This window comes from Metopolophium dirhodum, chromosome 1 (assembly GCF_019925205.1).
Source record: "Metopolophium dirhodum isolate CAU chromosome 1, ASM1992520v1, whole genome shotgun sequence".
Lineage (NCBI taxonomy): Eukaryota > Metazoa > Arthropoda > Insecta > Hemiptera > Aphididae > Metopolophium > Metopolophium dirhodum.
The window spans coordinates 51,446,522-51,518,610 of record NC_083560.1 but is presented as its reverse complement, the minus strand read 5'-3'; the positions used below and the strand labels follow the sequence as shown (position 1 = coordinate 51,518,610).

Here is a 72,089-nt window from a genome sequence, read left to right as displayed (position 1 = left end):
CGTTGTAAATTATCGTGACCGATTTCTAATTCAAGAATAACTAAAATGGGATAAACTATATTTTTTTCTTTCCTTCTTTCAATCGCTCCTCATTCGTCGAATGACTTTTGAGGTTTTTTACATATTTATTGTGTGGTCTTTGTCGTGTATCTATCGGATACGAACAATTTGTTTATATTTTGATTGGTGTATATTTTTCAATTGTTATGTCTTTCATACCGAGATTTTACATCGGTCATTTGTTGATATCGAAGTACGTTGACATTACCTCAACCTAGTTAAAAAATACATTACCGTCAACACCGTTGCTAGAACGTTATTCGATGGTTGTTTCGTTGTTAATTATCGTAACCAATTTCTGATTCAAGAAAAACAAAAATGGGATAAACCATATTTTTTTCTAACCTTTTTACGATCTCGCATTTCTTTGAACGACTTTTGAGGTTTTTCAACATTTGTATTGTGAAGTCTTTGTCGTGTATCGATCGGATACGGCCAATTCGTTTATATTTTGATTGGTGTATATTTTTCAATGTTTTGTCTTTCATACCGAGATTTTACATCGGTCATTTGTTGATATCAAAGTATGTTGATCATCACCTCAACCTAGTAAAAAAATACATTACCATCAGCACCGTTGCAAGAACGTTATTCGATGGTTGTTTATTTGTAAATTATCGTGACCGATTTCTAATTCAAGAATAACTAAAATGGGATAAACTATATTGTTTTCTTTCCTTCTTTCTATCGCTCCTCATTCGTTGAATGACTTTTGAGGTTTTCTACATATTTATCGTGTGGTCTTTGTCGTGTATCTATCGGATACGGACAATTCGTTTATATTTTGATTGGTGTATATTTTTCAATTGTTATGTCTTTCATACCGAGATTTTACATCGGTCATTTGTTGATATCGAAGTACGTTGACATTACCTCAACCTAGTTAAAAAATACATTACCATCAGCACCGTTGGAAGAACGTTATTCGATGGTTGTTTCGTTGTAAATTATCGTGACCGATTTCTAATTCAAGAAAAACAAAAATGGGATAAACTATATTGTTTTCTTTCCTTCTTTCAATCGCTCCTCATTCGTCGAATGACTTTTGAGGTTTTCTACATATTTATCGTGTGGTTTTTGTCGTGTATCTATCGGATACGGCCAATTCGTTTATATTTTGATTGGTGTATATTTTTCAATCTTTTGTCTTTCATACCGAGATTTGACATCGGTCATTTGTTGATATCGAAGTATGTTGATCATCACCTCAACCTAGTATAAAAATACATTACCGTCAACACCGTTGCTAGAACGTTATTCGAAGGTTGTTTCGTTGTTAATTATCGTAACCAATTTCTGATTCAAGAAAAACAAAAATGGGATAAACCATATTTTTTTCTAACCTTTTTACGATCTCGCATTTCTTTGAACGACTTTTGAGGTTTTTCAAAATTTGTATTGTGAAGTCTTTGTCGTGTATCGATCGGATACGGCCAATTCGTTTATATTTTGATTGGTGTATATTTTTCAATGTTTTGTCTTTCATACCGAGATTTTACATCGGTCATTTGTTGATATCGAAGTATGTTGATCATCACCTCAACCTAGTTAAAAAATACATTACCATCAGCACCGTTGGAAGAACGTTATTCGATGGTTGTTTCGTTGTAAATTATCGTGACCGATTTCTAATTCAAGAATAACTAAAATGGGATAAACTATATTTTTTTCTTTCCTTCTTTCAATCGCTCCTCATTCGTCGAATGACTTTTGAGGTTTTTTACATATTTATTGTGTGGTCTTTGTCGTGTATCTATCGGATACGAACAATTCGTTTATATTTTGATTGGTGTATATTTTTCATTGTTTTGACTTTCATACCGAGATTTTACATCGGTCATTTGTTGATATCGAAGTACGTTGACATTACCTCAACCTAGTATAAAAATACATTACCATCAGCACCGTTGGAAGAACGTTATTCGATGGTTGTTTCGTTGTAAATTATCGTAACCAATTTCTGATTCAAGAAAAACAAAAATGGGATGAACCATATTTTTTTCTAACCTTTTTACGATCTCGCATTTATTCGAACGACTTTTGAGGTTTTTCAACATTTGTATTGTGAAGTCTTTGTCGTGTATCGATCGGATATGGCCAATTCGTTTATATTTTGATTGGTGTATATTTTTCAATGTTTTGTCTTTCATACCGAGATTTTACATCGGTCATTTGTTGATATCGAAGTATGTTGATCATCACCTCAACCTAGTTAAAAAATACATTACCATCAGCACCGTTGGAAGAACGTTATTCGATGGTTGTTTCGTTGTAAATTATCGTGACCGATTTCTAATTCAAGAATAACTAAAATGGGATAAACTATATTGTTTTCTTTCCTTCTTTCAATCGCTCCTCATTCGTCGAATGACTTTTGAGGTTTTTTACATATTTATTGTGTGGTCTTTGTCGTGTATCTATCGGATACGAACAATTTGTTTATATTTTGATTGGTGTATATTTTTCAATTGTTATGTCTTTCATACCGAGATTTTACATCGGTCATTTGTTGATATCGAAGTACGTTGACATTACCTCAACCTAGTTAAAAAATACATTACCGTCAACACCGTTGCTAGAACGTTATTCGATGGTTGTTTCGTTGTTAATTATCGTAACCAATTTCTGATTCAAGAAAAACAAAAATGGGATAAACCATATTTTTTTCTAACCTTTTTACGATCTCGCATTTCTTTGAACGACTTTTGAGGTTTTTCAACATTTGTATTGTGAAGTCTTTGTCGTGTATCGATCGGATACGGCCAATTCGTTTATATTTTGATTGGTGTATATTTTTCAATGTTTTGTCTTTCATACCGAGATTTTACATCGGTCATTTGTTGATATCAAAGTATGTTGATCATCACCTCAACCTAGTAAAAAAATACATTACCATCAGCACCGTTGCAAGAACGTTATTCGATGGTTGTTTATTTGTAAATTATCGTGACCGATTTCTAATTCAAGAATAACTAAAATGGGATAAACTATATTGTTTTCTTTCCTTCTTTCTATCGCTCCTCATTCGTTGAATGACTTTTGAGGTTTTCTACATATTTATCGTGTGGTCTTTGTCGTGTATCTATCGGATACGGACAATTCGTTTATATTTTGATTGGTGTATATTTTTCAATTGTTATGTCTTTCATACCGAGATTTTACATCGGTCATTTGTTGATATCGAAGTACGTTGACATTACCTCAACCTAGTTAAAAAATACATTACCATCAGCACCGTTGGAAGAACGTTATTCGATGGTTGTTTCGTTGTAAATTATCGTGACCGATTTCTAATTCAAGAATAACTAAAATGGGATAAACTATATTTTTTTCTTTCCTTCTTTCAATCGCTCCTCATTCGTCGAATGACTTTTGAGGTTTTTTACATATTTATTGTGTGGTCTTTGTCGTGTATCTATCGGATACGGACAATTCGTTTATATTTTGATTGGTGTATATTTTTCAATTGTTATGTCTTTCATACCGAGATTTTACATCGGTCATTTGTTGATATCGAAGTACGTTGACATTACCTCAACCTAGTTAAAAAATACATTACCGTCAACACCGTTGCTAGAACGTTATTCGATGGTTGTTTCGTTGTTAATTATCGTAACCAATTTCTGATTCAAGAAAAACAAAAATGGGATAAATCATATTTTTTTCTAACCTTTTTACGATCTCGCATTTCTTTGAACGACTTTTGAGGTTTTTCAAAATTTGTATTGTGAAGTCTTTGTCGTGTATCGATCGGATACGGCCAATTCGTTTATATTTTGATTGGTGTATATTTTTCAATGTTTTGTCTTTCATACCGAGATTTTACATCGGTCATTTGTTGATATCGAAGTATGTTGATCATCACCTCAACCTAGTTAAAAAATACATTACCATCAGCACCGTTGGAAGAACGTTATTCGATGGTTGTTTCGTTGTAAATTATCGTGACCGATTTCTAATTCAAGAATAACTAAAATGGGATAAACTATATTTTTTTCTTTCCTTCTTTCAATCGCTCCTCATTCGTCGAATGACTTTTGAGGTTTTTTACATATTTATTGTGTGGTCTTTGTCGTGTATCTATCGGATACGAACAATTCGTTTATATTTTGATTGGTGTATATTTTTCAATGTTTTGACTTTCATACCGAGATTTTACATCGGTCATTTGTTGATATCGAAGTACGTTGACATTACCTCAACCTAGTATAAAAATACATTACCGTCAACACCGTTGCTAGAACGTTATTCGATGGTTGTTTCGTTGTAAATTATCGTAACCAATTTCTGATTCAAGAAAAACAAAAATGGGATAAACTATATTGTTTTCTTTCCTTCTTTCAATCGCTCCTCATTCGTCGAATGACTTTTGAGGTTTTCTACATATTTATCGTGTGGTTTTTGTCGTGTATCTATCGGATACGGCCAATTCGTTTATATTTTGATTGGTGTATATTTTTCAATGTTTTGTCTTTCATACCGAGATTTTACATCGTCATTTGTTGATATCGAAGTATGTTGATCATCACCTCAACCTAGTTAAAAAATACATTACCATCAGCACCGTTGGAAGAACGTTATTCGATGATTGTTTCGTTGTAAATTATCGTGACCGATTTCTAATTCAAGAATAACTAAAATGGGATAAACTATATTTTTTTCTTTCCTTCTTTCAATCGCTCCTCATTCGTCGAATGACTTTTGAGGTTTTTTACATATTTATTGTGTGGTCTTTGTCGTGTATCTATCGGATACGAACAATTTGTTTATATTTTGATTGGTGTATATTTTTCAATTGTTATGTCTTTCATACCGAGATTTTACATCGGTCATTTGTTGATATCGAAGTACGTTGACATTACCTCAACCTAGTTAAAAAATACATTACCGTCAACACCGTTGCTAGAACGTTATTCGATGGTTGTTTCGTTGTTAATTATCGTAACCAATTTCTGATTCAAGAAAAACAAAAATGGGATAAACCATATTTTTTTCTAACCTTTTTACGATCTCGCATTTCTTTGAACGACTTTTGAGGTTTTTCAACATTTGTATTGTGAAGTCTTTGTCGTGTATCGATCGGATACGGCCAATTCGTTTATATTTTGATTGGTGTATATTTTTCAATGTTTTGTCTTTCATACCGAGATTTTACATCGGTCATTTGTTGATATCAAAGTATGTTGATCATCACCTCAACCTAGTAAAAAAATACATTACCATCAGCACCGTTGCAAGAACGTTATTCGATGGTTGTTTATTTGTAAATTATCGTGACCGATTTCTAATTCAAGAATAACTAAAATGGGATAAACTATATTGTTTTCTTTCCTTCTTTCTATCGCTCCTCATTCGTTGAATGACTTTTGAGGTTTTCTACATATTTATCGTGTGGTCTTTGTCGTGTATCTATCGGATACGGACAATTCGTTTATATTTTGATTGGTGTATATTTTTCAATTGTTATGTCTTTCATACCGAGATTTTACATCGGTCATTTGTTGATATCGAAGTACGTTGACATTACCTCAACCTAGTTAAAAAATACATTACCATCAGCACCGTTGGAAGAACGTTATTCGATGGTTGTTTCGTTGTAAATTATCGTGACCGATTTCTAATTCAAGAATAACTAAAATGGGATAAACTATATTTTTTTCTTTCCTTCTTTCAATCGCTCCTCATTCGTCGAATGACTTTTGAGGTTTTTTACATATTTATTGTGTGGTCTTTGTCGTGTATCTATCGGATACGGACAATTCGTTTATATTTTGATTGGTGTATATTTTTCAATTGTTATGTCTTTCATACCGAGATTTTACATCGGTCATTTGTTGATATCGAAGTACGTTGACATTACCTCAACCTAGTTAAAAAATACATTACCGTCAACACCGTTGCTAGAACGTTATTCGATGGTTGTTTCGTTGTTAATTATCGTAACCAATTTCTGATTCAAGAAAAACAAAAATGGGATAAATCATATTTTTTTCTAACCTTTTTACGATCTCGCATTTCTTTGAACGACTTTTGAGGTTTTTCAAAATTTGTATTGTGAAGTCTTTGTCGTGTATCGATCGGATACGGCCAATTCGTTTATATTTTGATTGGTGTATATTTTTCAATGTTTTGTCTTTCATACCGAGATTTTACATCGGTCATTTGTTGATATCGAAGTATGTTGATCATCACCTCAACCTAGTTAAAAAATACATTACCATCAGCACCGTTGGAAGAACGTTATTCGATGGTTGTTTCGTTGTAAATTATCGTGACCGATTTCTAATTCAAGAATAACTAAAATGGGATAAACTATATTTTTTTCTTTCCTTCTTTCAATCGCTCCTCATTCGTCGAATGACTTTTGAGGTTTTTTACATATTTATTGTGTGGTCTTTGTCGTGTATCTATCGGATACGAACAATTCGTTTATATTTTGATTGGTGTATATTTTTCAATGTTTTGACTTTCATACCGAGATTTTACATCGGTCATTTGTTGATATCGAAGTACGTTGACATTACCTCAACCTAGTATAAAAATACATTACCGTCAACACCGTTGCTAGAACGTTATTCGATGGTTGTTTCGTTGTAAATTATCGTAACCAATTTCTGATTCAAGAAAAACAAAAATGGGATAAACTATATTGTTTTCTTTCCTTCTTTCAATCGCTCCTCATTCGTCGAATGACTTTTGAGGTTTTCTACATATTTATCGTGTGGTTTTTGTCGTGTATCTATCGGATACGGCCAATTCGTTTATATTTTGATTGGTGTATATTTTTCAATCTTTTGTCTTTCATACTGAGATTTGACATCGGTCATTTGTTGATATCGAAGTATGTTGATCATCACCTCAACCTAGTAAAAAAATACATTACCATCAGCACCGTTGCAAGAACGTTATTCGATGGTTGTTTCGTTGTAAATTATCGTGACCGATTTCTAATTCAAGAATAACTAAAATGGGATAAACTATATTTTTTTCTTTCCTTCTTTCAATCGCTCCTCATTCGTCGAATGACTTTTGAGGTTTTTTACATATTTATTGTGTGGTCTTTGTCGTGTATCTATCGGATACGAACAATTTGTTTATATTTTGATTGGTGTATATTTTTCAATTGTTATGTCTTTCATACCGAGATTTTACATCGGTCATTTGTTGATATCGAAGTACGTTGACATTACCTCAACCTAGTTAAAAAATACATTACCGTCAACACCGTTGCTAGAACGTTATTCGATGGTTGTTTCGTTGTTAATTATCGTAACCAATTTCTGATTCAAGAAAAACAAAAATGGGATAAACCATATTTTTTTCTAACCTTTTTACGATCTCGCATTTCTTTGAACGACTTTTGAGGTTTTTCAACATTTGTATTGTGAAGTCTTTGTCGTGTATCGATCGGATACGGCCAATTCGTTTATATTTTGATTGGTGTATATTTTTCAATGTTTTGTCTTTCATACCGAGATTTTACATCGGTCATTTGTTGATATCAAAGTATGTTGATCATCACCTCAACCTAGTAAAAAAATACATTACCATCAGCACCGTTGCAAGAACGTTATTCGATGGTTGTTTATTTGTAAATTATCGTGACCGATTTCTAATTCAAGAATAACTAAAATGGGATAAACTATATTGTTTTCTTTCCTTCTTTCTATCGCTCCTCATTCGTTGAATGACTTTTGAGGTTTTCTACATATTTATCGTGTGGTCTTTGTCGTGTATCTATCGGATACGGACAATTCGTTTATATTTTGATTGGTGTATATTTTTCAATTGTTATGTCTTTCATACCGAGATTTTACATCGGTCATTTGTTGATATCGAAGTACGTTGACATTACCTCAACCTAGTTAAAAAATACATTACCATCAGCACCGTTGGAAGAACGTTATTCGATGGTTGTTTCGTTGTAAATTATCGTGACCGATTTCTAATTCAAGAATAACTAAAATGGGATAAACTATATTTTTTTCTTTCCTTCTTTCAATCGCTCCTCATTCGTCGAATGACTTTTGAGGTTTTTTACATATTTATTGTGTGGTCTTTGTCGTGTATCTATCGGATACGGACAATTCGTTTATATTTTGATTGGTGTATATTTTTCAATTGTTATGTCTTTCATACCGAGATTTTACATCGGTCATTTGTTGATATCGAAGTACGTTGACATTACCTCAACCTAGTTAAAAAATACATTACCGTCAACACCGTTGCTAGAACGTTATTCGATGGTTGTTTCGTTGTTAATTATCGTAACCAATTTCTGATTCAAGAAAAACAAAAATGGGATAAATCATATTTTTTTCTAACCTTTTTACGATCTCGCATTTCTTTGAACGACTTTTGAGGTTTTTCAAAATTTGTATTGTGAAGTCTTTGTCGTGTATCGATCGGATACGGCCAATTCGTTTATATTTTGATTGGTGTATATTTTTCAATGTTTTGTCTTTCATACCGAGATTTTACATCGGTCATTTGTTGATATCGAAGTATGTTGATCATCACCTCAACCTAGTTAAAAAATACATTACCATCAGCACCGTTGGAAGAACGTTATTCGATGGTTGTTTCGTTGTAAATTATCGTGACCGATTTCTAATTCAAGAATAACTAAAATGGGATAAACTATATTTTTTTCTTTCCTTCTTTCAATCGCTCCTCATTCGTCGAATGACTTTTGAGGTTTTTTACATATTTATTGTGTGGTCTTTGTCGTGTATCTATCGGATACGAACAATTCGTTTATATTTTGATTGGTGTATATTTTTCAATGTTTTGACTTTCATACCGAGATTTTACATCGGTCATTTGTTGATATCGAAGTACGTTGACATTACCTCAACCTAGTATAAAAATACATTACCGTCAACACCGTTGCTAGAACGTTATTCGATGGTTGTTTCGTTGTAAATTATCGTAACCAATTTCTGATTCAAGAAAAACAAAAATGGGATAAACTATATTGTTTTCTTTCCTTCTTTCAATCGCTCCTCATTCGTCGAATGACTTTTGAGGTTTTCTACATATTTATCGTGTGGTTTTTGTCGTGTATCTATCGGATACGGCCAATTCGTTTATATTTTGATTGGTGTATATTTTTCAATCTTTTGTCTTTCATACCGAGATTTGACATCGGTCATTTGTTGATATCGAAGTATGTTGATCATCACCTCAACCTAGTAAAAAAATACATTACCATCAGCACCGTTGCAAGAACGTTATTCGATGGTTGTTTCGTTGTAAATTATCGTGACCGATTTCTAATTCAAGAATAACTAAAATGGGATAAACTATATTTTTTTCTTTCCTTCTTTCAATCGCTCCTCATTCGTCGAATGACTTTTGAGGTTTTTTACATATTTATTGTGTGGTCTTTGTCGTGTATCTATCGGATACGGACAATTCGTTTATATTTTGATTGGTGTATATTTTTCAATTGTTATGTCTTTCATACCGAGATTTTACATCGGTCATTTGTTGATATCGAAGTACGTTGACATTACCTCAACCTAGTTAAAAAATACATTACCGTCAACACCGTTGCTAGAACGTTATTCGATGGTTGTTTCGTTGTTAATTATCGTAACCAATTTCTGATTCAAGAAAAACAAAAATGGGATAAACCATATTTTTTTCTAACCTTTTTACGATCTCGCATTTCTTTGAACGACTTTTGAGGTTTTTCAAAATTTGTATTGTGAAGTCTTTGTCGTGTATCGATCGGATACGGCCAATTCGTTTATATTTTGATTGGTGTATATTTTTCAATGTTTTGTCTTTCATACCGAGATTTTACATCGGTCATTTGTTGATATCGAAGTATGTTGATCATCACCTCAACCTAGTTAAAAAATACATTACCATCAGCACCGTTGGAAGAACGTTATTCGATGGTTGTTTCGTTGTAAATTATCGTGACCGATTTCTAATTCAAGAATAACTAAAATGGGATAAACTATATTTTTTTCTTTCCTTCTTTCAATCGCTCCTCATTCGTCGAATGACTTTTGAGGTTTTTTACATATTTATTGTGTGGTCTTTGTCGTGTATCTATCGGATACGAACAATTCGTTTATATTTTGATTGGTGTATATTTTTCAATGTTTTGACTTTCATACCGAGATTTTACATCGGTCATTTGTTGATATCGAAGTACGTTGACATTACCTCAACCTAGTATAAAAATACATTACCGTCAACACCGTTGCTAGAACGTTATTCGATGGTTGTTTCGTTATAAATTATCGTAACCAATTTCTGATTCAAGATAAACAAAAATGGGATGAACCATATTTTTTTCTAACCTTTTTACGATCTCGCATTTATTCGAACGACTTTTGAGGTTTTTCAACATTTGTATTGTGAAGTCTTTGTCGTGTATCGATCGGATACGGCCAATTCGTTTATATTTTGATTGGTGTATATTTTTCAATGTTTTGTCTTTCATACCGAGATTTTACATCGGTCATTTGTTGATATCGAAGTACGTTGACATTACCTCAACCTAGTATAAAATTACATTACCGTCAACACCGTTGCTAGAACGTTATTCGATGGTTGTTTCGTTGTAAATTATCGTGACCGATTTCTAATTCAAGAATAACTAAAATGGGATAAACTATATTTTTTTCTTTCCTTCTTTCAATCGCTCCTCATTCGTCGAATGACTTTTGAGGTTTTTTACATATTTATTGTGTGGTCTTTGTCGTGTATCTATCGGATACGAACAATTCGTTTATATTTTGATTGGTGTATATTTTTCAATGTTTTGACTTTCATACCGAGATTTTACATCGGTCATTTGTTGATATCGAAGTACGTTGACATTACCTCAACCTAGTATAAAAATACATTACCGTCAACACCGTTGCTAGAACGTTATTCGATGGTTGTTTCGTTATAAATTATCGTAACCAATTTCTGATTCAAGATAAACAAAAATGGGATGAACCATATTTTTTTCTAACCTTTTTACGATCTCGCATTTATTCGAACGACTTTTGAGGTTTTTCAACATTTGTATTGTGAAGTCTTTGTCGTGTATCGATCGGATACGGCCAATTCGTTTATATTTTGATTGGTGTATATTTTTCAATGTTTTGTCTTTCATACCGAGATTTTACATCGGTCATTTGTTGATATCGAAGTACGTTGACATTACCTCAACCTAGTATAAAATTACATTACCGTCAACACCGTTGCTAGAACGTTATTCGATGGTTGTTTCGTTGTAAATTATCGTAACCAATTTCTGATTCAAGAAAAACAAAAATGGGATAAACTATATTGTTTTCTTTCCTTCTTTCAATCGCTCCTCATTCGTCGAATGACTTTTGAGGTTTTCTACATATTTATCGTGTGGTTTTTGTCGTGTATCTATCGGATACGGCCAATTCGTTTATACTATTGTTGGTTTTCGTTGGTGTAAATTTTTCAATGTTTTGACTTTCATAGTGAGATTTGACATGTGTCATTTGTTGATGTCGAAATAAGTTGATCATTACCTCAACCTAGTAAAAAAAATACATTACCATCAACACCGTTGCTAGAACGTTATTCGATGGTTGTTTCGTTGTAAATTATCGTGGCCGATTTCTTATACAAGAATAACTAAAATGGGATAAACTATATTTTTGTCTTTCCTTCTTTCAATCGCTCCTCATTCGTTGAATGACTTTTGAGGTTTTCTACATATTTATCGTGTGGTCTTTGTCGTGTATCTATCGGATACGGACAATTCGTTTATATTTTGATTGGTGTATATTTTTCAATGTTATGTCTTTCATACCGAGATTTTACATCGGTCCTTTTTTGATATCAAGTACGTTGACATTATCTCAACCTTGTATAAAAATACATTACCATCATCACCGTTGCAAGAACGTTATTCGATGGTTGTTTCGTTGTAAATTATCGTAACCAATTTCTGATTCAAGAAAAACAAAAATGGGATAAACCATATTTTTTTCTAACTTTTTTACGATCTCGCTTTTCTTTGAACGATTTTTGAGGTGTTTCAACATATGTATTGTGACGTCTTTGTCGTGTATCTATCGGATTCGGACAATTCGTTTATATTTTGATTGGTGTATATTTTTCAATGTTTTGTCTTTCATACCGAGATTTTACATCGGTCATTTGTTGATATCGAAGTATGTTGATCATCACCTCAACCTAATAAAATAATACATTACCATCAGAACCGTTGCAAGAACGTTATTCGATGGTTGTTTATTTGTAAATTATCGTGACCGATTTCTAATTCAAGAATAACTAAAATGGGATAAACTATATTGTTTTCTTTCCTTCTTTCAATCGCTCCTCATTCGTTGAATGACTTTTGAGGTTTTCTACATATTTATCGTGTGGTCTTTGTCGTGTATCTATCGGATACGGACAATTCGTTTATATTTTGATTGGTGTATATTTTTCAATTGTTATGTCTTTCATACCGAGATTTTACATCGGTCATTTGTTGATATCGAAGTATGTTGATCATCACCTCAACCTAGTAAAAAAATACATTACCATCAGCACCGTTGCAAGAACGTTATTCGATGGTTGTTTCGTTGTAAATTATAGTGACCGATTTCTAATTCAAGAATAACTAAAATGGGATAAACTATATTGTTTTCTTTCCTTCTTTCAATCGCTCCTCATTCGTTGAATGACTTTTGAGGTTTTCTACATATTTATCGTGTGGTCTTTGTCGTGTATCTATCGTTTACGGACAATGCATTTATACTATTGTTGGTTATCGTTGGTGTAAATTTTTCAATGTTTTGACTTTCATAGTGAGATTTGACATGTGTCATTTGTTGATGTCGAAATATGTTGATCATTACCTCAACCTAGTATTAAAATACATTACCGTCGACACCGTTGCTAGGACGTTTTTCGATGGTAGTTTCGTTGTAAATTATCGTAACCAATTTCTGATTCAAGTAAAACAAAAATGGGATAAACCATATTTTTTTCTAACTTTTTTACGATCTCGCTTTTCCTTGAACGATTTTTGAGGTTTTTCAACATATGTATTGTTAAGTTTTTGTCGTGTATCTTTCGGATACGGACAATTCGTTTATATTTTGATTGGTGTATATTTTTCAATGTTATGTCTTTCATACCGAGATTTTACATCGGTCCTTTTTTGATATCAAGTACGTTGACATTATCTCAACCTTGTATAAAAATACATTACCATCATCACCGTTGCAAGAACGTTATTCGATGGTTGTTTCGTTGTAAATTATCGTAACCAATTTCTGATTCAAGAAAAACAAAAATGGGATAAACTATATTGTTTTCTTTCCTTCTTTCAATCGCTCCTCATTCGTCGAATGACTTTTGAGGTTTTCTACATATTTATCGTGTGGTCTTTGTCGTGTATCTATCGGATACGAACAATTCGTTTATGTTTTGATTGGTGTATATTTTTCAATTGTTATGTCTTTCATACCGAGATTTTACATCGGTCATTTGTTGATATCGAAGGACGTTGATATCACCTCAACTTAGTATAAAAAATACATTACCGTCAACACCGTTGCTAGAACGTTATTCGATGGTTGTTTCGTTGTAAATTATCGTAACCAATTTCTGATTCAAGAAAAACAAAAATGGGATAAACCATATTTTTTTCTAACCTTTTTACGATCTCGCATTTCTTTGAACGACTTTTGAGGTTTTTCAACATTTGTATTGTGAAGTCTTTGTCGTGTATCGATCGGATACGGCCAATTCGTTTATATTTTGATTGGTGTATATTTTTCAATGTTTTGTCTTTCATACCGAAATTTTACATCGGTCATTTGTTGATATCGAAGTACGTTGACATTACCTCAACCTAGTATAAAATTACATTACCGTCAACACCGTTGCTAGAACGTTATTCGATGGTTGTTTCGTTGTAAATTATCGTAACCAATTTCTGATTCAAGAAAAACAAAAATGGGATAAACTATATTGTTTTCTTTCCTTCTTTCAATCGCTCCTCATTCGTCGAATGACTTTTGAGGTTTTCTACATATTTATCGTGTGGTTTTTGTCGTGTATCTATCGGATACGGCCAATTCGTTTATATTTTGATTGGTGTAAATTTTTCAATGTTTTGACTTTCATAGTGAGATTTGACATGTGTCATTTGTTGATGTCGAAATATGTTGATCATTACCTCAACCTAGTAAAAAAAATACATTACCATCAACACCGTTGCTAGAACGTTATTCGATGGTTGTTTCGTTGTAAATTATCGTGGCCGATTTCTTATACAAGAATAACTAAAATGGGATAAACTATATTTTTGTCTTTCCTTCTTTCAATCGCTCCTCATTCGTCGAATGACTTTTGAGGTTTTCTACATATTTATCGTGTGGTCTTTGTCGTGTATCTATCGTTTACGGACAATGCATTTATACTATTGTTGGTTATCGTTGGTGTAAATTTTTCAATGTTTTGACTTTCATAGTGAGATTTGACATGTGTCATTTGTTGATGTCGAAATATGTTGATCATTACCTCAACCTAGTATTAAAAAAAAATTACCGTCGACACCGTTGCTAGGACGTTTTTCGATGGTAGTTTCGTTGTAAATTATCGTAACCAATTTCTGATTCAAGTAAAACAAAAATGGGATAAACCATATTTTTTTCTAACTTTTTTACGATCTCGCTTTTCTTTGAACGATTTTTGAGGTGTTTCAACATATGTATTGTGACGTCTTTGTCGTGTATCTATCGGATACGGACAATTCGTTTATATTTTGATTGGTGTATATTTTTCAATGTTTTGTCTTTCATACCGAGATTTTACATCGGTCATTTGTTGATATCGAAGTATGTTGATCATCACCTCAACCTAATAAAAAAATACATTACCATCAGAACCGTTGCAAGAACGTTATTCGATGGTTGTTTATTTGTAAATTATCGTGACCGATTTCTAATTCAAGAATAACTAAAATGGGATAAACTATATTGTTTTCTTTCCTTCTTTCAATCGCTCCTCATTCGTTGAATGACTTTTGAGGTTTTCTACATATTTATCGTGTGGTCTTTGTCGTGTATCTATCGGATACGGACAATTCGTTTATATTTTGATTGGTGTATATTTTTCAATTGTTATGTCTTTCATACCGAGATTTTACATCGGTCATTTGTTGATATCGAAGTATGTTGATCATCACCTCAACCTAGTAAAAAAATACATTACCATCAGCACCGTTGCAAGAACGTTATTCGATGGTTGTTTCGTTGTAAATTATAGTGACCGATTTCTAATTCAAGAATAACTAAAATGGGATAAACTATATTGTTTTCTTTCCTTCTTTCAATCGCTCCTCATTCGTTGAATGACTTTTGAGGTTTTCTACATATTTATCGTGTGGTCTTTGTCGTGTATCTATCGTTTACGGACAATGCATTTATACTATTGTTGGTTATCGTTGGTGTAAATTTTTCAATGTTTTGACTTTCATAGTGAGATTTGACATGTGTCATTTGTTGATGTCGAAATATGTTGATCATTACCTCAACCTAGTATTAAAATACATTACCGTCGACACCGTTGCTAGGACGTTTTTCGATGGTAGTTTCGTTGTAAATTATCGTAACCAATTTCTGATTCAAGTAAAACAAAAATGGGATAAACCATATTTTTTTCTAACTTTTTTACGATCTCGCTTTTCCTTGAACGATTTTTGAGGTTTTTCAACATATGTATTGTTAAGTTTTTGTCGTGTATCTTTCGGATACGGACAATTCGTTTATATTTTGATTGGTGTATATTTTTCAATGTTATGTCTTTCACACCGAGATTTTACATCGGTCCTTTTTTGATATCAAGTACGTTGACATTATCTCAACCTTGTATAAAAATACATTACCATCATCACCGTTGCAAGAACGTTATTCGATGGTTGTTTCGTTGTAAATTATCGTAACCAATTTCTGATTCAAGAAAAACAAAAATGGTATAAACCATATTTTTTTCTAACTTTTTTACGATCTCGCTTTTCTTTGAACGATTTTTGAGGTGTTTCAACATATGTATTGTGACGTCTTTGTCGTGTATCTATCGGATACGGACAATTCGTTTATATTTTGATTGGTGTATATTTTTCAATGTTTTGTCTTTCATACCGAGATTTTACATCGGTCATTTGTTGATATCGAAGTATGTTGATCATCACCTCAACCTAGTTAAAAAATACATTACCATCAGCACCGTTGGAAGAACGTTATTCGATGGTTGTTTCGTTGTAAATTATCGTAACCAATTTCTGATTCAAGAAAAACAAAAATGGGATAAACTATATTGTTTTCTTTCCTTCTTTCAATCGCTCCTCATTCGTCGAATGACTTTTGAGGTTTTCTACATATTTATCGTGTGGTCTTTGTCGTGTATCTATCGGATACGAACAATTCGTTTATATTTTGATTGGTGTATATTTTTCAATTGTTATGTCTTTCATACCGAGATTTTACATCGGTCATTTGTTGATATCGAAGTACGTTGATATCACCTCAACCTAGTATAAAAAATACATTACCGTCAACACCGTTGCTAGAACGTTATTCGATGGTTGTTTCGTTGTAAATTATCGTAACCAATTTCTGATTCAAGAAAAACAAAAATGGGATAAACCATATTTTTTTCTAACCTTTTTACGATCTCGCATTTCTTTGAACGACTTTTGAGGTTTTTCAACATTTGTATTGTGAAGTCTTTGTCGTGTATCGATCGGATACGGCCAATTCGTTTATATTTTGATTGGTGTATATTTTTCAATGTTTTGTCTTTCATACCGAGATTTTACATCGGTCATTTGTTGATATCAAAGTATGTTGATCATCACCTCAACCTAGTAAAAAAATACATTACCATCAGCACCGTTGCAAGAACGTTATTCGATGGTTGTTTATTTGTAAATTATCGTGACCGATTTCTAATTCAAGAATAACTAAAATGGGATAAACTATATTGTTTTCTTTCCTTCTTTCAATCGCTCCTCATTCGTCGAATGACTTTTGAGGTTTTCTACATATTTATCGTGTGGTCTTTGTCGTGTATCTATCGAATACGAACAATTCGTTTATATTTTGATTGGTGTATATTTTTCAATGTTTTGTTTTTCATACCGAGATTTTACATCGGTCATTTGTTGATATCGAAGTATGTTGATCATCACCTCAACCTAGTAAAAAAATACATTACCATCAGCACCGTTGCAAGAACGTTATTCGATGGTAGTTTATTTGTAAATTATCGTGACCGATTTCTAATTCAAGAATAACTAAAATGGGATAAACTATATTGTTTTCTTTCCTTCTTTCAATCGCTCCTCATTCGTTGAATGACTTTTGAGGTTTTCTACATATTTATCGTGTGGTCTTTGTCGTGTATCTATCGGATACGGACAATTCGTTTATATTTTGATTGGTGTATATTTTTCAATTGTTATGTCTTTCATACCGAGATATTACATCGGTCATTTGTTGATATCGAAGTACGTTGACATTATCTCAACCTTGTATAAAAATACATTACCATCATCACCGTTGCAAGAACGTTATTCGATGGTTGTTTCGTTGTAAATTATCGTAACCAATTTCTGATTCAAGAAAAACAAAAATGGTATAAACCATATTTTTTTCTAACTTTTTTACGATCTCGCTTTTCTTTGAACGATTTTTGAGGTGTTTCAACATATGTATTGTGACGTCTTTGTCGTGTATCGATCGGATACGGCCAATTCGTTTATATTTTGATTGGTGTATATTTTTCAATGTTTTGTCTTTCATACCGAGATTTTACATCGGTCATTTGTTGATATCAAAGTATGTTGATCATCACCTCAACCTAGTAAAAAAATACATTACCATCAGCACCGTTGCAAGAACGTTATTCGATGGTTGTTTATTTGTAAATTATCGTGACCGATTTCTAATTCAAGAATAACTAAAATGGGATAAACTATATTGTTTTCTTTCCTTCTTTCAATCGCTCCTCATTCGTCGAATGACTTTTGAGGTTTTCTACATATGTATTGTTAAGTTTTTGTCGTGTATCTTTCGGATACGGACAATTCGTTTATATTTTGATTGGTGTATATTTTTCAATGTTATGTCTTTCACACCGAGATTTTACATCGGTCCTTTTTTGATATCAAGTACGTTGACATTATCTCAACCTTGTATAAAAATACATTACCATCATCACCGTTGCAAGAACGTTATTCGATGGTTGTTTCGTTGTAAATTATCGTAACCAATTTCTGATTCAAGAAAAACAAAAATGGTATAAACCATATTTTTTTCTAACTTTTTTACGATCTCGCTTTTCTTTGAACGATTTTTGAGGTGTTTCAACATATGTATTGTGACGTCTTTGTCGTGTATCTATCGGATACGGACAATTCGTTTATATTTTGATTGGTGTATATTTTTCAATGTTTTGTCTTTCATACCGAGATTTTACATCGGTCATTTGTTGATATCGAAGTATGTTGATCATCACCTCAACCTAGTTAAAAAATACATTACCATCAGCACCGTTGGAAGAACGTTATTCGATGGTTGTTTCGTTGTAAATTATCGTAACCAATTTCTGATTCAAGAAAAACAAAAATGGGATAAACTATATTGTTTTCTTTCCTTCTTTCAATCGCTCCTCATTCGTCGAATGACTTTTGAGGTTTTCTACATATTTATCGTGTGGTCTTTGTCGTGTATCTATCGGATACGAACAATTCGTTTATATTTTGATTGGTGTATATTTTTCAATTGTTATGTCTTTCATACCGAGATTTTACATCGGTCATTTGTTGATATCGAAGTACGTTGATATCACCTCAACCTAGTATAAAAAATACATTACCGTCAACACCGTTGCTAGAACGTTATTCGATGGTTGTTTCGTTGTAAATTATCGTAACCAATTTCTGATTCAAGAAAAACAAAAATGGGATAAACCATATTTTTTTCTAACCTTTTTACGATCTCGCATTTCTTTGAACGACTTTTGAGGTTTTTCAACATTTGTATTGTGAAGTCTTTGTCGTGTATCGATCGGATACGGCCAATTCGTTTATATTTTGATTGGTGTATATTTTTCAATGTTTTGTCTTTCATACCGAGATTTTACATCGGTCATTTGTTGATATCAAAGTATGTTGATCATCACCTCAACCTAGTAAAAAAATACATTACCATCAGCACCGTTGCAAAAACGTTATTCGATGGTTGTTTATTTGTAAATTATCGTGACCGATTTCTAATTCAAGAATAACTAAAATGGGATAAACTATATTTTTTTCTTTCCTTCTTTCAATCGCTCCTCATTCGTCGAATGACTTTTGAGGTTTTTTACATATTTATTGTGTGGTCTTTGTCGTGTATCTATCGGATACGAACAATTCGTTTATATTTTGATTGGTGTATATTTTTCAATGTTTTGACTTTCATACCGAGATTTTACATCGGTCATTTGTTGATATCGAAGTATGTTGATCATCACCTCAACCTAGTAAAAAAATACATTACCATCAGCACCGTTGCAAGAACGTTATTCGATGGTTGTTTATTTGTAAATTATCGTGACCGATTTCTAATTCAAGAATAACTAAAATGGGATAAACTATATTGTTTTCTTTCCTTCTTTCAATCGCTCCTCATTCGTTGAATGACTTTTGAGGTTTTCTACATATTTATCGTGTGGTCTTTGTCGTGTATCTATCGGATACGGACAATTCGTTTATATTTTGATTGGTGTATATTTTTCAATTGTTATGTCTTTCATACCGAGATTTTACATCGGTCATTTGTTGATATCGAAGTACGTTGACATTACCTCAACCTATTTAAAAAATACATTACCATCAGCACCGTTGCAAGAACGTTATTCGATGGTAGTTTATTTGTAAATTATCGTGACCGATTTCTAATTCAAGAATAACTAAAATGGGATAAACTATATTGTTTTCTTTCCTTCTTTCAATCGCTCCTCATTCGTTGAATGACTTTTGAGGTTTTCTACATATTTATCGTGTGGTCTTTGTCGTGTATCTATCGGATACGGACAATTCGTTTATATTTTGATTGGTGTATATTTTTCAATTGTTATGTCTTTCATACCGAGATATTACATCGGTCATTTGTTGATATCGAAGTACGTTGACATTATCTCAACCTTGTATAAAAATACATTACCATCATCACCGTTGCAAGAACGTTATTCGATGGTTGTTTCGTTGTAAATTATCGTAACCAATTTCTGATTCAAGAAAAACAAAAATGGTATAAACCATATTTTTTTCTAACTTTTTTACGATCTCGCTTTTCTTTGAACGATTTTTGAGGTGTTTCAACATATGTATTGTGACGTCTTTGTCGTGTATCGATCGGATACGGCCAATTCGTTTATATTTTGATTGGTGTATATTTTTCAATGTTTTGTCTTTCATACCGAGATTTTACATCGGTCATTTGTTGATATCAAAGTATGTTGATCATCACCTCAACCTAGTAAAAAAATACATTACCATCAGCACCGTTGCAAGAACGTTATTCGATGGTTGTTTATTTGTAAATTATCGTGACCGATTTCTAATTCAAGAATAACTAAAATGGGATAAACTATATTGTTTTCTTTCCTTCTTTCAATCGCTCCTCATTCGTCGAATGACTTTTGAGGTTTTCTACATATGTATTGTTAAGTTTTTGTCGTGTATCTTTCGGATACGGACAATTCGTTTATATTTTGATTGGTGTATATTTTTCAATGTTATGTCTTTCACACCGAGATTTTACATCGGTCCTTTTTTGATATCAAGTACGTTGACATTATCTCAACCTTGTATAAAAATACATTACCATCATCACCGTTGCAAGAACGTTATTCGATGGTTGTTTCGTTGTAAATTATCGTAACCAATTTCTGATTCAAGAAAAACAAAAATGGTATAAACCATATTTTTTTCTAACTTTTTTACGATCTCGCTTTTCTTTGAACGATTTTTGAGGTGTTTCAACATATGTATTGTGACGTCTTTGTCGTGTATCTATCGGATACGGACAATTCGTTTATATTTTGATTGGTGTATATTTTTCAATGTTTTGTCTTTCATACCGAGATTTTACATCGGTCATTTGTTGATATCGAAGTATGTTGATCATCACCTCAACCTAGTTAAAAAATACATTACCATCAGCACCGTTGGAAGAACGTTATTCGATGGTTGTTTCGTTGTAAATTATCGTAACCAATTTCTGATTCAAGAAAAACAAAAATGGGATAAACTATATTGTTTTCTTTCCTTCTTTCAATCGCTCCTCATTCGTCGAATGACTTTTGAGGTTTTCTACATATTTATCGTGTGGTCTTTGTCGTGTATCTATCGGATACGAACAATTCGTTTATATTTTGATTGGTGTATATTTTTCAATTGTTATGTCTTTCATACCGAGATTTTACATCGGTCATTTGTTGATATCGAAGTACGTTGATATCACCTCAACCTAGTATAAAAAATACATTACCGTCAACACCGTTGCTAGAACGTTATTCGATGGTTGTTTCGTTGTAAATTATCGTAACCAATTTCTGATTCAAGAAAAACAAAAATGGGATAAACCATATTTTTTTCTAACCTTTTTACGATCTCGCATTTCTTTGAACGACTTTTGAGGTTTTTCAACATTTGTATTGTGAAGTCTTTGTCGTGTATCGATCGGATACGGCCAATTCGTTTATATTTTGATTGGTGTATATTTTTCAATGTTTTGTCTTTCATACCGAGATTTTACATCGGTCATTTGTTGATATCAAAGTATGTTGATCATCACCTCAACCTAGTAAAAAAATACATTACCATCAGCACCGTTGCAAAAACGTTATTCGATGGTTGTTTATTTGTAAATTATCGTGACCGATTTCTAATTCAAGAATAACTAAAATGGGATAAACTATATTTTTTTCTTTCCTTCTTTCAATCGCTCCTCATTCGTCGAATGACTTTTGAGGTTTTTTACATATTTATTGTGTGGTCTTTGTCGTGTATCTATCGGATACGAACAATTCGTTTATATTTTGATTGGTGTATATTTTTCAATGTTTTGACTTTCATACCGAGATTTTACATCGGTCATTTGTTGATATCGAAGTATGTTGATCATCACCTCAACCTAGTAAAAAAATACATTACCATCAGCACCGTTGCAAGAACGTTATTCGATGGTTGTTTATTTGTAAATTATCGTGACCGATTTCTAATTCAAGAATAACTAAAATGGGATAAACTATATTGTTTTCTTTCCTTCTTTCAATCGCTCCTCATTCGTTGAATGACTTTTGAGGTTTTCTACATATTTATCGTGTGGTCTTTGTCGTGTATCTATCGGATACGGACAATTCGTTTATATTTTGATTGGTGTATATTTTTCAATTGTTATGTCTTTCATACCGAGATTTTACATCGGTCATTTGTTGATATCGAAGTACGTTGACATTACCTCAACCTAGTATAAAAATACATTACCGTCAACACCGTTGCTAGAACGTTATTCGATGGTTGTTTCGTTGTTAATTATCGTAACCAATTTCTGATTCAAGAAAAACAAAAATGGGATAAACCATATTTTTTTCTAACCTTTTTACGATCTCGCATTTCTTTGAAAGACTTTTGAGGTTTTTCAAAATTTGTATTGTGAAGTCTTTGTCGTGTATCGATCGGATACGAACAATTCGTTTATATTTTGATTAGTGTATATTTTTCAATGTTTTGTCTTTCATACCGAGATTTTACATCGGTCATTTGTTGATATCGAAGTATGTTGATCATCACCTCAACCTATTTAAAAAATACATTACCATCAGCACCGTTGGAAGAACGTTATTCGATGGTTGTTTCGTTGTAAATTATCGTGACCGATTTCTAATTCAAGAATAACTAAAATGGGATAAACTATATTTTTTTCTTTCCTTCTTTCAATCGCTCCTCATTCGTCGAATGACTTTTGAGGTTTTTTACATATTTATTGTGTGGTCTTTGTCGTGTATCTATCGGATACGAACAATTCGTTTATATTTTGATTGGTGTATATTTTTCAATGTTTTGACTTTCATACCGAGATTTTACATCGGTCATTTGTTGATATCGAAGTACGTTGACATTACCTCAACCTAGTATAAAAATACATTACCGTCAACACCGTTGCTAGAACGTTATTCGATGGTTGTTTCGTCGTAAATTATCGTAACCAATTTCTGATTCAAGAAAAACAAAAATGGGATGAACCATATTTTTTTCTAACCTTTTTACGATCTCGCATTTCTTTGAACGACTTTTGAGGTTTTTCAAAATTTGTATTGTGAAGTCTTTGTCGTGTATCGATCGGATACGGCCAATTCGTTTATATTTTGATTGGTGTATATTTTTCAATGTTTTGTCTTTCATACCGAGATTTTACATCGGTCATTTGTTGATATCGAAGTATGTTGATCATCACCTCAACCTAGTTAAAAAATACATTACCATCAGCACCGTTGGAAGAACGTTATTCGATGGTTGTTTCGTTGTAAATTATCGTGACCGATTTCTAATTCAAGAATAACTAAAATGGGATAAACTATATTTTTTTCTTTCCTTCTTTCAATCGCTCCTCATTCGTCGAATGACTTTTGAGGTTTTTTACATATTTATTGTGTGGTCTTTGTCGTGTATCTATCGGATACGAACAATTCGTTTATATTTTGATTGGTGTATATTTTTCAATGTTTTGACTTTCATACCGAGATTTTACATCGGTCATTTGTTGATATCGAAGTACGTTGACATTACCTCAACCTAGTATAAAAATACATTACCGTCAACACCGTTGCTAGAACGTTATTCGATGGTTGTTTCGTTGTTAATTATCGTAACCAATTTCTGATTCAAGAAAAACAAAAATGGGATAAACCATATTTTTTTCTAACCTTTTTACGATCTCGCATTTCTTTGAAAGACTTTTGAGGTTTTTCAAAATTTGTATTGTGAAGTCTTTGTCGTGTATCGATCGGATACGAACAATTCGTTTATATTTTGATTGGTGTATATTTTTCAATGTTTTGTCTTTCATACCGAGATTTTACATCGGTCATTTGTTGATATCGAAGTATGTTGATCATCACCTCAACCTAGTTAAAAAATACATTATCATCAGCACCGTTGGAAGAACGTTATTCGATGGTTGTTTCGTTGTAAATTATCGTGACCGATTTCTAATTCAAGAATAACTAAAATGGGATAAACTATATTTTTTTCTTTCCTTCTTTCAATCGCTCCTCATTCGTCGAATGACTTTTGAGGTTTTTTACATATTTATTGTGTGGTCTTTGTCGTGTATCTATCGGATACGAACAATTCGTTTATATTTTGATTGGTGTATATTTTTCAATGTTTTGACTTTCATACCGAGATTTTACATCGGTCATTTGTTGATATCGAAGTACGTTGACATTACCTCAACCTAGTATAAAAATACATTACCGTCAACACCGTTGCTAGAACGTTATTCGATGGTTGTTTCGTCGTAAATTATCGTAACCAATTTCTGATTCAAGAAAAACAAAAATGGGATGAACCATATTTTTTTCTAACCTTTTTACGATCTCGCATTTCTTTGAACGACTTTTGAGGTTTTTCAAAATTTGTATTGTGAAGTCTTTGTCGTGTATCGATCGGATACGGCCAATTCGTTTATATTTTGATTGGTGTATATTTTTCAATGTTTTGTCTTTCATACCGAGATTTTACATCGGTCATTTGTTGATATCGAAGTATGTTGATCATCACCTCAACCTAGTTAAAAAATACATTACCATCAGCACCGTTGGAAGAACGTTATTCGATGGTTGTTTCGTTGTAAATTATCGTGACCGATTTCTAATTCAAGAATAACTAAAATGGGATAAACTATATTTTTTTCTTTCCTTCTTTCAATCGCGCCTCATTCGTCGAATGACTTTTGAGGTTTTTTACATATTTATTGTGTGGTCTTTGTCGTGTATCTATCGGATACGAACAATTCGTTTATATTTTGATTGGTGTATATTTTTCAATGTTTTGACTTTCATACCGAGATTTTACATCGGTCATTTGTTGATATCGAAGTACGTTGACATTACCTCAACCTAGTATAAAAATACATTACCGTCAACACCGTTGCTAGAACGTTATTCGATGGTTGTTTCGTTGTAAATTATCGTAACCAATTTCTGATTCAAGAAAAACAAAAATGGGATGAACCATATTTTTTTATAACCTTTTTACAATCTCGCATTTATTCGAACGACTTTTGAGGTTTTTCAACATTTGTATTGTGAAGTCTTTGTCGTGTATCGATCGGATATGGCCAATTCGTTTATATTTTGATTGGTGTATATTTTTCAATGTTTTGTCTTTCATACCGAGATTTTACATCGGTCATTTGTTGATATCGAAGTACGTTGACATTACCTCAACCTAGTATAAAATTACATTACCATCAACACCGTTGCTAGAACGTTATTCGATGGTTGTTTCGTTGTAAATTATCGTAACCAATTTCTGATTCAAGAAAAACAAAAATGGGATAAACTATATTGTTTTCTTTCCTTCTTTCAATCGCTCCTCATTCGTCGAATGACTTTTGAGGTTTTTTACATATTTATCGTGTGGTTTTTGTCGTGTATCAATCGGATACGGCCAATTCGTTTATATTTTGATTGGTGTATATTTTTCAATGTTTTGTCTTTCATACCGAGATTTTACATCGGTCATTTGTTGATATCGAAGTATGTTGATCATCACCTCAACCTAGTAAAAAAATACATTACCATCAGCACCGTTGCAAGAACGTTATTCGATGGTTGTTTCGTTGTAAATTATCGTGACCGATTTCTAATTCAAGAATAACTAAAATGGGATAAACTATATTGTTTTCTTTCCTTCTTTCAATCGCTCCTCATTCGTTGAATGACTTTTGAGGTTTTCTACATATTTATCGTGTGGTCTTTGTCGTGTATCTATCGGATACGGACAATTCGTTTATATTTTGATTGGTGTATATTTTTCAATTGTTATGTCTTTCATACCGAGATTTTACATCGGTCATTTGTTGATATCGAAGTACGTTGACATTACCTCAACCTAGTATAAAAATACATTACCGTCAACACCGTTGCTAGAACGTTATTCGATGGTTGTTTCGTTGTAAATTATCTTAACCAATTTCTGATTCAAGAAAAACAAAAACGGGATAAACCATATTTTTTTCTAACCTTTTTACGATCTCGCATTTATTCGAACGACTTTTGAGGTTTTTCAACATTTGTATTGTGAAGTCTTTGTCGTGTATCGATCGGATATGGCCAATTCGTTTATATTTTGATTGGTGTATATTTTTCAATGTTTTGTCTTTCATACCGAGATTTTACATCGGTCATTTGTTGATATCGAAGTATGTTGATCATCACCTCAACCTAGTAAAAAAATATATTACCATCAGCACCGTTGCAAGAACGTTATTCGATGGTTGTTTCGTTGTAAATTATCGTGACCGATTTCTAATTCAAGAATAACTAAAATGGGATAAACTATATTGTTTTCTTTCCTTCTTTCAATCGCTCCTCATTCGTTGAATGACTTTTGAGGTTTTCTACATATTTATCGTGTGGTCTTTGTCGTGTATCTATCGGATACGGACAATTCGTTTATATTTTGATTGGTGTATATTTTTCAATTGTTATGTCTTTCATACCGAGATTTTACATCGGTCATTTGTTGATATCGAAGTACGTTGACATTACCTCAACCTAGTATAAAAATACATTACCGTCAACACCGTTGCTAGAACGTTATTCGATGGTTGTTTCGTTGTTAATTATCGTAACCAATTTCTGATTCAAGAAAAAAAAAAAGGGATAAACCATATTTTTTTCTATCCTTTTTACGATCTCGCATTTTTTTGAACGACTTTTGAGGTTTTTCAACATTTGTATTGTGAAGTCTTTGTCGTGTATCGATCGGATACGGACAATTCGTTTATATTTTGATTAGTGTATATTTTTCAATGTTTTGTCTTTCATACCGAGATTTTACATCGGTCATTTGTTGATATCGAAGTACGTTGACATTACCTCAACCTAGTATAAAAATACATTACCGTCAACACCGTTGCTAGAACGTTATTCGATGGTTGTTGCGTTGTAAATTATCGTAACCAATTTCTGATTCAAGAAATACAAAAATGGGATAAACTATATTGTTTTCTTTCCTTCTTTCAAACGCTCCTCATTCGTCGAATGACTTTTGAGGTTTTCTACATATTTATCGTGTGGTCTTTGTCGTGTATCTATCGGATACGGACAATGCATTTATACTATTGTTGGTTTTCGTTGGTGTAAATTTTTCAATGTTTTGACTTTCATAGTGAGATTTGACATGTGTCATTTGTTGATGTCGAAATATGTTGATCATTACCTCAACCTAGTAAAAAAAATACATTACCATCAACACCGTTGCTAGAACGTTATTCGATGGTTGTTTCGTTGTAAATTATCGTGGCCGATTTCTAATTCAAGAATAACTAAAATGGGATAAACTATATTTTTGTCTTTCCTTCTTTCAATCGCTCCTCATTCGTCGAATGACTTTTGAGGTTTTCTACATATTTATCGTGTGGTCTTTGTCGTGTATCTATCGGATACGGACAATTCGTTTATATTTTGATTGGTGTATATTTTTCAATTGTTATGTCTTTCATACCGAGATTTTACATTGGTCATTTGTTGATATCGAAGTATGTTGATCATCACCTCAACCTAGTAAAAAAATACATTACCATCAGCACCGTTGCAAGAACGTTATTCGATGGTTGTTTCGTTGTAAATTATCGTGACCGATTTCTAATTTAAGAATAACTAAAATGGGATAAACTATATTGTTTTCTTTCCTTCTTTCAATCGCTCCTCATTCGTCGAATGACTTTTGAGGTTTTTTACATATTTATCGTGTGGTCTTTGTCGTGTATCTATCGGATACGAACAATTCGTTTATATTTTGATTGGTGTATATTTTTCAATTGTTATGTCTTTCATACCGAGATTTTACATCGGTCATTTGTTGATATCGAAGTACGTTGACATTACCTCAACCTAGTATAAAAATACATTACCGTCAACACCGTTGCTAGAACGTTATTCGATGGTTGTTTCGTTGTAAATTATCTTAACCAATTTCTGATTCAAGAAAAACAAAAACGGGATAAACCATATTTTTTTCTAACCTTTTTACGATCTCGCATTTATTCGAACGACTTTTGAGGTTTTTCAACATTTGTATTGTGAAGTCTTTGTCGTGTATCGATCGGATATGGCCAATTCGTTTATATTTTGATTGGTGTATATTTTTCAATGTTTTGTCTTTCATACCGAGATTTTACATCGGTCATTTGTTGATATCGAAGTATGTTGATCATCACCTCAACCTAGTAAAAAAATATATTACCATCAGCACCGTTGCAAGAACGTTATTCGATGGTTGTTTCGTTGTAAATTATCGTGACCGATTTCTAATTCAAGAATAACTAAAATGGGATAAACTATATTGTTTTCTTTCCTTCTTTCAATCGCTCCTCATTCGTTGAATGACTTTTGAGGTTTTCTACATATTTATCGTGTGGTCTTTGTCGTGTATCTATCGGATACGGACAATTCGTTTATATTTTGATTGGTGTATATTTTTCAATTGTTATGTCTTTCATACCGAGATTTTACATCGGTCATTTGTTGATATCGAAGTACGTTGACATTACCTCAACCTAGTATAAAAATACATTACCGTCAACACCGTTGCTAGAACGTTATTCGATGGTTGTTTCGTTGTTAATTATCGTAACCAATTTCTGATTCAAGAAAAAAAAAAAGGGATAAACCATATTTTTTTCTATCCTTTTTACGATCTCGCATTTCTTTGAACGACTTTTGAGGTTTTTCAACATTTGTATTGTGAAGTCTTTGTCGTGTATCGATCGGATACGGACAATTCGTTTATATTTTGATTAGTGTATATTTTTCAATGTTTTGTCTTTCATACCGAGATTTTACATTGGTCATTTGTTGATATCGAAGTATGTTGATCATCACCTCAACCTAGTAAAAAAATACATTACCGTCAACACCGTTGCTAGAACGTTATTTGATGGTTGTTGCGTTGTAAATTATCGTAACCAATTTCTGATTCAAGAAATACAAAAATGGGATAAACTATATTGTTTTCTTTCCTTCTTTCAAACGCTCCTCATTCGTCGAATGACTTTTGAGGTTTTCTACATATTTATCGTGTGGTCTTTGTCGTGTATCTATCGGATACGGACAATGCATTTATACTATTGTTGGTTTTCGTTGGTGTAAATTTTTCAATGTTTTGACTTTCATAGTGAGATTTGACATGTGTCATTTGTTGATGTCGAAATATGTTGATCATTACCTCAACCTAGTAAAAAAAATACATTACCATCAACACCGTTGCTAGAACGTTATTCGATGGTTGTTTCGTTGTAAATTATCGTGGCCGATTTCTAATTCAAGAATAACTAAAATGGGATAAACTATATTTTTGTCTTTCCTTCTTTCAATCGCTCCTCATTCGTCGAATGACTTTTGAGGTTTTCTACATATTTATCGTGTGGTCTTTGTCGTGTATCTATCGGATACGGACAATTCGTTTATATTTTGATTGGTGTATATTTTTCAATTGTTATGTCTTTCATACCGAGATTTTACATTGGTCATTTGTTGATATCGAAGTATGTTGATCATCACCTCAACCTAGTAAAAAAATACATTACCATCAGCACCGTTGCAAGAACGTTATTCGATGGTTGTTTCGTTGTAAATTATCGTGACCGATTTCTAATTCAAGAATAACTAAAATGGGATAAACTATATTGTTTTCTTTCCTTCTTTCAATCGCTCCTCATTCGTTGAATGACTTTTGAGGTTTTCTACATATTTATCGTGTGGTCTTTGTCGTGTATCTATCGTTTACGGAAATGCATTTATACTATTGTTGGTTATCGTTGGTGTAAATTTTTCAATGTTTTGACTTTCATAGTGAGATTTGACATGTGTCATTTGTTGATGTCGAAATATGTTGATCATTACCTCAACCTAGTATTAAAATACATTACCGTCGACACCGTTGCTAGGACGTTTTTCGATGGTAGTTTCGTTGTAAATTATCGTAACCAATTTCTGATTCAAGTAAAACAAAAATGGGATAAACCATATTTTTTTCTAACTTTTTTACGATCTCGCTTTTCCTTGAACGATTTTTGAGGTTTTTCAACTTATGTATTGTTAAGTTTTTGTCGTGTATCTTTCGGATACGGACAATTCGTTTATATTTTGATTGGTGTATATTTTTCAATGTTATGTCTTTCATACCGAGATTTTACATCGGTCCTTTTTTGATATCAAGTACGTTGACATCATCTCAACCTAGTTAAAAAAATACATTACCATCAGCACCGTTGCAAGAACGTTATTCGATGGTTGTTTCGTTGTAAATTATCGTAACCAACATTACCGTCAACACCGTTGCAAGAACGCTATTCGATGGTTGTTTCGTTGTAAATTATCGTAACCGATTTCTAATTCAAGAATAACTCAAATGGGATAAACTATTTTTTTTTCTTTCCTTCTTTCAATCGCTCCTCATTCGTCGAATGACTTTTGAGGTTTTCTACATATTTATCGTGTGGTTTTTGTCGTGTATCTATCGTTTACGGACAATGCATTTATACTATTGTTGGTTTTCATTGGTGTACATTTTTCATTGTTTTGACTTTCATAGTGAGATTTGCGTGAAGTTATTTTGGTGCTTGATGATTTTGTGATATAGCTTGTTTTATTATTTTTTGAAATGCTTCCGAAACATTAATTCCATCTTTCTTTTTGAGTTCTAAAGCCCAAGAAAATTTTGAAAACGTATCTATAACAGTTATTATATAAGAATAACCCTCATTTTCATCAGAATAATTTCTCATTATAACTAAATCAGCAGCCCATAAATTATCAATACCTTTAGTAAAAATTCTTCGTTTAGGAAATTTTTTCCTAACGGGTTTATGAAGTTTTTTAGCTAATATCATTTTATCTGTGTCATTTAATTTTTTATTGTAAATATTATGTCCAATTGTAGGATTTTTTATAAATTTACTTTTATTTGTGTTACATTTAAAATATTTTGATGAAATTCTCCATCTACCATTAACTGTTTGAATTTTAGTTGCATTAATATTTTTTGTTTGAATTTTACATTTAACACAATATATAGTTTCGTTCATTTTTATATTTATATTAGAAAATATAAATTTTTTAAATAGAAATTTTTTTAAAAAAATTATTGAAAATAAAAAAATTTTATATTTTCTAATATAAATAAGAAATGGAAATGGAAAACTTTAAAGATGCTTTAAATAAAATGAACAATGGATATACATTTATAAAATTTAATGATTTGGAACAAGGAAAACCATACAAAGTAAATAAGTTCATAATGATTGATACAAAGTTTGGAAAAAAATTAAATGTTGTATTAAACGATGAATATATGTTAAATTTACCAGATAGATATAAAAATGAATTTACAGAAAACAAAATAACATGGTATAATACAAGTTTCGGAAACAAGATTGAATCTTATTTATAATTGTGAAAAAATTTTAAAGAATGGAAAAACAAGACATGATTTTGATTTTAAATAAAAAAATAAATTTACTTTTATAAATGGTATTTATAAAAGTTAAAAAGGGTTGTATTCATTTAAACAAACCTATTCACAATGATGATAGTGATCATTTTTTAGGTCTCTATTCAATAGTTTTGAAAGGCAACAATTTTATTAATATTGAATCAGACTGTTGTATAACAATTAAACAGAATATAATACATATAAAAACAGGTAGATATAGTATTGAACAATTGAATAAAGAAATAGAACCACTTATTATATCATTTTCTGATGAAACTAATAGAATTACAATTAAATCTCCTTGTTATTATAATTTAGATGAAAAATTAAAAAAATATTTAGGTTTCAAAAACAGTGAATTTGATTTTTCAATAGTTAGTAGTAAACCAATAATTTATCATCCTAATTCTAATGAAAATTATATAAATATAGAACAAGATTGTAGATTTAGATTAGGTAGAAATGGTGAAATACCAATGGACACAATTTTTAAAGGAATATACACAATAAATTAAATTGAAAATTTAATGAATTGTTACGATTTTCCTAAAATAACTCTTGAATTAATTGATGGTTTTATAAATATTTCAGCCTCAATCGGTCTATGTTTTGATGAATATTTATCAAAATGTTTAGGTATTGATTATATTGGAGATTTTATAACAAATGCAATCCCTATAAAAAAAGGTGGCCTGCTTCATTCGAAGTAGCACCAGATATTTTTTATAAAATAATAGGTACATAGAAAGTAATGATTTATACACAAGGTTTTATAAAAAATATTAAAGGTATTTCTACTAAAAATAGTAAAACTGAATTAAATGGAAATTATTCAATTGAGCATTTAAATATCTTATTCAATTCGATTATGAAGTTGGAAAATAATGATAATTACATTAAAATAACAACAAAAGATTATTTTTCATTTGATAAAGATTTAAATTTAAATTTAGGAGGGATTGATACAATATATACACATTATGGAGAAAATTCATCATTAAACAATAACAACAAAATATTAGAAGTACATTGTAATATAATTGAAGAATCTATTACACATAATATTGATGAGGTATCTCATTATGATGAAGTTTTATTTTTATTTCAATATAATTCTAATAGTGCTTTGACTAAACCTCATAAAATTATATATAGACCAGTGAGTAAAAATCGGTTTCAAAAAATAGAAATTTATATTTTAGATTTGAAAGGTAATATTGTTAATTTTGATGAAGAATTTATTGGTGTTCTTGATCTAATCAAAAAATAAATATGAAAAGTTTTTTTTCAAGATAAAATATCTTGAAAAATTAAAGTATGGAACGATTTTTTTTATAAAATTTCATCAACTATTCCTCTTTCAATATCAAACGTATACACTGAACTAGAAATTAAATAAACATAACAATTTGTGTTATCAGGTAAATTTTTACTGAAATCTACGTTTAAAATTACTGTACAGTTGGAGATCGCAATTTGACTTTGGTGTCTACTCATGTTAACAACAAAAAATGGTCTCTTTCTAAACATTTGTTTATCTAAATACATTAATGGATTTTCTTCATGTGATTTATAATAGGTTTTTTTATAACTCATATGATCTTCATATGCTTGACAAAATTTCATATCATTAAAATCAAGATTTTGCAATTCATTAGGATATTTTTTTCCATTAACTTTAAAATAATAATTTACAACATTACATGACAGTGACATAATACTGGCGCGGAAACGAAAACATTAATTTGTTTGCGGAGCGAACATACACCCCCCTTTGAAAGGATCTACCTTTCAACATTATATACAAAAAACAATTATTTTGACACATTTATGAATACGAATGAAAATAACTAAACATGATTAATGATAATTTTGCTACATGCAATATTATCAATGATAGCGAAATAAAAAAAAATAATACATTGGTTGAAATCCATTTACGATGATGACTAAGGTTCTTCTCTCTCATCTTCTTCACTCGGTAGCAAAGAAAGTTTCACCACCGGACGTTTGAAAGTGTTGCCAGAGGAATTGCGTAACGTGACCACTCGAACGGTGCCATCAGGACCGGGATGAACATCTTGAACCCTGACCAGAGCCCATCTTGTAGGAGGAAGATTTTCCTGTCGGAGAAGACATAAGCCACCTACTCTCATATTTCGAGTTACCTTTATATCCAACGACCTCGGCGTTGTAATTTAGAAAGGTACTCCCGGGACCATCTCTTCCAAAACTGTTGAATGCAAGATTGTACCAATGCAAAACGATTAAGTCTAGATATCGGGGTTGTGGATGAATCTGCTTCAGGTGGTAATGTGATAACTCCACCAACCAAAAAATGAGCAGGTGTTAGCGCTTGATAGTCTGATGGGTCATTGGATAACGGAGTCATGGGTCTATAATTTAAAACTCCTTCTATTCCACACAGCAACGTTGTAGCTTCTTCAAATGTAAATGTTGCACTTAGTGATAGTTTTGTCAGGAGTTGTTTAGAAGACTTAACCGCAGCTTCCCACAGGCCTCCAAAATGAGGTGCTGAGGGTGGAATGAAATGCCATTGCATAGATTTTTCAGATAAATATGATGATGTTGCATGAGTCTTGGCAATTTCCTCAAACTGAGACATGAGTTTGCGATTCGCACCAACAAAATTTGTGCCATTATCGCTGAAAAGGTTACTAAATTGTCCTCGGCAAGACATGAATCTAGTTAGCGTGGCTAGAAACGCATCGGCAGTCAAAGATGACACTAATTCCAAATGAATTGCACGTGTGACTAAACACACAAATACCGATATCTATGCCTTTCCAGTCTTTACACGACGGATACCACTTCGAATCATTATTGGCCCGCAGAAATCTACTCCACATTGAGAAAACGGTCTTTCAATAGTGGTACGTTGCCGAGGTAGGGGAGCCATGAAAGGCGTCATTAATTTTGGATTGGTTCGGAAACATTGAATGCATTGATGCACGGTTCGACTGGCAAGACTTCGTCCACGGATGGGCCAGTAATTAACTTGTATGTGTGAGAGCAATGCTTGTGGACCAACATGCAATAGTCTCAGGTGTTCATATTTGAAATATAATCTTGTGAAAGTTGAAGAGGGCGGCAATACAATTGGAAACTTTGTATTGTCATGTATTGGTGCATACGCTAAGCGGCCTCCCACACGCAAAATACCAATACCGTCTACAAATGGATTTAGCTTTAACAGACAGCTTGACCGATGAATGGGTAAGTTTGAATTTAGAGCCTTTAGTTCCGAGGAATAAGCTTCAGCCTGAATTTTGCGAATCCAAAACTCTCTAGAACCTTTGAGGTCATGTACAGTCAATGCACCTGTCGTACGTTCATCTATGAGTTTCCTCTGTATTGTACAATTGTGTACGAATCGTTGGACTAAGGCAGTTATACGTAGAAGTTGCATGTAACTCGAATATTTGTACAGCAACCAGGAATCGGATGAATGAGCTGTAGCCAGCAATAAAGTTAAGTCATCAACATTGAAGACCTTGGATGTCCACGTTTAGACCAAATATGTGATGAAGAAACTCTACCTTGCTGTATTTTTCATATGGAATTTAATCCAAAACAATGTACATTCTATAAAGTATTTGCTATAAGGAAATGGTTTATAAATAATTCTTAAAAATGTTATTGTATACAGTATATTAAATAAACATAATATTATCATATTTTAACATTGTTTTTTTTTATCATATATATCATATATACATACATTTATATATGGTAACATTTACAAGGTTTTTAATTAAATATATACTAATATTGCTTTCCTTTGATCTGAAACAGAAAAAAAATGATTAAATATATTATTAAGACAAATCATAAAACAAAAAAAATAAAAATAAAAAATGAATATAAACATAATTTTACAGAAAATGTTACAAGATTTTACATGATATTTACAAAGTATTTACAGATGTAAAGAATTAATGTTACATGATACTTACAAAGTATTTACAGACATAAAGTATTTTCAGATATAAAGTATTTTCAGGTTATTTACAGGTTATTTAGTTATATAATAATTTAATATGAAAAAAAAAAAAAAACTTAAATGTCTAACATTTACACATTATAAACATGAAAAAACTACAAGTTTATACCCTAATCTAACTTAAAAACATACTGTTACACATTAATTACAATAATTTCAATTTTATGTGTTGCATTTACAAAAATATATATACAATGGTATGTATATTTACAAGAAATATATTAATCTAACTTAAAACTAATAAAACATACATATTATTTACAATAATATCAATTTTATGTATTGCATTTACAAAAATATATAGATTAATCTATCTCAAGTATAATTATATAACATGATAATATTTACAATAAAACTATTTAAAAAAATATATATATAGGTTATAAATTATGTTATGCAGTGTAGAAGGCCCCTCATTAAACCTTTCTCTCCCTCGTTCCAGTTCTGTCCTTCTTCATCTAATTCAGGCCAATCATCTTCCCTGTAAAAATAAGAAAAATGTTAGTAAAAAATTTTAAATATCTATATGTTTGTAATAACTTACTCTATACTATAATGGCCATGCGCTAATATGTGCACTTTATCTTTTAGCACCACCCTCTTGTCGTCATAGCTGTTATAGGTCAGCTTCTTGGTCTTAATCGTCATTAGTTGGTGGTTGAATGACCATATTGATATGTTTTCCCTATACAATTCTACTCCTTCTTCATCAAACAGACACTTCCTATGATCCTCAAGAGTCATGTGGTTTTTAACCACATGACCTCTTATCCCCTTCGCCTTGATCTTTTCACCACCAAGTCTGTCCTCCGGTCCAGTATATACGTTGAAAGCGTAGGATTTTGCTCTCAACGCACAGAAGTCGCTAATAACATTTCCGTTTACCTCATCGGAGAAGAACCCCGGGGTCTTCTTCCTTCCTGCTGCATAACACGGATGGTTACTGGGCAGGTTAGCAGTGTCCATCCGGTCCAGTAGGTTAGCATTAGCAGCCAAGTCTGCATAAAAGTCCTCAGTTTTAATAAGATATACCAACGAATCTGAAACAATAATTAATATATTATGTATATAATTGAAATTAGTTTTGATATATTTACCAGTATCAGTATACATAAGTTCGATATTATCATTATAATGTTTCTTCATAACATTATAATGATAATCGTACATCATCGTCTTGGAAATGTCAAGTACAGCAAATCCTATATAAAAATAAATGTGTTAATATATGTATAATACTTAAATTTAAAGTATATTTACCAATATATATAGGTTTATCAAATTTTATTATTTTGTTTTCTAGTGCGACCGCGGTCAGGTTTTCGCTATATCTAATCGCATGCTTAAATCTCATATTATTAATGAGTTTTTGTAGTCGTCTCTCAAAGGACACTAACTCCATCTTCATTTCCTTCCTTTTCGATTGCATAGTCTTCCCTAGAAAATAATAAAATAAAAACTGTTAGTAAAATAGTTAAATTAAATAAATAAAGTAACATACCAAATACCGCGTTATTCATTAATTTGAAAAAGTCTTTCTCAAAGTCATTCTTTGCCTTCTTCCTCATCTCAGTGTTTAAGTTAATGTAATCTGCCAACCATGCAGACTGACTGAACTCTAAAACTCTATGCACCTATAAAATAAGAAAAAATGTATAAATCTGATTAAAAGCTTTTAAAATAAAAATATTTACTTTATCAACTATCAACCCATTTTCAATTGCCTGCTGGAGGTTCCTATAATGAACAATATAATTCCTCTTCTGTTGAAACGTTGCCATCAATTTTTTTACCTTCGAGCCTGGTGGTATACCATTTTGTGGTAGGAAAGGTAGGTCGTTATGATGATCGTGTAGGTGTTGTGGGTATGAGACGTCGACTTCGTATACTCGCCCCTTATCTGACGTTGGTGACATCTCACTCAATCCGTTCAAGTTGGATTCAACCCAGTCGAAGTCGCCGTATGGCATGTACTCACTCATAGCCCAACCATAGAGATTATTACCTATAAAGTACAAAGATTAGAGTTTAGGTTTGAAAAAATTAAAAAAAACAAATATATTTACAGTCCTGATATATCAACCACGATTTATCCTTAGTCTTGTCATAGTCTGGGGTCTTTATATTATTCGCCTTCGCGTGCCTCATGCTTGCCTGTACCAATCCACCACGAATACCTATACAAATATATAAGATTATTATATATATATATATTTTTTTTTTTTTTTAATAATATTTAATACTAACCATTTTCAAACATTAACAACATGTCATAATCAATCAGCAACTGCAACTTTTGACCTGTAAATTTTAACATTGCGTCAAAGCTCAACCCGGGTGCGGTGAAGTAGTGTGTTGCATCCAAATTGTATGTCTTCATACAGACGTCACGAAAATTCTCAAAGACGTCCGCCAACAATAAAACATCGATTTTTAAATATAAATCAGAATAATCGCCTAAAGTCCTGCACCCAAAGTGGTCCCAGACCTCCTTCGCATACTCAAAGTCACTCTCCTTTATCCCGGTCTCCGTCAACGTACTATAAAACTCTCTTTTCCTAGGTAATCGTCTTTCCTCCAGCCGCTCCCAACTATCCGTGTACTCATACGGGTACACCCCCTTACGAGTTACGAGCGGCCTATCTCCGGTGACAAAATGTTTGGCTGTCTCACGGAAGTTCTCAAGTTCAGGTGTAATCAAATTTTCAGCCAGGGATGATAAACTCGACGCCATAAACCTGAACGTGTCGATAAACCGAACAGTGAAGGTACTACTTATATATTTCCAGAAAGATATATATTTCTCTTCACTGTTCGGGATAACGTTTATAGCCTGTGTGTCATAACCAAGTTCAGATATTATGAAGTGCGAGTCGTAGTTTGAGAGATTATGAAAAAATACGGGGACAAATTTAGGCTGTTGTAACTCCAAGCTACACCTCGAGCACAAGGTTTGCCTAAATTTGCCCGTCAGATGATCATGATCTCTAACTTTATCACCCCCGGCTAAACTGCATTTACATAAATTACACTCCTTACACTCTTGATATGTTTTTTCTTCACCCTCAGTCATGGTTATAGGCATGTTAGTCTTCATCAATCGTTCAATTTTCCTACTCACTTCAACTATCGCCTCTACAAAATGTCTCGCCACGTCCTTATGCTCCCCATCCCCTCTATATATTACCGGCCCTGACGGTATATCATACTCCTTCAAAAGTGCCACCGGTACGTTATCACTCGCCTTCACCAAAAATCTATAGCTCATAGGGTGGTGTGGTGGTGTTTCTGTATAATTATCGTGTTCTCCCCTTTTTTCTCCTCCGCCTTCACTAACAATGCTTCAAAATCTGCGTAAATTACAAGGGGGTGTCTTTGAGTGTTTCTCCACGCCTTGAATTCAGCACACTCCCCCTCCTTCGGCATCTCAGGTAAAATAGGTTTATTCTCCCCGCAAATCTTAATGTGTTCCTTCAACGCTGACTGCCCACTTAATTTGTATTTGTGTCGTCTATCATCAAAACTGGTAAAACAACGTTTACAAAACACAACCCTTTCCGTATGCGCTGTTTTCTGAGCACGTAATAGCCGGGAAAAATTTGATATATATGTATAATGCGACCCGTGGTCGTCTGACACCAGCAACAGATCAAAATGGGTGACCTTCTCCTCATCGGATAAACGTAACGGGTACACATCATACGTCGGGTACTTACGAGGCGGCTGGAACTTTTTTTCAAGTCCGTAAACATTTACAGACACCTTTTTATTGTTTTTTAGAAATTTTTCGATATCTGACAGAGGTGTTGGGAAGGAAATGCCATTAAAATTATATTTTTCCTCGTGTTGAGTGTAATTTTTACCAACACGACATACCGCCGCCCCCGTCACGTGTCTAGCAAGAATCGACCACTTAAAACATTGCTGATCACTGTTTTGAGGGTTGATGGTGCCTCGTTTGCCATCAATAAACGCTGGTAGTTTTATGTATGATGAACCACTCATTGGTGTATATTTATACACACTCACCAACAACCCGTCTATAGTGTCCAATTTAAATCCACTTCCTCTACTCCTATATGTTTCCTCTTCCCCTATTATCTTTATAAACGCTCTCTCTATAATACCCGCAATATCCGACTCCATAAAAATTTCAACTGCCGATGTTTTAAAAGCCCTATTCTCCGACGAATTGGGGACGTTTGGGCGGCTATACGTTGCCTCAAGTTTTAAATTAAATTTAATCGGACCTTGTAGCACACGTATTTTCAATAAGTCTATTAAATCGGGCTTAAGTAAGTGGAGAAATTCGTTATAATTGTGAACATTGGTAATATTTCTGGCATAATGCCACACAATTATCCTACCCATCGATGATGAGATTTCTTTGAACCCGTGGGACTGCACCAAGTTTATACACGCCTTCTTTGCCTTAGCAGCCGACACTGTGTTGGCTGTAGAGACGTGTTTACCGTGAATACCCGTAGTTGTATAAGAATCTTAAAAAATAGAAAAAAAATCTAACGGTATAACTACGATGTTATAAAAATGTTATCATATAATAAAAATAGCATTGTAAAAAGAAAATCTACAAAACGGACTGACAACCAGTGCAATGCCGAAACTAATACCTTATAGGATGAGACGAGTGAACCGATCGATACAATGCCGGAATACTCCAACTATTATACCATTTATCGCTTCACAGGCTGTTTGATAAGATTTAAACTAACATTTTATGATTTATAAGCTAATACCTTATATGATGATACGAGTGAATCGATCGATACAATGCCGGAATACTCCAACTATTATACAATTGATCGCTTCACAGGCTGTTTGATAAGATTTAAACTAAGATTTTATGATTTATAAACTAATACCTTATAGGATGAGATGAGTAAATCGATCGATACAATGCCGGAATACTCCAACTATTATACCATTGATTGCTTCACAGGCTTTTTGATAAGATTTAAACTAAGATTTTATGATTTATATGGATCTTTGAAAAACTATACACTGCATATATTATTAAAAATAAACTAACCTGTTATACCATCCAGTAAGTCTCGGTTTTCGTATTCATCCAACACAGCCATACAAATATTATCGGATAGAGAATCTACGTCCGATCTATTCGAAGTACCGGTTGGTGTATCATGTATGAAAATCTGCGGAGCAACCGATGTATTCGAAGCGCCAGCTGGAGTATCTGGCACGAAAATTTGCGGAGCAATCTGTATAACGCCTTGTTGTACGGGTTGAATAATCTTCGGAGTATTGAGATGCAGTGGTGCATTAACGATACCTTGGAAAAAATATAAGATATAAAATAATATTGAATGATTAGAAAAATAAATATACACACCATGAATATTTTTCAAATGTCTGTTAAGATGAGATTTATCACTTAATGTTTTAGCACATACAGAGCATGTAAAACGTAAGCCGTCATGCTTTTTTATATGCCTGTTTAAATTGTCCTTCCGGTTAAATTTCGATGGACACTTATCGCATTGAAACATAATTAAAATGTTTAATGTAAAATCGAAATAAAAACTGGAAAACTCACAAAGTGTAAATAATATTGAATGAACGGTGAATTAAACGCGTGATGACTTTGAAAAACACGGAGAGAGCGAAGGCAAAATGTGTATGTGTACAATACGAAGACTGTGACGCACTGACTGTATAGCGGCGGACGGTTAAGCAAGTGTCCAGAAATCTTATCATTTTTGGGAAAGGGTAGCATAATGATTATCTCGGGAAACATGTTATTGGGTGAGAGGGTCGCTACATTTGTAATGAAATGGCCCCTTGTCTGGACAACAATAACCCACCGATAGACGGGTCGGTACAGCTAGTTCCTCTAACACTAGCAGATGTTCGATACTAACAATACGTTCCGGAAACAATGGATGTTGACCTGATACATACTTCTATGTAAAGATGAATCCTCTCAAAAATAGTTACCAACATACCAAGAAATGTGACCATATGTTTCTTCGGTAAATACTACAAGTTTACGATATAATAATAAAGAATAAATATATATGAGAATGTAAAAATAAAAAGTATATTACAAATAATAATATTCGCATATTATTTAATATTTTTTAGGATTAATTCATTAGCTTCTCCATAATCACTACCCCACCCTTTGTAGACGTCCATATGCACGTTCAACTCTTCGTCATCAGCCCAATCCATTGCATCTGATTGTTCATGTCCGGAACACTCTGTCGTATTCAGAATTTCACCCTCAATCAAAACGTTATGTGCCGAAGTCGGTCGGTACTGTACCAGTTGCAGAATGCTAGGTGAAATAGTAGACTGAGATTCTGAAACGGCGTACAGGTCATTTCTGACCATTGGTGAAATATCTGTGGGGCTTAAACTACCGTAGGGTAAAGCTCTCCGTAGTGCGACCTGAGAAGGCGATGTAGGCGGAAAAAGTTGACGTGGAGATAATTGTCGCTGTGGTAAAGTCGGTGTAGAGGGAGAGGGTATAACAGGGGAGGCATGAAAAACATGCTCGACTGGCGAAACACGGTGCCAATCAACCATCTGTGACTCCCGGTGAGTCGAATACCCACTATCATCGGATGGAGTCTAAATAATATTAAATTAATTTTATATTGAATCTATGTAATAATCATAATTTATTTATTTATTTAAAACTCACCATTGCGGCATATCTAAATGGTGGATTCATTATTATAGCAGGGGGGCTTCAGTTAAATCGTTGACCACACGGACTTAAATCTACCGAAAACAACATGGGCGTAATGGGTCTTGGTACTGGCGATGGCGTAATATCCACCTAAAAACCACATTAAACAAATTTTATAAATAATTTAAATATAATATAAATCAAATATATACATACCAAGGCGACATTTCTCCTCGGTCTCAAAGGCGATAAAAAATCTGAGCTAGATTCTTCTTCTTCCAAAAGTATTGCGGCAAGAATTCTATTGTATTCATAGCCACCATAACTGGGGGTAATTGGTGATGAACTGTTAGACATCTAAAAATGGGGTTATGTTAAATTCGTAAATTATATGCGAAAATTGCAAAATAAAATACTTACATTTTACAGTGGCTGGAAGTGATATATTGTAAATATTAATATTATATATATATAATATAATAAAAAGCGTGTGGAATAACAAAAAAAAATTATTTATGAACGTAATAACAGGTAAAATATCATGTATCTGATGTAGACACTGAATAAATGTTGGCTCTTGCAGGGTCAAGCATCTGACGATTTGAGTCATTATTTGGTGGGGGGAAACATTATTAGGTAGGAGTAAATTCCTCAGTCACATCAGCTGAGAAATTGAATAACAACACCTGCCGTAAAAGGTGCAGGTGGACAAGGTTTAAAATATACAAAGGGGGTATACATGTATAGTTCCAACCCTTGTTGAAGAATGTTAACAATAGATAGGGTATGTCTAACACATTTCTCGCTATAGAACGTTATAGCGACAGAAATGTAAGGTTAAAAATATACAAAGGGGTGAACATGTTCAGTCTCGACCCTTGTCGAAGAATGATACAATAGATAGGGTATGTCGGGACACACACGTCGTTGCCTGTATAAAATATACAAAGGGGTGTACATGTATAGTCTCAACCCTTGTTGAAGAATAGTTAGGTGTGTACAATAATATTCATAGAGCTATATACGTTAAGAATCATTCTATTAGGAATACGGCTATGTGGCTTAGTGGGTTAAAGCGTTAGAATGTAAGACGGGGGTCGAGAGTTTGAATCTCTCCAGAGCCTTTTTTCAATATTTATTTATAGAAAAAACATTGAATCAATAAATGCGCATGCGCGGGAAAATATATGTTGGTTACGTACTGAATAATGCGACGGCGTTGGTGTGCGAAGGATGTGGCAGGGAGGTGTTGGTTGTTAGGTGGGGGGGCGAATAAAATATATGTCGCGCACGTACGCGATCGGGCGGCGGAGGTGGAGAGGGTGAATGGCGAGGGCGAGGGCGAGGGCGAGGGCTAGGCACTAGAACATACCTTTTTATACTACTTACGTTTAGTGTAACTACACGCATTGTATAATAAGAATGTATTAAATTAAAATAGTAATTTTTATATTTAAATTTATAATTTATAAATTTTAATAATTAATAACATACCTATTTATTGTATCATTATTGATAATAAATACTAGTATTTATAATCAATGATTGTATAAATAGTATAATAATAATAATTATTATTATTAGGTAGGTATTATACTATTATTATAATTTATAATCAGTGACAATATTAAACTAATAAATTATAAATTATATTTTCTACATACCCATTCTTCTGACGCATTATTGAAAAAAAATTTTCTAGAACATCTTGCGTTAAGCAATTTGTCAATAGAAAGTACTCTATATTTGTGGAAGGGGCTACTGCAGACATTTCTAATTTTTCAGATTCATAAAGCTGCTGAATAGCTGTTGTTGTCCAAACAATTCCAATAAAACATGGCGGAATGCTTGTTTTTTTCGTTCTGTGACAAATTTTGATTGTGTTTTTAAATAGTTTTTTTGCCTTTTCTAAATTCTCAAATATTTGCGGATTACGGTTAGACATTGGTCTTCTATTTGGATTTGGGTCACACAAATTTTTACTATTAGCTAAATCAAACATTTTGATAACTACGTCGATGAAATTAGCTGTATTAATAGCTGTTGATGACTTAATCTCACCAGTGGCAATGCAAGTTTTTATTGCTGCAGAAACTGAATTACTCAATAATTGTATAGCCAATTTGCAATTCATTTTCTGAAATGGATTTTGATCTAAGTGAGTTGGTGTAATTTTAATCATTGCCCTCGCGGTATTTTTTGCATCTATTTCATACGCCTTTCTTATATCGTCCATTGACACTTTTCTACTATTATTTATCTCAAAATCGCCATTTAATAAATTGTTCCTCACACTCTTAATAAGGCCTGGCATGTCATAAATTAAAAATAGTTTCTTACCACATATTGTGGTCGAAGGTTGATCTTCGTTTCCTCCGAGTAGAGTATACATACGACGGTTTTGTGCGCCCTGATCGCAAATAATGCATGTTGGTGAGAGACCAAGATCTAAAATTTGTTGAACACAGTCTTTGATTATGTTGACCAAATTATCTCCTTTTACACCACTCCCAGTGAAAAAGTAGCATAAAGGAAACTTCCAGTTTGAATAAAGACCGCGAACCATAACAACTAATGCTTGAGAACCTATTTTATTTGTTGTCCCTAATGTCCCCAAGTCTTCATATCCTTCAATTTCATCTAACACCTTATTATACTCCAACGATTTCATAATAGCTACTTCATCAAGTAAAATTGTACATTTTTTTTCATTTTCACTCATTCCGGAAATCTTTAATCTTATCTGATCCATATATGCTTTAGGAAATCCAGTAGAAAAACTAATTGAGTTAAGCCAACGTCTAACAGTAGTCTCACCTGGTAGAATTATGCCATTTTTACGCATACATTTGTAGGTGGACGGTGACTTGTAATATAATGATAGAGCCATATTTTTTTCAGTTTTAGACCACGGTTTGCGTCTTTTATGTAACAATTGCATTGATATTAGAGCCTTAGAATTAATTGACGGAGACTTGGTCCCTTCAAAAAAACGGTGCACATTAATTTGTTTGAGTTTATTTTTTTCATTGGTTTTTTTTAGTGAAGTAATAATAGCGCGTTTATGCTTGATTAGTTTTTTCATGTTTTGTAACTTTTTTTGTAAAATATTATTCTTTGCAGCGATTTTTCTTGGACTATTTATTATTTCATTATTAGATCTATCTGATGGTTTTTGAGGACTTGGTAGGTCAATTAATTGCGATACCCATTTTTTCGTTGAAGGAGATATTCCTAATAATTCAGGACTTTGATTAAAAATTGAAATGTTTGGAGTAGATGTTTTTGAATGTAAATTATTGTATGTTTAATTAGGCGTTACAACTTTAAGGTTTTCAGGTGTGGAAGATGCATTTTCTAAAAACAGAAATAAGTTTCTAATAGTATAGGTAGGAACCTACCCACGAAATGTTTTTGAATTATAACAAAATTACTAACCTAACATCATTATTTTTTGAAGCAAGGCTGGGTATTAACGAGTCAAAAAGTTAAAGTTAATTTTATTTTAACTTTTTTATTGAAATTATTTCATTAACTTAACTGTTAAACTTACTAAATTTCTCTTTTAATTAACGTGAAATTAACGAATTAATTTTTCATTTTAAGAAGTAAGTTAAGTTAATTTATTTTGTTTTTAATATTATTATATTTAACTATTTCAGTCTATTTCGTTTTTATGTCAAAAAATATTTACCGTAACAATTTTTTATTAAAAGCTAAGAATTAAAAATTTAATACTAAGTTGTCCATAAGTTGAGCTTAGAATAATTATAAAAAAAATTGATAATTATTCAATAAAAAAATTTTACGAGTGTTTAAATTTTCACGAAATCAAAATTCACTCGTTAAAATAAAATAATAACAATATTTAAATATAATATATCCTGGACTGACAAATCATCTCTGTTCAGAATCGTTTTTCGTATACAATGATACCTATCATTGCATTCAAATTTAACAAACACATTATAGTGACCTAGGTACTCTATGACTGAGGTCCATCCCACCCCCTAATGTACAGCAAAGCGACATCCACTTACCCGCTTTTTTTTTAAGAGGACGCTACACCCGCATGTGTTGTCTCCGTCTTACAAATGTACAACATAGCAAAAACTGTTTTGCGTGGGACAACTTTTCTCGCACCATATTTGTTGTAGAACTACCAAATTTTCACAACACGTAACGAAGAACATTATCTATGCAACAGAGTGCCTATATTTTATATAACATAACTACAATAAAAGTTATTTGCTTATAAACTTTTCGGTTTTTTTTTTCTATTAATTTGCTTATAAAAAATGATTGGTTTGTGCTATTAAAAAAAAGAGCACATTGTTGCATAAATAATGTTCTTCTTTACGTGTTGTGAAAATTTGGTAGTTCTACAACAAATATGGTGCGAGAAAGTTGTCCCGAGCAAAACAGTTTTTGCTATGTTGTACATTTGTAAGACGGAGACAACACATGCGGGTGTGGCGTCCTCTTAATTTAAACTCCAAATCAGTACATTTCCAAAATTAATTAATTTACTATTATTTTTTATATATTATATAAAATATGATACGGTCGATGGGGGGGGGGCATGGCCCCTGTGGCCCCCCCTGGCTACGCAACTGCCTAGAATAACTATTTTGGTATACAATGATATTATATCATTGAATTCAAATTTAATACCATCCATTATACAATGATCCACTTGTAACCTACAGTACAGCAGAGCTACATCCACTTGCCCACCTTTTTTTTTATTGATTTTTATCCGGGATTTCGGATCATTAGGATTCATATACATTTGTCTTTCGAAATAATCCGAACAAATGAATCTTTTTTTTAATGTTTTCGGACTTAACCCTTCTAAGCGTATGTTTCCTAAAAAATGTTTAATGCATATTAGCTATTTGCTTAGGCTTAGGTATATTTTATTTTTTTAGTAATTATTTAGTTTCAAAAATTACTTACCTGAGTTTATTATCCATTTCCTAAATATTTCTAGATTAGATGATGGGATTAAATGAAAAACATTATTACTCGTTTTTCGAGTTTTATTACAATTAAAGTAATAACATTTATCACCACCAGACATAGTTAATATCTACTTTAAATAAATTAAAAACAAACGTTAATCAAAACAGAAAATAATATGCACTAGTCGACAATAATAAATACGTCACTGTTGATCGGATATTCGAATTTCATTTAAATAACAAGACCTATTCTAATATTTGTGAAGTTGTAAATAATACAAAATTATTTAGAATCAAGACGTTGATGTGTTCACGACGACACACAAACGTATACAACTCTATTTTATAAATTTATAATAATAATTATTATATTAAATGGTTAAAAATAAATTTTTCTACAGCCCATATTATGACCATGTTAAGAAATATCCAAAATAACACTTATAAGTTATAAATAATTTATATTGAATATTATATAATATCATTGACGGCTACAATTCAGAATAACATTTACTTTAACATATATTAATTAATTAAGAGTATGCTACCCATGTATTTGTTGTCTCCGTCTTACACACGTACGGCATCGCAAATTTTAATTCACTAGTTTCAATATTTGAAGTACCTCCGATGGGAGGTCTCTTCCCTCAGTCCCTTCTATCTGTTTTTTTTGTTATTATCACTTAAGCTTATTGTTCTAATTGTAACAGATAGCGTAATAAAGAATTTTGTTAAAAAAAAAAAAAGTTTCAATAGTGTACTGTTAGTTTTTATATTAGAGGGATTTGACCTATTATATATTTTTTAGATAATTATCTGTGCTTAAGCGTTGGCTTTTATTCGATATTTTAATTTTCAAGCAAGATATGAGCATTTTTATTTTTTGATATTTCACATTTTCTTGCTTGAAAATGAAAATTTCGAAAAATCAGAAATGCTTAAGCACAGATAATGTTCATACATACCTAAATGTTATCAATGCTTATGTTAACATCAATACATCTTAATATTGTAATATACTAATATATCAAATTGTAATTTGTAGATGTACCTATCAAAAATATAATGATTCTACAAAATTCAGTCATATTTATTAATTTCTCATAGGTTAGGTTAGGTACTGCCATTAGGTATTTGCGGTGCTTGAATTGGAAAAAAAATAGAAGGGGGATGCAAAAGTATAAAACATTTGTGCGTCCCCCTGAACATTTAAATATCTTATAAATTCTTGAAATTAGAAGGGGTACGCTAAAATATTTTTTTAAATAGAAGTGGGACTCCGCCCCCCCCCCCCCCCCCATTCAACCACTGGGTATTTGGCGTATTGTAAATTGCGAGTCGCAACTTTTTACTTCATGAAATAACTCGTGAAATAAGTAATTACTAATTACTAATTAGTAATGAACATAATATTATTATTTATGATGCGCATTGTGGCACTGCAGCGGTGCAGCGTCTGCAGCAGTGCAGCCTGCGCGGCTGCGCCCGCCACCGAGCCACCCACCACTGTATGTGTATGTGACTTGTGACTACTACTAGCGATTACAACGTTATCCGATCTAACTAGCCAAGCGTCCGCAGCGCCTTGTAGCGGCACCCGATTATTACCACGCCACCGAAAACACGGCCAGTGAGCAATCTATAGTATTTATAATCAATGATATTAGCTATATCAGCAGCAGAACAATTACAACTTCGACAATTTGACGTTCAAACAGCCTTTCTATATGGAGATTTGGACGAAGAAATTTACATGAGACAACCAGAAGGGTACAACGATGGTACCGAAATGGTGTGCAGACTTCAACGCAGTTTATATGACCTAAAGCAGTCACCACGATGTTGGAACATAAAGTTCAAAACATTTCTTCTTAACTTTAATATATTAGAAAAAAAAGCAGATCCCTGTGTTTTTGTTAATAGAGAAAATAACAAAGTATTAATCGTCGCTATATTTGTTGATGATGGTCTAGTTGCAGCTACATCGAGTCAGGATGTACATACATTAATGGAATATTTGAGACAACATTTCAATATTACCGAAGGAGAATTGAATCAATTTTTAGGTACAGAAATTGAGCGAAAATCTGATGGATCAATTGTAATGCACCAAGGGTTGTATTGTAAAAGAGTATTGGAGAAGTTCAATATGACTGAAGCAAAATCAGTTCAAATACCAGCAGACCCTCAACATTCATTAGATGACAAGCAACAAAATACTAATTTAACTAGTAAAGTCCCATATCGTGAAGCAGTCGGAAGCTTATTATATCTCAGTCAGATTACAAGACCGGACATAACTTTTTCAGTAAATCTAGTTAGTAGATACATCGAGAATCCAAAGGAACAACACTGGACAGCAGTGAAACAAATTTTAAAATATTTAAAGGGAACTATTAATTTTGGATTGGTATTTAGTTCTAGACAAAAACTCATGTTAAAAGGATACAGTGATGCTGACTATGCAGGTGACTTGGATACAAGAAGATCAACATCAGGGTCAGTATTTACATTAGGATCTGGAAGTATAACATGGAGTTCACGTCGTCAACAGTGTGTTAGCCTTAGCACAACTGAATCAGAGTACATAGCTTTAAGTCGAGCAGTACAAGAATTAACTTGGTTAAAATTGTTTTTAGGTGAATTGCTGGACTAGCCAAAAATGGTGCCAACAATGTATGGAGACAATCAAAGTGCGATTAAACTCGTAAAAAATCCAGAGTTTCATAGAAGAACGAAGCACATAGATGTTCGCTACCACTATATAAGAGGAAAGTTCAATGAGGGATTGTTTTCATTAGAGTACATATCCAGCAAGGAGCAGATTGCAGACATTAAGACAAAACCAACTCCACGAACGCGGTTCAATGAGCTAAGGGAGATGTTAGGAGTTATAAATATTGATGTATAAGGGTATATTGTTTAAGGGAAAGTGTTGGAATTATAAACAAAACACCCCATACAATGTAGTGTATAAGTAATATATTCACACTGTAGTTCATCAGACGCTGACTATACATTTTTATATACTACAGCATATAATATATATAATATATTATGTCCTGCGTAGTGTAGCCGGGTATACATAGTTAGTCGTTGATTTATATTACGCCTCGTAACACTATTGTACATCGTATCATTATACTTATTATTATATTATATATATCCGATTATATTATTATTTACCTTTTAACTTCTGTATATCCGTGTACACTTCAACAATAATAGTATAACAAACACTACCTATTTAAATAAAATTAAACTAGTATAATTATACCACACTGTGTACTATAATATATAATACTTCGTAAGTATTATATTCACACTGTTTAGTAGTCAGCAGATAACATTCCACAACAGGATGTTAAAAAATAATCAGTCTAGCTACACAAATGTTGTCATATTTATTATTATTATTATTATTATTATTATTATATTTAAATATAATTATTCATCATAATAAAACCTAACATAATAACATCTAACATTTAACGTCCAACATTTAACGTCTAACGTCTAAATGTTAAACGTTAGATGTCATGTAATATGTTTTAAATTTTCGATTTTTGAAAATAATATATTTTTATTATAATAAATAATAGAAAATTTAAAAACACTTTTAAATAAATGCAATGAAAAATATGAGTTGGTAAAAGTATGTGATTTAGAAAAAGGAAAAAAATATGAGGTTACTCGTTTCAAAAATATTGATACAATTAATGGTAAGACAATAGTTGTTATATTAAATAAAAAGTTACAAGTATTTTTACCAAATAGATTTTCAGAGGTGTTTACAAATGAACAAATTACATTATATAATCGAAATTCAAAAAATTACATTCAATCTTATTTATAATGGATTACAACATTTAAATAATGGAAATAAAATGTATTTGATTGAATTTGAATAAAAAAAATATAATTATTTTTATAAATGGTTTTTATAAAAGTTATAACGTTCTTCGATGATTGTTTTGTTGTAAATTATCGTTACCAATTTCTGATTCAAGAATAACTCTAATGGGATAAACCATATTTTTTTTCTTTCCTTCTTTCAATCTCACCGTTCCTCGAATGATTTTTGAGGTTTTTCAACATATTTATTGTGTAGTCTTTGAAATGTATCTATCGAATACGGACAATTTGTTTATATTTTTGTTGGATTCGTTGACATACTACATATACATTCTATAGGCAGTAGAGATACTCCTGTTTTTGTATTGTTTCTTAAAGCATTTCTTATGTTTTTTATTATTTCTTCATGCTTTGGATGTAATATGTTGTTTTGTCAACATATATTATGTTAAGCCTTTGTCGTGTATCTATCGGATATGGACAATTCATTTATATTTTTGGTGGTGTATATTTTTCAATGTTTTGTCTTTCATACCAAGATTTTACATGTGTCATTCGTTGATGTCGAAATATGTTGATCATTACCTCAACCTAGTGTAAAACTACATTACCGTCAGCACCGTTTTGGAACGTTCTTCGATGATTGTTTTGTTGTAAATTATCGTGACCAATTACTGCTTCAAGAATAACTAAAATGGGATAGACTATATTTTTTTCTTTCCTTCTTTCGCTCGCTCGGTTCCTTGAATGATTTTTGAGGTTTTCTACATATTTATTGTGTAGTCTTTGTCGTGTATCTAGCGAATACCGACAATTCGTTTATATTTTTGTTGGTTTTCGTTGGTCTATATTTTTCAATGTTTTGTCTTTCATGCAGAGATTTTACATGGGTCATTTGTTGATGTCGAAATATGTTGATCATTACCTCAACCTAGTATAAAGCTACATTACCGTCAGCACCTTTGCTGGAACATTATTCGATGATTGTTTTATTGTAAATTATCGTGACCAATTTCTGATTCAAGAATAACTAAAATGGGATAAACCATATTTTTGCCTTTCCTTGAATGATTTTTGAGGTTTTTCAACATATTTATTGTGTAGTCTTTGACGTGTATCTCTCGAATACGGACAATTTGTTTATATTTTTGTTGGATTCGTAGAGATACTACATATACATTTTGTATGTTTCTTCTGGCGGTGGAGATAATCCTGTTTTTGTATTGTTTCCTAAAGCATTTATTCTGTTTTTTATTATTTCTTCATTCTTTGGATGTAATATGATGTTTTGTCAACATATTTATTCTATAACCTTTGTCGCGTGTCAATCAGATACGGACGATTTATTTATATTTTTGTTGGATTTGTATTCATATTACATATACATTTTTTGAAGATAAATTTAAAGAAGTTAAAGAAAATGGTAAGGTAGTCCAAAAATGTTTTCTATTTTTTGGCATTATAAGGCATTAAGTAGTTTTTTTACTATTCCATTTTTTCCAAAGTTTATACTTTTTTGTTCTATGATTTTGTCTGGATAAATCAATGATGGCTTTTAAACATTTTTTTGTTAAAAGTCTTATTTTTTTGGTGCCTCATCAAAGTTAGTATAATATACCATTTTGGTAGATCCGTTAAAAATGTCACCATCACTAGACTCGTCAATTTAGAACCTTTTACTGGGTCATTATTTATGGTACTGGATCGTTTCTTGCTTGACCAATTAAAAAAATGTGTTTGATCAATAATGTTTAAATTTTTTCTACTTTCCTTAATTTTATTTTTGAGATCATCATAATCATATATATTCTTTACTTGCTTTTAACCTTACTTGCTTAATTTTTTTTTTTAACTAATGCAGTTGTCAGCCCAAAAAATTAAATTGTTAGCATCTCTTTCCTCTCTCATTATGGATAGTATTGAATCTGCATTGTTTTCTTCTTTTCTACCACCTACAGCTTCATGCCACAGTACACAATGAGATTTGCCTTTTTTTCTTATGGAAGCGAATGTTTCACTAAACACTATTAACCGACTAGTGAAAAAAACAAGTTTTCGAAACTGGTATCATTGGTAATAGAAGAATTTTTTGGAGATCCATGGAAAATACAATGGTTGCGCTGCTGGTGTTTATATTGGCAATCTTTGTGTACATAGTGTTTGCTCGAAATGCTTCAATTTTATGTTGCTCTAATTTAATTTTAAGTTCCTCAATTTCGTCTTCGTCAATTGAATTTTCTATTTGATTAGCATAATTGGTACAATCTTCACATTTATCAGAAATAGGACTTTTTAATGAGATATTCAACTCTTTTAGAACCCCTCTGTAAGGTCCTTGTGAAAACAATTTTTCATATCTCAAACAAAAATCTCATACATTGATTTTACAGTCAATTCTCTAGGCAAAAATATGATATACTCCCAGTATTATGTCTACGATAATGTTTTGAACATGGATTATACATTTTTATATGGTTAATTATTGAGGTCTTGTCAATGTTTAAATTACCCACACCAGTTTTTTACCTCTATTTTCTTTCACAATTGATAGACATGGACCGTGTTCGATTTTTTAAATTTTTATAAAGAGCTGTTCATATAGAATCATTTGAATATCTGAATGTGTTAAGAAACTTTGATCTACATACTCTGATTTTATCTTTCTTAGGTCCAGCTGGTAGATAAAAATAACGAGATTCATTCCTTTTAAAATTATTTATGAAATCTGTTGTTGTTCGACGCTTAACTGGAGACACTAAAATACAATTTCCTAATTATCTTTTTCTTGAAGTATAATTCATAGCCCAGAAATCACTCCAAATTTGCTGTCGTTGATCAACCAAAATATTAATATTATAATTATTTTTACATATTTCTGGACAAGGAATGTTTCTAAATGGGTGTTTTATTTTAGCATTTTCTGTTTTACTTTTCCTCTTTTCCTGCCAAATTGCATGTTGATCTTTCTTACTGAATTTTTTTTCTTATTACAACCATCACTATGTATAACTGTTTCATCATGATCAAAATGTGTTGCACTTAATAAAACATTTTCATCTAACACATGAAAAAACATAATTAATTCAATTACTGAAGGAAGATTTAAACTAAAATATACTCAGATGTAAGTTGTAGTACCTGGTCTTGGTGTTTCAGTCACACAACTTGAATTTAATTCAGTAATAACATTTAAATAGTCATGATCATGTAAGACAGTCGGTAAATCCGCCATTGAATCAACCAACCTAACAAGCCATAGTGTTAAAACAAATTAATATTAGATTACTTATATTTTACATTCAGACAATAAATAATATGTAACTTACCTATTTACTTATTAGCTATTAAATTATAATTTATAACTTACTTTATAACTTAGAAAATACATAATTGTTAGTTACTGTGTTTCTGTTTTGTTAAGTTCTTATCATATAACAAACTCTTGTAGTTACTTGTTTGTAAATTGATAAATAATCATCCGAATCTAAAGAAAATAATATGGTTTAATTCAGCGTAACAAGATGACAATGAGGATCCAAAAAAGTCGATTTTTATAAGAACGTTAGTTACTGTGTTTTAGTTTTGTGGAGGTTTGCATCCACGTAGCTCGAGCGGGGTTGTAGCTCGAGTTAATAAATTAAGCAAGACAGGTTTTATGACGTATACGGAACAATTTATTAAAGCGGGATAATGCAAATTATTAATAAATTATGAGTAACGCGTATGGCGTTTAATAAAACAAGAACAAAAAATATATAAAAAAGTTGACGGTCAGTCACGAGGTTTCGGGCGTGTATATTACAGGGAAAGTCGTTTGCTCGTCGGGAGCGATCGCGTCGGTGGACTTTCGGGCGAGTGGTGTCGGAACGACGGTTACTGGTGAATAGGGCGGGAACCCCGCTCGGTAATTCGGCCGTCGCAACGGACGCCGAGGTGCCGGGCGGTGATACCAACGTGACCAACTGCCTAACAATAAAACCGATGACGGAGGGAGGCTATGTGGCGCTGGTTCGCCATAGTTTTGTTCAGCCGGATTACCAAAGTTAATTAACTAAAATTTGTAATAATGACAAATAGATAAGACGTTTGACGGACCGTGTTATCAATTATCATAAAAAAAAAAAAACATTTAACTGAATTTTAATATCTTATTAAATGGGTACAACTTCACGGAAACTTGAAATAATATTATTTCAACAAAATAAAACGTTCCGTCTCCCTATTCTAAAGAAAATAATTAGAAGGGGTGCGCTCAAAATATAAAAAAAATTGAATAGGAGCTCCATCCCCCTGCCCCCCCCAAAAAAAAAAATCGAGCACTGCGTTTAGGTTAAAATATGTCTATGACCACAGTTAAAATAGTTTCGATTTGGAGTTTCGATTCTCGAGTCATTTTCCGGACGACTGCTTATCTCTCGTTCCATAGATATCACGGACTTAGATAAGAGAAAATTACAATATGTGATAACTGATATTTAATTAATAAAGTTAACAAAATTTTCAATATTATACATTATTATATTCCAAAATGAATTAAAAAATGTTCCATTTTAGAATTACTTGACCCCCTGGTTGCGCCACTGATCAGTTATCAGTACTTAGATCATATTATGCAAGTATATGATCTAAGAATGAGTACCTCACAAATACACAACTGACACAAGTCACAAGCAGTGACAGTCTATGTCAATAGTCTACAACTTGCATAGAGTTTGTTATTTGTTTTATCAAATTTATTTTACTGGTAGTTAAGGCGTTATTATTATTTATTATAATTTTTTTTTTATTTTATTACTTAAAGTTTTTAGACTTATTAGTTATTAGTTTATGACTCTACTTAAAAATGTATTGTATTGTTTTACTTTTTGTGAAAAATTGTAATGTCAATTTGTTATGTTCCTACCTATTTATAATCTTGCGAAGACTTAATAAAATGTTTAAAAAAGACTGATATAAATCGAATATTGTATTATAATATTTTATAAAGTAATAAATTATTAATTAATATTAGTTGTAAGTTTGTTTTTAATCAATAGGTAGTAGGTACTCATAATAACAGAACAGTCGATTATGTGACTATTGATTTACTTAAAAATATATCATATTAAATGTCATTTATTTCACTATTGAGTATTGGTATAGTATAATATACTATATGCCCATGCTTTATTATAATATACTTATATACTATACATGAATGCATTTTTGAAATAAATAAATAATTGGTTATTTTGTATTTTGTATTAACCATTTCAATAAAACTATAATAGTTATATAGAAATTGGACTGTTATCAATAGAACAAAAATAAATTTGAGTTATGATTAAACATAATTATTAATTATAAATTAATATAATTAGTTATTATTACTTACTACAAAAATAATTTAAATAATAACATGTGGTACGTGTGTATGTTTTTTTTTTTTAGTTTTAAAATAATTGATAAAAAATATTTTTAAACATATAACATAAAAAAACATGTTTAAATTTAAATTGTTTAAAACTGTTCTTTGCTACCACATATGCATTAACATTGGTATATATATTGTTTTTAATTAGAAAACAATAATGAAATACACGTGTAGTAATATTGTGTATGATAACTGTGAGTTTGCCATTGGCAAGTTTGAAATAATTATATATTATATTATTCAACAAATGCATACATATGAGCCTCTGGCGCGATCTAACCATCTGAAAGCTCATAATTGTCTAATTGAATGGACATAATACACATACGTTTTATATGACTGCAAACAATGGAATTCAAGGATACACGGTGTAATAGCTATCAAATGTTAATAGGCTTATAATCAAATGTAATAAAGAATATTTAACAAGTAGTTGTTCAATTGTATATATAATTAATTTTGTTTATAATATTATGTTTTTTGGTATAATATATCGATCAAACAATTTTTTATTAAGTCAATTGGTATGCTGGAACGTTATTCGATGATTGTTTTGTTGTAAATTATCGTTACCAATTTCTGATTCAAGAATAACTAAAATGGGATAAAACATATTTTTTTCTTACATTATTTTGGTCGCGCCATTCCTTGAATGATTTTTGAGGTTTTTAAACATATTTATTGTATAACCTTTGTCGTGTATCTATCAGATACGGACAATTTGTTTATATTTTTGTTAGATTCGTAGACATACTACATATACACTATCGAACGGCGTTATGTTGGCGATTAGTTAGTCACGGTGGTGGCAACTACTGGCTACGCTCCCGGTACTCCAGGCAGGATTGACTCGTGATTGGTGGCGGTGGACTCGTGGTTATCGTTGGCGGGTATCGGTCGGTCACTGGGTGTCGGACCGTCTATATTGGTGCTCAGCGGCGTGCGGCAACGTCGTTTGACGGTGGGCTTAGGTAATTCGATCTGGAAGTGAATTACAGCCGGCTCACGTCTGGCTGCTGGTCTGCTCGTCGCCGACTGGTGGCGGGTTTCGTCGGATGGTCAGGTCTTCGTTTCTTCTAAGTGTTGTAATGTTACTGGGTAGAAGGTTGAATGAAGACTGATGATGTGTGCCTGAAATTGTCCAGCATATAAGTCCTCCGTACTGAATTGTATACTTGCAACTGCCGTGTGTGATTGTGTTTATGTTTGGTCCGGAAAGTGATCTTGTTTACCCCACTTTAGGGCTGTGTGTACAAGGTTGGGGTCGTAGGCTTTGTGGTAGCTTCCCCTACGTTTATATTTTGGATTTATGTGTCTGGGACAACTTGAGGCCCTGTAATGTGAGTTCCAAGTTTCCCTGATGGTTTGCGCGGTGATACTGCGTTCTGATTGGTTGGTCTTGAAAAGGACCGTTTTATGTTGTGCGCTGGCGTACTGTTACACGTTATAGGAACAATAGCCCGTATCCGAATTGTTAGCACCAATATTTTATTCCTGTATATGTAATTATTATTTATTTAATAACGGTGGTCACACTGAGCCCTGGGCCAGTGGTCGTAGGCTCGGCGCGCCGCAGCGGCGACGTGACCGAATATGTCGTGTGTGTCACAGTTTTGTTTTTGTAAAGGTCCGGTGACTCCGTCCGTCCGCCGCGTACCTCCGTGCAACCGCGACCAGTGACCACGTTTTTAGTTATACTACCGTTTGATTGACTATGTATTATATTACCGTAAATTGATATATATTACACCATCACCGACACCGTACATGTCGTGCTTGGGTGTACCGTGATCAACAATAATAAAGTTTCATTATTACCGTCTACATCCGCCTAGTGTCCGTTATTTCAGTCCTGACCCGTAATAATATTCTTTTTGGATATTAGCCGCTAACAGAATAAATCGAATTATGAAAACAGAGAACGAAGCACTGACCGAAACTACGAACAACCAAATAAACATAATTACTAGAGAGATAATTGTCACGACCGAAATTTCAATAGACAAAATTACAGGTTCAGTAGAGCTCAGAACAGAGACAGATCTTACTCTAAGGATAGGAATTACGATGAAAAGGAAATAAAATATGACATAAATTTTAATAGAAGTAGAGATAACAGTAAATCTGGATATTATAATAATGATTATAATAGGTATGAACAGAAAGGAGCCAGTGATAGATCAAGGAGGAGTGACTACGATGACGAGTGTAGAAAAAGTGACACCAAAAAACAATATAACAGAGAAAATAGTCGAGAAAGAACGCCAGAACGTTACAAAGGATACCGTTACGAGAAAGAATTTGATAGAGTCACTTGTTACAAATGTCATGAAAAGGGACACTATGCAGATCAATGTACGAATCCAAAAAACGATTAAGTACCGAGCTAGAAAGAAAAAATTCGGAATACCTAACTCGAGGACAAAATAATATTAACTACAAAACTGACACAACTGAGAGTAATAAAAACAAGGAATGTGAAAAACATAATTATATAAGCTTTGTAAAAAATTGGTACGAATCAACTTATTTTAAAAAACCTCCTATTAAAGAAATAAATTATGACAACGAGGAAATAATAGAGAATACGGTTACGCTTAGTTATTTAAATAAATTAAATGAATTTCAAAAATTTTTATTCTGCAACAATGACAGAATAAAGTTTTTATGCGATTACACTGCAATTGCTGACGCTCCTGAGTCTCCTACCCACGTATCTGTTATAGTATTATTTATTCTTGACTCGCTTACAAATGCATTTAAATTTGCAACTGTAATACCGGTTTTGCCACCATTCATACTACGTAGGTAATTCCTACATTCTCGTTTATAATGCCCAATTTTACCACAGTAATAACATTGAACAATATTTTTATTAGTAAATTCTTTTTTACCTTTACCATAACTGTCGTTTCTTCCATCAGATCTGTTTTGAAATTTGGCTAGAAATGCACTCGATTTCTCTTGTTCACCGACGTCACCTTTGATCTGGATCATCCGCGATTCTCCGATCAACAAACGACTAGTTAAATTATTTACTGTTTTACTTTCCGCTGGGATCGAATTCCATGCACTGTAAAAATGATTATATTCATTTGGTAACGTCATTAAAATTGTTGTCACAACCATGTTGTCCGAAACAGGTTCTACCGCTACACTCAGTTTCCTTCCTAAATTGACCAATTCAGAAATATGCGTCGACATGTCATCTGCCGGTTCCCTTGAATAACTGAAAAATTTATGTTGAAGCACATGTATACTTGCCTTAGACTTCTGCTCGTAAATACTCAGCAGTTTCTCCCACATTCCAAATGCAGACTCACAGTTAATCAAATATTGTAATGGACCTTCGTCCACTGAGGTAACTATTATTTTTTGACATTTACCTCCGCTTTTAGCCAAGCATCTGTATTATTTTTCCAACGTGCTTTGGCATCCTCGTTCGTCTCTGTTTCCGACGACTTTTTGATAGGTAATCCTGGTTTAGTCCATTCACCTGAAACTATACCACCTACTTCCAAGGTATTAAGTATGAACTTTATCTGGAATTTCCATAACAGCTAGTTTTTCAAACATAGTTTTGGTATCTTCATCAAGTCTTCATTGACTGATGGCTCCCGTATACTTGACCTGTATATCAATTTACCAACAAAATTTTACTTTGTACACTGATCCGCCGTTTTCCTGAAATCTAGGGTATCTCCGACTGGTTGTAGTTTTCTGCGTTAATACAAATATAAAAATACTTAGATCAAGAATCCACTAGACTGTATGTCTGGGCCCATAACCTGTTGAAAGCGAAGCTTGATGGAAAAATGACTTAAGTAGTGATATATTAAGTAATAACACGACAATATGATTATGTATAATATAATATATAAGTAACCTACAACTTGGACAATTATCTGTGACTATACACGCCGTATGACGGCTTTCGTGCAAGTGAGTATTACAGACATCAAAGGCCCTACATATATGAACAATTGAGGTCATCCCGTATCCGTATATAATATAGAAAGCGATATTAAAAGTGTTGCATAGCTATAACTTAACTGCATAAGTATCTATTAGAAAACAACAATGTACACGGACGTGTGTTACATGGTTTGAATACTAATATTAATTGTATATTTCAACAATTTTGCACTTAAAATTTATTTTACCTATTGCATCTATACACGTCCCTCCAAACGCATACAATTTAATCTTAACATATTTTATTTCTTGTTGTTTCTTTTTATCTAAGTAATTTAATGACAATAAATTAATATCAGCACCTGTATCAATTTTCAATGTTAAGTTTACATTATCCAACTTCAGGTCTTTATACCATGTTTCATTGCTGACTGTTTTTATATTGTCAATGACATTAGTTTTTAAACTGTCTATTGTAAACTGTACTTCACCTATTTCTGGTTCTCTCTCACTTAATATATGTACTTTTAATGTCCTACAGCATGCTTTAAAATGTACTACACGACTACACGCGTTACACACCTTACCATACGCAGGGCAACTTCTAGGACCATGTATCGTACCACACCTTTGACAGTTATATTCTTTGCCATTTTTATCACTTTTTCGTATTTTACTCTCATTATACTTAATGTTTTTATGTTGTTCATAATTATGTGTTTCACTATTTTTTTAACAGTATTATAATTATTATACGTACCTTTACATTTTGTTTTATCTTCCATCTGCCACACTTTGCCTGCTTCCATTGACTGCTCCAGTTCCTTTCTATTTTGTTCAGCTGCTTCCACTGGTCGACAATATTGAAGTGTTTTCTCCGACGATAGATCTTTGCGTAGCAATCGTACTTGTACATCTTTGTTCTGTATACCCACTAATACTCTGCTTTTCAGGATACGATCTTCATCACTTTTGAAATCACATTGTTTCACCAATTCTTTTAAATTTATTATGAATGAGTCGAATGAGTCGAATGAGTCGAATGTTTCATCTGTTTATTGATTTCTCGTGAAGAATTTGTAGAATATCATAGACTCATTTTTTTTTTTTTAACTACAATAATCTTAAACATTTTTTAATATTGCTTCTACTGTTTCCTCTTCTTTAATACCTAGCGTATTATAGATTTTCAAAGCATCAGTTCACATTAAATTTTAGAGTCTGGCAACCTGTACATCATTTTCCTCTTTATTTGTCTTTGTTGCTTTTAAGTAAATGTTTATTTCTTGTTTAAACACTCTAAACTGTTCATTTATATTACCGTTTAATATCAATGGTCCTGGTTTGTTGAACGAGTTCATTTTTAGTCAATTAATATCTTCTTTTTGTTGATACTTAATTACTTCACGTTCCTACTTTGACCGTAGTTCTTTTATACCGACTGCGCCATGTTTAATTGTGAATATATTCTTTAAAAAGACAATTTGTTAAAATGTAAAATAAGTTTAATACGTTTTTAACTGTCACATTATTTTATGTTGTACACACTAACCTCACATTATGTGGTCATTGGAGCAGGATTATATAAATAGTATTTATTGTTTAAATACGTATTTATTTAATCGTGCTTTAGAAGTTGTATCTACAAGAAATTATTATCTCTAACTGTTATAAATAGGGCTGGGATATCGATGTACTTTTCATTTTTTTCCTCGAGGTTGCTGTACGATACTCGTCTGATCACAAATTCGTAACATGTACTTTTGAAGGAGAATAAGAAAATTAATTTTGTATTTTTTTGCAGTTTTTGACAATTATTGGTTTTAAGTTTTAACGTCGTTTTATGGGGTATTATTGGAGTTTTTGGATCCAAAATCAAACTTTAAATTTTATTTTAAGATTTTACACGCTAACGCGAGTTTTATATAAATTTATATACTTTTTTTTTATATAACAAACTATAAATTAGGTACTTGTATAGTTGTATCTCTCTCTTATTGGACAATATTATAAAAACTTAGATACCTAACGAGTTAGCGATTGGTGGCGTGGTAAAGTATAATATATAAAATCACCATAATATATTAATCTGTTTAATAATATGTAAGAGCGATAAAATCGAAACTGACATCTGGCGAGATCATTCATTACAAGTTTTTTGTTGTAAGTTGTAACACGCGTGCATTTAGTTTCAATTATTTTACTTAAAATGCCGAAAGTAAAATGTTCATCGGCGAGTTGATTGCGTGCGTTTGTACAAGAGTTTGGCCAAAATATTTGTTCTACCGACGGAACGGTGTTATTGTGTAAGAAATGCAACGTAAGAGTTTCTGCTGAAAAAACAGCTTTCTATACTCGTGCATTGAGAGAGCGCTACTGGGCAGCACCCAAAACTCGTCCGATCTCACGCATTCCCACCACTAAATCTGCTCGTACGCTGGCCGCCGTCAACTCTGGCCGCCGCCACCGTCGTTGCTACAACTATATGGTAGAGTGGAAGAAATTTGGGTACGAAAACGCGGAGTTCGGGCATTTGGATGCGCCAACGAGTAGTGCTCTCTCAATGGCACTAGTATATACAACATTTATCAAGAGACAAACATATACTTAGGTGTGAATTACAAAAAGAATAAGAAAAAAAAATTCACAAAGTTTTATTACAGACTCCACAAACCAGTCAAAATATTTTAGATTCTGAGCGGAGCAGCGTTTTCTCTCGGCGAACAGAGTATAGACAAATAGTTTTTATAATTTTGATTATTTACACACATTAGGGAAAAATGTAAACTATACTATTTTTATAAGTTTAAATCGTGAAATACATATGTCTATTATAATATCACATTTATTTTTTGTACCCACTGCACAGCAGAGCGATTTCCACTTCCCCGCTTTTTTAGATTCTGAGTGGAGATGTATTGATTTTACAATGATGTGTGTTTTTTTTTATTTTTTTTTTGTGTCTGTCATCACCGTCGGTCAAAAATAAAAATTTCCCAGTAGTTTTCAAAAGCGCCGTGAAAAACAAAAGAAAAATTAAGGAAAAACGAAAATTAGGCAAAATCTGTTTTTGAAACAAAACAAATGAATATACATGAAATGTTCACTGGTTGTTTATATTTGCAATTTCTATACACGATAAAATTTTAAAAATATTTTGATTTGTTTTGAACGGTTTAGGAACATTTTCAGTTTCTTACTATATTGTTACAAATGATATTTGAAAATATTAAAAATCCTTAGTCACAGTTTTTATTTATAAGCATTTAAAGTTTTAATCTTGACAAAATCACGAAAATTAGCAAATTATTTTGAGTTGAGAATTCATAAAATTTTTCTTTTTAAATCTAAGATTTTAAAATGTAATACAAGATTATCCATAAGTTTATCTACCTTTATCAAAAAAAAAATGTCTACAAAAAAGTCAAATTAAATTTGTATGAGTGTTTGAAATTCATATTTCAACAACATTTGATATTCACTCGATTTCTCATGTAACGATTTTTTATTTTGTTGTAAATAAAAAACTTATTACTGTAGATACTTGAAAATTTCACTGAATGTTTAAATTAGCATTTTCTATACATGATAAAATTTTGAAAATAATATGACTCTTTTTGAACTGTTAACGAGTCAATTTTAGTTTTTTTTTCTATAAAAAAGCGTGAAAATTTAATACAGCCCTGATATATCGTTCCAATAGCAGTTGAAAAATATTAAAAATACACAATTGTTAAAATGGCACAATTTTTTTTTATAAGCATTTAAAGTTCAAATTTTGACAAAATTTATCAAATTTATAATTTAATAATTATTTTGTAGTTAAAAATTTATAAAATGTGCAATTTTTATAGCCAAGGATTGAAAATTGAAAACAAGGCTTCACGTATCCTATTTATAAATAGGATATATATAAATTACTTTATTCACAATAATATCATCAAATATACTTGGTAATATCATAGGCTGACTGACTGTTTTCGCTCAGAATCGTTTTTCTTATACAATGATATTATACAGCTATATTTTTGTAAAGAAAAAAATGTAAATATAACATACGTCGATAGTAGGTGCATAATACATACAAATGAATTTAAAAAAAATCATGGTATACTCGTATTTTATAAAAATTGTTCAGAGATTACAGTGTATACGCTATACATAATTACATATAAACGATGAACCTATTACTATTATCGTAAATAATATTTGTAGTTTTAGTTATATGTTTGTATTTATCACGATAATGTAGACAATAGTTATCAATTTCGTTCTAGTAGTTCGAGCTTACTTACTACTTAGTATAGAAAAAGACATAAATATTGATGTGGAATCAGTCTTAAATGATTTTGCAAAAACTCAAAAAAGAATTAATTTAATTTCGTAAAAACTAATTAAAATAAAATTGTGTACATTTATTTTTTTTTATTTATTTATTTAAAAAATACGCCTCAACTACCGGGGTTATTAACATTTCAGAAATACATATTACATGTATTTAAATTTTCTATAAGAATAAGGTGCATTTATTATTTTATATATGATAGTGACTTTTTTAATTTAATTAAGCTTTTATCTTGCAATATTCCAGCTGCATTTAGCATAACTAAAAATAATAATTTAATGATTATTTTGGATCATTTAAAGGTATGGGGACAAAGCCTCAACTTATAATTTTTAGTTAAAAAATGGTAGGACTGAAGCCATGTTATTTTGAAGCACAATTATTCTATCAATTCTGGGCAATCTCATTGTTTAATAGTTTGTAAATACATTTTTAATTCAGTAGTTTAAATCCTACTGCAACAAAACATAATACTTCACATATATTATACGAGTACTTCCATTTTCCTCCATATAATATGCACGCAGATCAATATTTAGGGATTTAATAAACTTTAGCTTGCGACATCATAATAATGTATAATTCTCATTTTAAATACAGTTGGTCAGTTTATATACATAATTAGTTATAGACTGTAGTACATTCCAATGTGCAGGCAACCCCCCCCCCCCCCCCCCGAAAAAAAAGTAATGGTTGTGTAATTTATTTATATATAATATGTATATAGATTATGAACACCCCAAATCTACTATGAACCCCCCCACCGAATTTTTTTTGTGTTCGTGCCTGCTGAGTGCCGGCGTATACATCACACATAAGTAAAGATACAAATTGTCAATATTCTTTAGACTTCGGTATATACTTATGATACAGATATTCTCAATATAAGTATATTGAGTTTTTGTGAAAGGACGATGAATATATTATGACATTATGTCGCATTACCACAATCTTGACATGTACCTGCGGCTGCATGTGAATAATTACTGTACAAAAATTATACGCGAAAGCACACACACTAACTAAAAGCACACGATGAGTTACCTAAGAATTCTCGTTAGTAAATAATGGTCTGGAATCAACTTGATATACGAGTGTGATTTAAGTTTTATCTGAGACATACATAATATCTATATTAAGGACATATTTTGTTGCCTTGTTGGTTATTGGTATACTATTATTATATAAGATTATAATAATAGTCTCAGTGTCACTTGGGGACTATAATTTATACATAATTAATAATTATTATTTATACTCTTATTTAAATTTATCAAAATATTTTATATGACTGTCATATTTGTAAATGGAGTTTTGCTCCGTATATTAATAATAAATAAATAAATAAATTACGCTGCTGATTTGAATGTATATGTTACTGTGAAAGACCGCAATTGGTGAATGCTGACAGTCACCGGTTAATGCCAACATACACTAAATTCATTGGTGAATGTCGACTTATTGATTAAATTTGTGACCTTAGTAAACATACACTAGTGAATGTCGACATTTATACAACGATATTGGTGAATGTTGGTAATGCCGATATTATTTAATCGCAATTATAAAACAGGTATTATACAAATTGATAATTTTGATAAATAATTTTGAATAGAGAAGTAGTAATCACCAATCTTCAAGTGCAAGCTGTAAAAATGTTGCGAACTTCAAAACAAAAGTTTCAGCCGGCTAATGTTGGAGAAACTGTCCGTATTTGAGTTCCAGATGTTGATCGTAGTAAAATGGATCCCCAAAATATTTTAGCTGTAGTATTAGATATAGTAGATAATGATTTTTATAAATTAGCTACCAAAAACGGTGTTATAAATCGATTATACACCAGAAACCAGTTTTCAGTGTGTAAAGAAAATTTAATATCAATCACTTATGTACAAAGAGATGTACAAATTTCTTTAAGGTTAGCTTCTACATCAAATTCATTGATTGGTGGGCAAGGATATACAAGATGTAACTGTAAAACTAAGTGTACTACAAAAAAGTGCAAATGTAGAAATGTTGGCATTTTATGTAGTACACAATGTCATGACAGTTTGTCATGCTGTAATAAGTAATATTATAAAATAATCATAATTTAAATACCTAATAATTATACAAATATAATATAGTATAATATTGTTTGTCATGCTGTAATAAGTAATATTATAAGATAATCATAATTTAAATACCTAATAATTATACAAATATAATATTTTATAATATTGTTTAATAATAATAGTAATAATAATATTTTTTTTGATTTAATTAAAGATATTATGTTGTTTCTACTTTATAACATAAAATACATTCAACTATTAACTATATGCATAGTACTTTAATAATAATATATGTGCGAATACGTGTCTATGTCAACATTAACCAAAATCTTGTTGTGTATGTCAACATTGTCCAAAATCCTAACGTAAATGTCAACATCCACTAGTAAATGTCTGTATTATTTTAGTTTTTTAACATTCACCAATTCATTAGGTGTATGTTGACATTCACCAGGTGACTGTCAGCATTCACCAATTGCGGACATTCACAGTAACATATACATACATACATTTATCGAATGCAGATTTTCTTAATTCTGATTTTAAGTGAGCCGGTTTTTAAAAAAAAATTATTTATTTTTACATAATATTATAAATATTATTTTGAAGTACCTAACACATGTTCTTAAAAATATTACCAATAGGTCTTACATGATTCGTATTTTATATTTGGGTACATATTCACAGACATATTGATAATAATCATTATTTTGTAGGCAATATATTCAATATGTTACCTGTTGTAAATCGTAACAGAGAACTTCGTGATAAATAAGATAGGACAGGTTATGATTTTTCATATAGCCATATCCGTTGTACAATCTAGTAGTACCTAGTGATGGGCAAATTCCTGGGAATACGTTTCGGGAATATAATAAGTTTTTAAATATTGATCATAGGTTTCAGTTTTTAATTAAACTTATGGTTGTAAATGTCCAAAAGACAGCTCTTTATTGATATTATGTCCGTTTAGATATTTATTCTTTAAAAAAAAGTTATTAAGTAGGTAACTATAATTTAATTTTTTAATTAAAATCTGTACAATGATAACAAAATAAACGATCCAACTTTCATTTATACGTGTTGAAAAATTAAAATAAACATACTGAAATTGAAATACTGAATAACATACAAATAATAAATTTTTTTTTTAAAGAAACTTCCCGAGAGGTTGGGGAATATTCCAGGAATATTCCCTATTCCCAGGAACATTCCTTGGGAAATATTCCTAATGGCACTACTTATAGTTTATAGTGTTTATACTATATAATAGTGACTAGTATTATAGTAGTATATATTATAGGTGTTCAGTTTTCTCTTTCGTTAATTTGTTTTTCTGCAGTTCAATACGTTTCTGCTTTTATATTATAATTACAATTTCAAAAAATGTATTAAAAAAAAACAATAACAAAATAGAAATTCTTTTGTTAAATATTCCATGTCATTTATGGAAACATATATTACAATGGAAAAATAACAGCATGATAAATTATTTTCATATTTTGACTTTTTTATTACATAAAAATCCGAGATTTATTCATAATAATATAACTGAATCTCATTTAAAATTGGTCTTTGAGCGGTTTATCCGGACCATCGAGCAGATGGTGGAGCCGTGGAGGGGTGTTCGGGACTCTCGAGCGTGCGAAAGTTCGACGTCATCGCGGTGACACACGCATGGGTACCAACACAACGGACGGACGAAACCGTTCGCGTGCGCGTTCTTGTGGGAATACTCGGTGACGGGTTGCGTGAGTGCCGGCGTGCGTGCGCTGCGTCAGTGGCGAACTACCCGGCAGACGGACTTTCGATGACGGCGGTGACTACGGCGATGACGATGACGGCGACGACCGAAAGCACCCATCAACCGCGGCGGCGAGTGGCACGCGACGTACCGCCAAATGCGGATATGCGACGTGCCGCTGCGGCGTCGGCGACTGCTAACGGAATAATTTATGTACATATTATATAAATGCGTTTATACATACATGATATATATATATGTGTGTGTGTGTATATGTTTTATATATACCGCGCGGACAATACGATATTATATTATTAAACGAGGACGACACGCGTCGACGACAGTGGCCGCACGCGCCGCCGCCGCCGCTGCAGGGTAATGAAAAATTAATTGCGGCGGAAGTTATGTGTGCGCGCGCTACACGACTGCGCCTTACCCCCTTATTGTACGTATTATTGTGCAGTACGCACGCAAAACTATGATATTATTATGTATATATATATATATATGTATGTATGTGTGTATAATATTATTTATATATTATTTATACCTACCTGCCGCGGTGAACCGCAACTGACAATGATGTATTTATAATATAAAATGACGTAGACGCATCATGCATATTATTATATAATATATTATCGTATTATCGTATTACAATTTTCCCCGAAGTCTTAAGTTTGCCGAATTTGCATTTTTACGGATTTAATTTAAATCATACTGTTTTTATATACGATTTAAGTATTTAACATGGTGTCTGAAACTATTCATTGAAAGTTTTAGCTTTGTTTATTATGTCGTCGATATAATTAATCCCACTTAAATATAACAGAATAATACACATATTATTAATTTTCAACTATATATTGCTCCCGAAAATGTTTGAGGATTTTTTCTTTAATCGAAAGGCTAGTTCATTCGTGTAACCCTAACGGTGTTAGTACTATTTGTAATCATTGCAGACACCATAAATTTCACTCTCTAGATTTATTGCGTACGATTATGGTGGGTCAAATCTAATAATATCACTTCATTTGACTGCATGGAAGTAGAAAAATGTGATATTTCAATACCAACAACAACACAACAGTTACAACGAATACAATCATTCCGACAAATTTGAACCTATCCAGTTCATCTTAAATCGTAAATACCTGTGGATTATTTGATAACGAAATGCTCAGCGTTTGAATATGCGCAAGTCGTGTACGGCTGGTTCTTTTCTGACATTATTGAACTATAGGAAGTGCTCGATGTTCAGATGTTTATTAGAAACAATCCCATAATTTCCCACTAGGAGGTATAGTGACAGACATTAAAATAAACGACACAACATAATATGTTTCAAATACAATGATAGCATCACTAGATAAGCACGGCAATTGTAAAGGCTCGAATTTTAAATCAAATAAAGGGGAATGACCCGAATGGGAAAACGACGTTGTCCAATCAAAATTTAAAATATTGGTATCGGAAGGTATACAGCGAACACCAAAGATAACGTTCTTATACTTCCAACAGGTACAAAACGTAATGTAACAGACAATTACGATATTGATGCTTTTAATTGTAAAACCATCTGGCCAATCAATAATTTTAACTGCGAAAAACACGATTTTAGTCACATTAATTACGTCAACCACTATTGATGACATTTAAAATACCTACATACACAATACACTGCATATATATTGTGGAGAATTACAAAATAGTCTTTGCTTTAAAACAAGTCAAAAAAACGTTTGCCTTCACAGTAATCCCAGTTATTCAAACTGAACATATGCAGTTCTTATTTTAACAGAACCTACTAACTACCTACCACCAACCTAACATATAACCTAACTCTTTCTGATCAAAATACTTATTTACTAACCCATATAAATACTAAATTTTTTTATGTCAAAAATAAGTCTTCAATTACACTGTTGTATAACGATACAATACAAAAACAATGTGAACTAGAAAAAAAATTACTAGAGCAACAATAACTTACACATTAACGTCTTCAAGTCTTTCAGAGTTTGCTTATCTCATGAGTTGTGGAATTTACCGTTTACCGCACTAAAAATAAGTGAAATTATTTACTTGATAAAATGTAAAAAAGTTAATATTGAAATATCACGAAAAAATACTTCTTTTAATGAACTTATCAGTGTTAAACAATAACAACATTTTATTTTTATTATTATTTTTTTTTTTATTAAGAAATAAATCATTTAGTAGCCTGAAAACGTTATTTATGGCTACAAAAACTCATATTTTACAACAGTTTGGAACATTGTAGACTGAAATGTGCTTCTTCACCTGCATTAAAATTGGATAATGATTGGTTTGCCATTCTACCAAATACACGAGAAATAAAGAAACCACAAAACCAGCAACGTCCTGGACATGGTCGTACTAAAGTCCAGAATTCATTATGAATGCCGGTATATAATATGCAACAGGACACAATGTAAGCTTTCCAACAACATATATTGTTCCCGCAAGAAGTAAAAGCTGCTCCGAAAATATAATTAGACAATCTATGGGATACAATACGACTGACCAATAGGTACCTAGGTCTGCAATTTAAATATTTGATTAACGAACAAACAATAAGCAGAATAGTTGAAGATAAATTGCAAAAACTTGGGGGATGATGGTTTACAACAATTAGACATTTTGTTTAAGGACTAATGGGTATATTTTTTATTGTATAATTAAATATTAACACTATTCGATGGCGGGATGAATATCACTATTCCATACAAAACCTTTGGGTAATTTTTTCAAGTATTACACATTACTTAATGCTGAAGACACACAAAGGAAATCAAAATTGTTTAGAAATAAATAATGCACAGTATAATAGTAGAGGAATAGGCAAAATATATTCTAACTTAAACTAATATTATTTTTAAAGTCATGTAAATATATTAAAAGTATTATTCTATAATAATATGTATTAAATACATTTTATAGTGTTCAAGGGCTCTGAAATTATTTATTTTTCATTATTGTATTTTTTTAAATTGTTGTTCAATTTATTCTTTAAAAATATTTCCACTGAAAAGGTACAATAAGTTGTATTACTTATTATGAATTAAGGCACAAATGTACCTAGGCAATAATAATTAAATAATATGAATAATTCCCTTTGTTAAATGATCGTATATATTATATCCTAGTGGCTTTTATAATTTAAAAATAAAAAAATTCCCATAGTCTTAATTTAATATATAATATTATGTAACTACAACAATCGACT

At 31.9% G+C, this 72,089-nt stretch overlaps 3 protein-coding genes and 1 pseudogene across 3 annotated transcripts; all 4 read right to left on the bottom strand.

Annotated features, from left to right (window-relative positions):
* Positions 1 to 34,019: 34,019 nt before the first annotated feature.
* LOC132939894 (uncharacterized) lies at positions 34,020 to 34,550 on the bottom strand. Its single transcript, XM_061007309.1, has one exon. It carries the CDS (start codon positions 34,548 to 34,550, stop codon positions 34,020 to 34,022), a length of 531 nt encoding a protein of 176 aa, XP_060863292.1.
* A 96-nt stretch (positions 34,551 to 34,646) lies between these two features.
* LOC132939884 (uncharacterized) lies at positions 34,647 to 35,279 on the bottom strand. Its single transcript, XM_061007297.1, has one exon. It carries the CDS (start codon positions 35,277 to 35,279, stop codon positions 34,647 to 34,649), a length of 633 nt encoding a protein of 210 aa, XP_060863280.1.
* Positions 35,280 to 35,948: 669 nt separating this feature from the next.
* LOC132935690 (uncharacterized) lies at positions 35,949 to 41,447 on the bottom strand. Its single transcript, XM_061002306.1, has 9 exons — positions 40,924 to 41,447; positions 38,121 to 38,174; positions 37,940 to 38,050; positions 37,568 to 37,878; positions 37,375 to 37,507; positions 37,134 to 37,310; positions 36,971 to 37,075; positions 36,418 to 36,913; positions 35,949 to 36,354 (listed from the first exon to the last, which is right to left on the bottom strand). The coding sequence occupies exons 1-9, from the start codon at positions 41,399 to 41,401 to the stop codon at positions 36,261 to 36,263; spliced, it is 1,959 nt and encodes a 652-aa protein (XP_060858289.1). The 5' UTR covers positions 41,402 to 41,447; the 3' UTR covers positions 35,949 to 36,260.
* An 11,785-nt stretch (positions 41,448 to 53,232) lies between these two features.
* Positions 53,233 to 54,612, bottom strand: LOC132935839 (uncharacterized; annotated as a pseudogene).
* Between the last annotated feature and the right edge of the window lie 17,477 nt (positions 54,613 to 72,089).

Coding starts and splice junctions, on each gene's coding strand:
- LOC132935690 (XM_061002306.1), bottom strand. CDS start 41,401: ATGTTTCAATGCGATAAGTGTCCATCGAAATTTAACCGGAAGGACAAT. Junction 37,508..37,567: donor ATGGGTTGATAGTTGATAAA/GTAAATATTTTT, acceptor CTTATTTTATAG/GTGCATAGAGTTTTAGAGTT. Junction 37,311..37,374: donor AATGAATAACGCGGTATTTG/GTATGTTACTTT, acceptor ATTATTTTCTAG/GGAAGACTATGCAATCGAAA.
- LOC132939884 (XM_061007297.1), bottom strand. CDS start 35,279: ATGCAACTTCTACGTATAACTGCCTTAGTCCAACGATTCGTACACAAT.
- LOC132939894 (XM_061007309.1), bottom strand. CDS start 34,550: ATGTCTTGCCGAGGACAATTTAGTAACCTTTTCAGCGATAATGGCACA.